This window comes from Anoplolepis gracilipes, chromosome 10 (genome assembly GCF_047496725.1).
Source record: "Anoplolepis gracilipes chromosome 10, ASM4749672v1, whole genome shotgun sequence".
Classification (NCBI taxonomy): Eukaryota; Metazoa; Arthropoda; class Insecta; order Hymenoptera; family Formicidae; genus Anoplolepis; species Anoplolepis gracilipes.
This window is the reverse complement of record NC_132979.1, coordinates 7,354,143-7,426,231: the sequence shown is the minus strand read 5'-3', so window position 1 is coordinate 7,426,231 and position 72,089 is coordinate 7,354,143. Positions and strand designations below refer to the sequence as shown.

At 35.2% G+C, this 72,089-nt stretch overlaps 2 protein-coding genes and 1 long non-coding RNA gene across 5 annotated transcripts; 2 read left to right on the top strand and 1 right to left on the bottom strand.

Moving 5' to 3' along the window:
* The first annotated feature begins 18,724 nt into the window (after window positions 1–18,724).
* On the top strand, window positions 18,725–34,123 carry LOC140670482 (uncharacterized). Its single transcript, XR_012047571.1, has 3 exons — window positions 18,725–19,009; window positions 32,694–32,897; window positions 34,099–34,123. It is a non-coding gene; the product is annotated as an uncharacterized lncRNA (long non-coding RNA).
* Window positions 34,124–60,172: 26,049 nt separating this feature from the next.
* LOC140670481 (uncharacterized) lies at window positions 60,173–61,326 on the top strand. The gene is made up of 2 exons (XM_072901092.1): window positions 60,173–60,505; window positions 60,920–61,326. Exons 1-2 carry the CDS (start codon window positions 60,304–60,306, stop codon window positions 61,087–61,089), a joined length of 372 nt encoding a protein of 123 aa, XP_072757193.1. The 5' UTR covers window positions 60,173–60,303; the 3' UTR covers window positions 61,090–61,326.
* A 516-nt stretch (window positions 61,327–61,842) lies between these two features.
* On the bottom strand, window positions 61,843–71,705 carry LOC140670480 (heat shock factor protein). 3 transcript variants are annotated; one of them, XM_072901089.1, is made up of 12 exons: window positions 71,439–71,705; window positions 70,696–70,804; window positions 70,480–70,604; window positions 69,595–69,930; window positions 69,421–69,503; window positions 68,957–69,130; window positions 68,247–68,309; window positions 66,385–66,912; window positions 65,600–65,705; window positions 65,366–65,459; window positions 64,872–65,138; window positions 61,843–63,885 (listed from the first exon to the last, which is right to left on the bottom strand). In XM_072901089.1, the coding sequence occupies exons 1-11, from the start codon at window positions 71,541–71,543 to the stop codon at window positions 64,891–64,893; spliced, it is 1,971 nt and encodes a 656-aa protein (XP_072757190.1). In that variant the 5' UTR covers window positions 71,544–71,705; the 3' UTR covers window positions 61,843–63,885; window positions 64,872–64,890. The 3 variants fall into 3 exon arrangements, with proteins under 3 accessions (XP_072757190.1, XP_072757189.1, XP_072757192.1); XM_072901088.1 differs by having other exon boundaries at window positions 66,373–66,912; window positions 71,439–71,704; XM_072901091.1 differs by lacking the exon at window positions 68,247–68,309 and having other exon boundaries at window positions 66,373–66,912; window positions 71,439–71,704.
* Between the last annotated feature and the right edge of the window lie 384 nt (window positions 71,706–72,089).

Genomic DNA, 72,089 nt, shown 5'->3' with positions numbered 1-72,089 from the left:
ACATATTTCAGATCCCGAGATGATATGCCGCGGAAATGAATCGGATAATTAAGCTGAGCTTGTTGTAAAACTGAAATTGAAATTATTGTCACCTTCTCTGCGAGGCAAAATATTGTCATAAAAAGAGTTAGGGTAATGTGATTCGAGCGAATGCAGATTTTATAATAAAAAATAGATGGAAAAAGTTAGAAAATAGGTCAAAAGTAGATAAAGAAATCAATATTGCTTAAATTTTTATTTTTACTCAATTATTCCGTCATCTTTTCCCAATGATTTACCTAAGTATAAATTCATGCCAATCATACAGTATATGTAACATTATCGAAACCCGATTTTACGAATAGCTCTAAATTAAATCGATTGTGATTAAGATATCGCAAAACGTGCCAGTTGCACGTTTGAGAGAGATATAACAACAAATATTTTATTTTAAATTCTTACATTTCTGTCTCGTGTAGCAACTTTTTATTATGATATTATTATACTGTTTTATTAATTTATGTAATTATATTACAGAATTTTTCTTAATTTGAGAAAAAATGACAGATGTAAAGCGCGCTTTGTAATTATTTTCCCCAATAACGTTATATTTATACATTTATGAAAATAGTAGTTGAAAAGCTGTAACATTGTTCGTATCTTATAAATATTCATGTATTATGTAAACGTCTTTTGCATTATAATCTCGATGAGCCATCCTCGACAAAAAAGATATTTCCTAGAAGCATAAGAAATACCTACGCCCTTTTTTATGTCAAACCTTCAATTTATCCCGAACGTGCAAATTGACGGTTTCCGGCCTCGAATCACGCGATCGAATCGCGACCTACGCCCCGGCCTCGGCGGAAGATTAGACGAATATCTGGCACAGGATAGAGCTATTATTATCCGCTGTATCCCCGCGACGCGAGTGAATTTACCGCCGATGTTTATCGTCGCGCTAGAGCAACGCAATTCGTTTCGCGTAACTGCAGCACTTAAATATGCTCGAGCGTGAGCTCGAGACAATAGAAAGGGTGAGAGAAATAATAATACTAGAGCGAGAAAGATATATATGTATAAGAGTGTATAAGGAAGAATTGTCCCCCGACGCGACGCGACGCGACGCGACGCCACGCGCTCCGTCGTAAGGCGAAACGGCGGCATTTTGTTCGAATGTCATCGAGTTAACGACCAGAGCGATATTATGCAAAGTAGAGAGCACGTCGCAACGACGGGCACGATGCATTCTCGAGACGGTCCACCTCCCCCTCCGTCCCTGATAAATCTGCATTTTTTTTTCCCAACCCCTCGCGCGCTCCCTCGCACCCTTTCCCCTTTTCTTTTTATATCTTAATAAAAACAACGCTTCCTCCCGCTAACGGTGGTCCTCCCTCCCTCCCTCCCCCCCCCAGCCCACCCTTCCCCAGGGGTCACTAGCATCCCTCTCGCGCGACAATATTTATGCTTTTACGTCATGAGAGAAATATCGTGCAATGAGAACCTCGCGCACCTATACTCTCGCACTGAGCACCTTTACAGGACGTGACAGAGAGAGAGAGAGAGAGGGGGGGCGGGAGGGGAGAGAGTAATGCCGCGTGTTTTTGCTCGCGCATTAATTAAACTCCAACTTAAGCAACCGACTGCGCGGGCCAGACGTAATTTTCCACCGCTACGCGTGATCCTTTCGTGCTCTTTGATGCACTAACACGTTGAAAACACTCCTCTCCCTCCCTCTCTCTATCTCTCTCTCTCGCGCGCGCGCGCGCGCGCGGCTTCTGTGATAACCGCGAGTATCTGATACTGCAAGTATCTGAAATTCGGGCGTGTGGATATTCCGGATATTCCGTATCATTTCTATCGGATTATATCGGATATTGGCGTTGCCACAGATTCAAATGCTCCAATTGATTGTGTGGATTTCTTTTAATCCGGTACATTATTAAATTTCAACAGATAGCCGGGGAGAGATGTGTTATATAAAATCTGTTTAATCTTTTCAATTTTAACAGTTTTGTATTTTAGCAGCTTTTCGTATATATAAATGTGAAATCACGTAAACTGTTGCGTGTAAAAGGGGAGAGAAAAAAAAAGAGAAGTGCATATATATATTCTCTCTATTTCTCTCCTTCTGCATTTTATAAAAATAACTAAAATGTTTATCTCAATTTTGTGTGCAAGAGAGAATAATTAAAAAAGTAGCATCTTTAAATCTTCTTTTCGTGGAGAAATGTATGAAAAATATATGTAATAATTACTCGCTCGTCGTTTATATGCGGACAACGTGTGTTTTAAAGTCAAAATACATAAAGTGACTCTAATCAACGTGACTTTTCCCTTTTTACGCTTACCTTTAGACACTAACTATATTCTGCATCTCTAAAGGACAGGTTTTAGAACACTATATGCAGTACAGGCTTCTACCTTCCACGTTAATAGCTCGATTAATATTCCGCGCAACAAGGAAAACAGGATACATTATTTGCAATTTATCTCGACTTTCGAAATATCCTGCGGGGCCCTAATTTGTAAAGTGCACAATCTAAAGTAAACGGCCGGATCGCTTAGTAGGCGGATGCGTTACGGAATGGAAAATGGATTTATTTACGGTCGAGTCGGGGATAATCATAAATAATTTAATACCACGTCGCATCCATCCAGAGGGACGGTATTGTCAACGCGAGGTTTTCGCCAAGATTTGCATTCGCGGCGACGCTCTTGCATCCACGACACATCACCAGATTCACCGAACAGCACTCGCGAATAAGGTATATATGCATAAGCGAGCATCTCTTCTCGTCGAGCAACCATAATCGATCAGCTGGATGCTGAAAAGCAGCCCCAACACTTTCGCACGGAGATATACACACGGGGTGTCCGGATTATTTATCGTATATTAATGACAGATTCTGTTCAAAAATATCTAAACAATTTTTATGTAAAGCTTACTTATAAAAAAAAAAAAATTGGAAAAGGCTTAAAAAGATATATCAGACATTTGATATATATTTAAAAAAAAAATACAATTTCATATTAAAAAAAAAAAAAAAAAAAAGTTAAACCGTGTAACATGTTATATAAAAATCAGTAATATACTTTCTTTAGCTTAAATTTTATTGTTCTTTATATGCATATTTATTTGTAACGTAGTCTATATAATGTAGATTTATTAATATTATAAAATTATTTAAAAGCTTTTTAAATCCTACTTATTGTATTTTCAAATCTCTATTATAGAATATACAATGTATGTAAATATCGATCTTGCAAAAACAATTATATTTATATGTTATACATATTTTAACACAAATTTAAGTTGTATTTTAATTTATATTTCACGTTGGAAATGTAAAAATCTAACGGCAATAAAACTTTAGGGATACAGACACGTGAAATTTTGGCCGAAAGAAAAGAGATTGAGAAACCTCTGTCATTGACAGCTGGCGCGATGGACACCCTATACACAGAGCTCGAGGGACATTACTCAAAGAGGGTAGGCGAATTTACGCTGTCGGGATAACCGGTAAAACGTAGAAAACGGTATCATATTTTATGCTGCTCGAGGGACACGAGTAAACAATGTATTTGGGCCAGTTGAAAAATCGCGTTTCAAAAGTACCTCGGTGGAGTGACGGCGAGGTTGCTATGCCCCTCTTCCTGCGGCGTGATCGGCACGTCGTTTATTTACGACTTATTAAAAAAGAGCCGGCCGACTAGAGAGAGAGAGAGAGAGAGAGACACAGAGAGAGAAAGTTGACAGCGGGAACGCCTCGGCGGACATTCCGTTCATGAAAACAAATTCGAATGTCCAGCCGGTCGATAGAGGAGATAAGGGGATCGTCCTGATCCTGTCCGGGGCCGGTCGGCTCCGAACGAACCGACGCGAAAGGAGCGAGCGAGGTGGGAAGAGAGCGAGGCGAGGCAACATTTCTCAGGCACACGGACGCGGCGGAGCCATAATCAATCCGGTGGATGTTGAAAAGAGGCGCGAGCTATCTCGCCCAAGGATCCAGGATGGTTCCCGCTCTCTCAGCGGGTAGTCCGTCTTACTTATACACGTAGAGCGCCCGCCGAGTTAAGAAAATTGCACAAAGGCAATCGTAATCTGAGTTTCACGAGTTTCACGAGTTTCACGCTTTCTCCCTCTGCTTTCCGCAAATATGTGTCGTAATACGCGCTGACATAACGCGCAAGCGAAAATGTATTCGGGGGAAAGAACAAGGGCTAACGCTAATGTAAGTAGGAGCGACGTCTTATCGTCGCTATAAGCAACGAAATGTAAATTGGACACAAAACTGATGCCGGAGAAACGAGACGTGTTCTTGTAGAGGATCTCACACGTACATGTGTATATATATATATATATATACCTACAAGCGGATATACGTCTGCGTATGGAAGCTTATATATTGCATTTTCGGACCCGCGAGATAAATAACTCCCTCAAGGTCGATCCCTCCCTCTCTCTCTCTCTCTCTCTCGACGTCGATCCTCGAATCGAGGATCTAAAAGTCGAAGTTTCGCGCGGATTAAGGAAATAACGGTCTCGTAAATTCACGACGGGACGCAAACGATATTATAAGGAGGATGAAAAAAGGCAGGAGGGGAAAACGAAGAGGAAATTACGAAAGAAAAAAAGAGAGGGACGGGGAAAGAGTTACGCGGCTAAGGAGGCGAGGAGCCATAATCGATCCGGCGCGCGCTGAAAGAAAAGAGGCGCGAGCTATCTCGCGCTCTCGTGAACTAAAAGGAACGAAAGAGATAAAGAGGGATAAAAAGAGAAAGAGAGAGAGAGAGAGAGAGAGAGAGAGAGAGAGAGAGAGAGATTGAACGCGGTGACCAAGGGGCCCCGTGATGGTGGTGGAGCGGAGATGGTGTTTGCGGCGGGCCTCTCTCGCTCGCAGCGGGAAGTCCGAAGTTCGTGCAGAAGGGACTGTGTCGGCGTCGTTCCCGGTTAACTAGATGCCAGCCGAGATTCCACGGTGAAGGGTTGGACGGACGGACGGGCGGACGGGCGGACGGACGGACAGACGGACCTGGCGGAGGTAATCATAAAGCCACGATGAGAAGGGGGATAGGGGGGAGGGTTGGTGAGGAGGGAGAGAGATGTGGGAAGAGAGGGGAGGGGGACAAGGAGGAAGACGGCCTCGGGGCTGCCAGCGCGGCCTGTGGAAGCGTGTCAGTAAATTTAACCTAACCGAATGCCGGGGCGTGCAAGAGCCCTCCCGTCGCCACCCTCGCCGCTGCATCCTGCTTGCATCTGCATCGCGCTTCGCATCGCGGCCACCTACTCTCTCTCTCTCTCTCTCTCTCTCTCTCTCTTTTTCTCTCTCGGTGCATCCTACTCCGGAATACCGTCTATCTTGCGTTTTCTCATCGTTGCCCTTTCTGTCGATTTCGCAGAATTTTGAAAAATCGCGAGCACGTACAGGGTAGTTGCCGCTCTATGCATGACAGTTGCTGAAACTTCTAATCAGCTGTTATTTTTAAATGCGTATCTTTTAACAGTGAATATTTGACAGTTTTATTTATGTATGGATTAAAGACAATTGGAGATTTTTATTACTTAATACGTGTTTATAAAAAGTGCAATCTTAATGATATATATAAATATTTGAAGTATGCACCACATCAAAGTTAAAATAAACAACAAATCTTTTTCGAAAATTATAAAAACCTTCCTCTATATTTATATATCTCTTTCAAGATATATCATTCACTGCTTTTCTCACAGCTCTGGTCAATTCTTATTGTTTTGGGCTGCTTAAAAATATAAATCATTAAGATTATCAATATCTTATAAATGTTTATTAAATGATGCAAATATCTCCGACTGTCTTTATGTAAATGAAACTGTTAAATATTTTCTATTAAAAGATATTTTAATTTATGTTTTTTGGTCCCTGTGTACGTTTAAAAATGACAGCTGATTAGTTTTTTACTCCTATGAGACCCTGTATAATCTGAAAAAAAATGGACGGGTAGAAAAACGAACTTTATAGGGCGATTTTAAAGGCGACATATTGACCGGAATCTATTAAATCACTCGAAACGAGAGGATTTAATCGGGCGCGCGCGCGTCATCATTCTTTTCCCCCTAATTACCTGCGCTTCCGTAACTTTTAATGAACGAGGCGCACTGCACGATTCATCGACTCTCCTGCAACTTGTTATTCGGTCGATGCGGGGATCACGCGCATCGCGAAGAAGCCAGAGGTGAAGGAAGAAGAAGAGGAAGAGAAAGAAGAGGAAGAAGAAGAGACCAAGAACAGCCCGAATTACACATCGAGAAGCCTCACTCGCTTCGGAGATGCTTATCGGCCGTGCCTGTGGATGCCTCATCGACGACCTGGGGGACGATGGGAGGCTGAGGGAGAGCGCGCATCGCGGGTCGGAGGTTGAGCGCTGCTCGATCGACAGCTGCCACGAAGCCGCCCCCGCCCCCGCCCCCTCCGCGTAGGTGAGATTCTTTCGCGGGTCTCCCTCCGTTCGTTATTTATTTGCCCTCCTCTTTCCGGATCGGATCGTCTGCGATGTCTGCCGATAGCGTCGCGCGGGATGGCTTCTCCGAGAACGAGACGGCTCTTGACGAGCCGAAACCGACGACGCGTTACGTTATCCCTCCGCCCCCCCCCTCCACCCCCCGGATATACAAGGATTTGTTTCGAATTCTTAGCGCGTGGCAGCCGCGGAATACACGTACGTCGCATTTTTCGAATCTGTCTCTGTCAAGAGAAGCCTGATGGATGATCGAACGGTGAGGAAATTAATACCATTGGTCGCGTACGTCGTCGATAGAACCGAGATCAGCGAGCAATCTTCGTAGCACGCTCTTTGAATTGAATGTTGCTCTTTTATCCGAGGGTGAAGACGAATAACATGTATCGTTGAAGAAATCGTAGAGCCGATGAAAAAAGTATGTTAAAGGTCAAGAAACCAATGTCCGAAACATGTCGGCCATTGGGCCGATAAATGTATAATTTTTAAAAATTCTTTACTTCGAAATATCATAATTAATAATTCTTTTGATCCTTTTATACTCGGTAATGGATTCATTCTAAGTACAGCTGTAAATATATTTAGAAAAAATGACTGACAGGTTTATTGTACGTTTCAACTTTAACAGTTTTTCCAGCTAAATTATTTTATTCTTTTTAATATTAATATTAATTATTATTTAAAGATGGAAAACAGTGGTTTAATATTAATTAATTAAAGAGAAAAACAAGCTTCTCACTTCTTATGCAATAATATATCACAAGGTAAATAATAAGATATTATGTTTTTTTTTTTTTTTTTATAAAGATGTAAACATGTATATTTATGTAAAATTGAATACTATTATTTAAACTTTTATTTATTTCATTATAAATAAATTATTAAATTACAAAGCTTTTTCACGGCAAAACACTAAAAGAGTGATTCCTTTTTGCAGAGAAAAATTTATATAAATATATATGTATATATATATATATATATATATATATATATATATATATATATATTATAGATATCTTTTTTTCTCTCTACTTTACAATTTTGGAGATTTTTTTTTCATAAAAAAACCGACATCCTATTAATATAGATTATACAGATTAATAACAAGATTAATAACAAAATCTCGATTTATATTTCATAATGAAATAATACATGTGTATTCGACAAAAGTGCGTTACGCTAAAATAAAATTACGATCGCGCGGCGTGAATAAAGTATTGAATAAATCGTCCACCTCACCCTCCATCGCGGCAATTTTAAATAACCCCATAAGCCGGGCAAAAAACCACGGATAATTATATGATCCGCCGAAACAAGGGAGTGCGGGAAGCATTTACCGTTAATCCACTTGCATATATATGTCGGCTCGCCCCGGCTCGCAAAGACGGACCGCGAAATAAAGATCAACGATAATGGTGAAGGTCTCTCGTCGGCGAGAAGAAAGGGCGCGAAATACGCGCGGCCACAAATTTTCTCGCGCTTTTAATTACGTCCGATTAACTCGCGAGATCTATCGATTTCCGCTCCCTCCTCCCCCCCGCCTCCTCCCCCTCCAACCTGCGGTGATTGTGCGCTCTGCCTCTCGCTATCCTTCTTTCTCTCCCCCTCTCATTTTCCGCTTTAGCGGATCGCCTCTCATTGTCAGTGTATTTTTCGATTTCACTCTCTCTCTGCTTCTCTTCTCTCCCACATTTTTTTCGATCCCTTTAAACCGCCCGAAGAAATGGGATTTGCGGTTTGGCGTGTTTGCTAAATAAACGGGACGCGCCCGCCTCTTTTGATGGCCCCGCAGAAAGACAGCACACATCCGTGGTCCGTACATCGCGGCCCATTAAGCGGCTAATAAGTGGACAGAGGCGGGTTACCAGCTACACGTGCTCCGGCTCCTTCCTTCTTTCACTCGCACTCTCCATCTTCCCTCGGAGATACTCCGTTCCTCTCCTTCTTTCGCGAATCGTCGGTTCAACCATTCTCATCGTCTCTCTCGTTCTCCAGATTGCTCTCCCCCCCCCTCTCTCTCTCTCTCTCTCTCATCTCCGTTGATTTTGCGCGTGCGCAAACGCACGTGTGTGTACACTAGTACTTGTTTGTACGCGGTATCGCGGTCGGAAGATTAGAGGAAGAAAGAGAGAGAGAGAGAGAGAGAGAGAGAGAGAGAGAGAGAGAGAAAAGAAAAAGATCATAAGCCAGATCGCGAGAAAGAGAGAGAGAGAGAGAGTATGGGAGAAAACGAGCGAGAGTGAAGACGGCTGCTGTGGGAGCCATGAGATCGTGTTCGAGAGATGAAGAGAAGGGGGTGGGGTGGGGGAACCACGGCCCCTACCGAAGTTTGTAACTCCTTTTGCATCCAATTAAGTCCTGCGCAATAACTTAGACTATACCGAACACCGATGGGGCGCCCGTGCTGGGGTCCCCCTTTCCCTCCCTCCCTCCCGCCCTTCCTTCTCTTCCTTTCCCCGCAGAATCCGCAGCCGCCGCCCCCTCCCCCCCTCTCTCCCCCCTAGGTTCGAGCGTACAACAATGTATACGACGACTTCGAATTACGACGGCGCGCCGGAATTTATATACCGTATACGGCCGACTCTCTCTCCCGTCGGAAATTCCGCCTCGCGATGAAATTCCCTCTCGACGACGACGAACGAGGGTGAGGAGGGAAGGGGGGGAGGGGGCGAGGGGGCAAGAGACACACACGCGGAGAGAAAGTAGACCGACGCGAAAAGCTACGAATATAAGCTTCCCCAAAGAGTCCGGAAGTGGCCCGGTGATTCCTGTCTCTCTCTATTTCTCTCTCTCTCTCTCTCTCTCTCTCTCTCTATGTCTCTCTCTACATATCGATGCGATATTATGAGCAGCCGGTAGTCCGTTGCCGGTAACCGTCATTATAAACTCCGTCAACTTCGCTTTACATCCAATTAAACGGGGCGCGCGCAATAAAGTTAGAACGGGTATACATATACATATATATATATATATATATATATATGTATGCTCGATATGCCAATGGCAGAGAGAGGGACCCCGGCGCTGTGTCCACCTCGGATAATTCGCGTTTCGATTCCGGGGAGTTCCGATACACACACAAGTTGTCGATGAAGTTCGCGGGACGGTTATTGACACCGGTGCGCCATCCGTTCGTTCTCTCTCTCTCTCTCTTTCACTATTTCTCTCTCTCTCTCTCTGTAACTGCCAGGGTAGTTTAGCGCCCCGATAGTATATACGTTCGCCGACGTAAATTAACTCAGCCAAACCAAAATTGCCTCTTAAAATAGAGCGGTGACGCTAATGCATATAAAGTATTCATTCATAGCTATCTGCTTATCACGTATCTGCTGATCAAAATCTAATCAAGATTAATTTCCTTGTTACCAGTGTTAATCAATCTCATAAAAGTTGGAAAAGTATACGAATGTTAAAGGTAACGTTGATTTAAAAAAAAAAAAAAAAAAAAAAAAAAAAAACCTGGTATTTGTATAAGTTGTATAATTATTATTGCAGATATTATAATTGTATCAATAAGATAAATATAATATCTAAATTAAATAAATATTATTAATTTTAAAAATAACATATGTACAACGAGAGACTACTATATTTTTCAGTTTTTCCGCCGAGTGTATATGCCTTTTCATGTATTGCCCGAAATATTATGACGATAAAATCGGCGTTGTATGAAAACAGTATTAGAACGCGTCAGATACACACGGCAAAATATCGTATAGCTACGTGCGGGTACACGTCGATTGCGAGGTAAAGATAGTAGGTCAGTTATCGGCATCTCTCCGGCCACGCCATTACCACAAAGTACCGACATAGTTCTGGAAGTCTTCCCTGGTGCAGGGAGAGAGAGAGATAAAAAGATAGAGATAGAGAGAGAGAGAGAGAGAGAGAGAGAGAGAGAGAGAGAGAGAGAGAGAGAGAGAGAGAGAGATAGCAAGTCAAGTCTCGCGCAATAATTTAAGGTACGCCGGATACCGATACTAGAGAGACTAACTCCTCTTTGGCCTCCAGAACAATATGCACTAACCCCATCGAAATCTTAGCCTTAATGCTTAGAGCTTAATATGTACAAGCTTATATAGATCGAGTTGAGTTCACTCTTCCCTTCACATGTGCGCCGTAATCTCATCAATTCATGAGAGATTTAATTAAACACGATCCTTTCTCCATATATGAGATAAAACCGATTTTTACGATGTAAAAACGAGAGAAAAAGAGAGATCTTAAACTTTTCATCAACTAAGCTGGATAATCTCACATATCGTCGTCTCTTTTTTTTTTTTTTTTTTACTAAAAATGTTCATTGTCATCTTATCAATTATTATTATTACTATTAAAAACAAAGTTAAAAGCTCTATAATATAAATTAACCACTAATAGGAAAAATTAAAAGCCGATTTCGGTCTCTCATCAAGCGTGCATATTTTCACCTAATTTTATTTGTCGATGATGATCCGAATAAGACTGACTTCAAATAATTGATAAATTACATCAGGAAGACAAATTTGCGCTTTATTTACCGGTCCTCAAAATCTTATTTTTCCTATAATATTTGTCAATTATCGACTCGATTCAAAAGAATTATTGTATTATATAAAAGACCAGACGAAGATGGCTGGAACGAATCATTGCCAACGCAACGCGCGACGTTACACTCGTAACCATAATACAAAACGTTATTAGCGTTGATAAACGCGCCGGGGCAACGGCTTTTACCCCGATTCTTTTTTTCGCTGTCAATAAAGTCGGCCGTCCGACAATGAGGGACCAACGAGCCCATACAGTCGCGGCGACTGACCGCGGAATTGACCTCACTTTAGAGAGGAATGCGTGGCTTGCCGGGTGCCACTTTGCGTTTACGTATTAACCGCGACGGCCGTTCACGAAACTCGTTTAAATTGGAACAGATTGGCATGACGTTTCCCCGGCGGAAAGAAAATAAATATCACCCGCGGTAATACTCTGAGCACGCGTCATCCGCTCGCTAGCTTTTATTGGCTTTGTCCGCGAATCATGTCAGTCGTAAAATAAATCACGCGCACTCGGCGAATATGAATTTCACGTCTCCGCGGATGTTTGACGTCATTGAGACGCGCATTCCCGTGGGACAAATCTCTTATTTCTACATGTTATATATTTTCTTTTCTTTGAAAGCCGTTTCTGTTCTTTCAGACTTAAATTTTTTTTTTTTTTTTTTTTTTTTTTTTTTATTCAATTCATAGTGAACAAATCAAACGAAATATATATATCGTATATAGGAGATTAAATTAATTATAAAATTATTGCTGTGATAATATTGATTGATAAATATATTATTATTTTATATTATTTAATGTAGAATAGTGTGTATAACTTTTTTATATAATTTTTATTTTACTTTATACATAAAAAATATGATAATTTAAAAAAATATATGAAAAGTGTTAATTTAATATATATAAAATTATACGAAATAAAAAACATTAAAGATAGTTTAGGATAATTTATTGCATTTATTACATGCAAGAAAATACATTTTTATCATTTTAAAGGAGTTTATTAGATCCCTTTAGCTATTGAAAAGAAAAATTGTAATAATTGACTCATGTATACAGATAAAATAATTTATAATGATAACTATATGCTTATATTATTAATGTGACATAAATGTTACGAGGAAAAAATTGAATAAAGTTTTTAAAAAAATACGCATGCACTAATAACACTATACGATGTACGTATCAAGAAGTATAATTTGATTTGCCGAGTGTATTCGACAGTTAAATGTCGTGGTATTTTTTTTAATGACGATTGACAGTTTTTGCGAAATCGATCAAACAAACAAGCGAATGGACTGCAAATTATTCTTTACCGCGCAACGAACGACAACAATGTTACATATATACAGTGCGAACAGTGTGCGGAAATTGCAGTGCAAGTCATTATGAGCGGAACGATCTAATTGACATTAAAATTAATGCAGTCAGGGGCAATTTATTTACCACTTACTCCAAAGCTCCTGCTGACACCGGGGCGAGTTACATTCGTTATTGGAGGCAGATACGATAATGATTAATGTGAAAACCGGTTTCGCGAAGCCGCGCGTTAGGAAAAAGTGGCCGAATATGGCCACTTTGTACCACTCAAACGCGATTCGAATTATGCTTGGCCGGAGGGTGCTTTTGGAATTGCTGCGAGCCATCCTGCAGCACACAGTGATTTCGTCGGATACTTAATTACTTCCGGGAACGAGCCGGCAGCGATACGTATCGATCGACCACCAAATACGTTCTCGATCGACGGACGGGCAAAGAGAAGTTTGACGGATGACTTCTTCGCGTCGCGCCATCAGAAACGAGATCGAATCGATTTGCATATTGCAGACCCGCAGCAGCTGCCTCGGTCTCTCGGGCACCCCGTAGAAGGTACAAGGCAAATGTATCCGCAAATGAATCCGTTTACGCAACAATGGTACGTTAATTACCTGACGAAAGAGGGATAACGAGTCCGCCGGTCTCGTTCCAATAGCCAACCATTGCATTTCCGTTCATAAATATTTTCTCTCTCTCTTTCTCTCGATGCGACTTCATGCAAACGACTCGCGAGTCGCACGAATCATTCTTCTTCTCTTTTTTTTTTTTTTTTTTTTTTTTTTCGTTTCCTTCCCGAACGATTCTATTCGATCACGATTGCAGATATTGCAACGGACGGTCGGCCGATTTTAGGTCCAGCTATTATCGCCGACCGTCGTCATTATATGATCCGGAATCCCGAGAGAAGCGGTCGCTCTCAATTTTACAGAACGCGCTGGCGCGGTAAATTCGTGTGTAAATCTGTGAACCACGAGCGCGGGAATACAATAAGACGACGAAGACGAGAAGGAACGAAGAGGCGAAGCGTTTTTTTTTTTTTTTTTTTTTTTCAGAGCCGCCATTAACATAGATCGGCATCGTCCATTATCAAGATTCCTGACGATACGGAGTGGACCAACTAAATCCACTTACTTTAGTCAAGAGTGTGTATGTGTGTGTATACGTCCAGCCTCTGTCTTTTCCCTCTGGCCCCTGATAATTCAATAACAGCGTTCGGGGCACGTCCGATATCCCGGCATGAAGCGCACAGTTTCCGCGTTAATTACAAAAGCCATTCTACGAAAGAGAGCCTGGCTTTTAACGCTCGCTGCGCGATGCGCGCTGTCAGAGATAGAAACGTCAGATGGAGAACGTCGGCCAATCCATCAAGTGGCGTTCTCGCTCTCCTCCCTTCCCGCTCCCCCTTTCCTCCATACATATATATATATATATATATGTATATCCGTACGATTAGTGCCAGTGTGGAATAGGGATTTATCAAGAAGACCCCATCGTACCCCCTTAAGGTTTCTAATTGAAGAGCGTGTTAGGAGCGCCGGTTCTCTACGTCGCCCCGATACTCCGATATGCATAACGAGGCCATTCGGTTAAATACAGACAAAACAACCACCCGCTTCCGCGCTACGCTGGCAAGAAAACACGCCGTGGCTGTTTTGCATCGAAATTATCCGTCGCAGCCACTCGCGTATCCACCTGAGGAAATGTTGCAAAATAATTTTGCTCCTCGGGTGTAGGGAGGTTGAATGTGTTCGCGTTCCTCCTTCCAGCCACCCTCGCGCGCGTCTGGCAATTTCTCGTATTAGACTAAAGTAATGCCGTTATGGATAACCGGTATTAAGATAATGGACGACGCGTATGGTCGCACTAATAATCATGCCGAGAGATAACGATTAATGTATAACGCTTCCCGCTTTGTTAACAAAGCGAGGTATAAAGCACGCGTACTCTCGACCTGATTAACGCGAAAGATTGTAAATATAAATCACACTTTGTGTGTTAACGAAAAGATTAAATATACGGGATACTTTTTCTTTAAAAAAGAGAGAGAGAGAGAGAGAGAGAGAGAGAGAGAAAAAAAAGAAAGAGATATGCACATAGTTTGCGTGTATTATTTTCCAAAAATATTAAAATATTTTCACTCGTATACATACGAATTTTTCTCGCGGATGTTAACAGGTTTGTTCTCTTGCTAGGTAATTTTAAATTTAATTTTAAAGTCTGCGCATGACATTATTCTCCTTTTTTCTGCGTTTTAACGCCTCTTTTTCTCCATTATATGCAACTCTATTTCGCAGTTAATTATTTTTTTTTTTTGTCTCAATTAATCGAAATGGCAAATTGTACATTCGATAATCCGGAAAAAAAGAGAAAACTTTAAAGAATTTAATTAAATACAATAAATAAAAAAATTTAATCAAATTAAAGAAAATTACATTATCAATAAATTATGTTGAATTAGTATTCTCTGCTAATCAATTATCTTGGATTTGAATTGAGTCTATCGTTGCATTCGACTCGCGCATCGGACTATCCATCCAAAGATGCATTTCATATAAAAACCACCCTATCGCATCATCGCAAGTATCGCGGAAAACAACAGAAACACAAATCCAGCATGAATTTCGTAGATGCACCCGTTGCACCTACGACCCTACTACTTTACTTGCAATGGGTGTCGATGAATCACAGGAACTATAAATACGTCGCACTTTTTCCCTTTCCCCACGTACTCTCGAGTAAACTCCCTGTGCAATAAGATCAACTGTGATCCGCGGCATTCACTTTCCGCCCGAGCCTGGACTTTTTGAAACGTAAACAAGGAGATAAAGGCGGAAGTTGGCCGCGTAAACAAGGGGATCCGTCCGCGACTCGCAGACGGTATTCGCTTTAGAGTGATCGAGACTGTTAAACAAAAACAAAATAGAAGGGGATATTAACTGCATTAATTTAAATATTTTTACCCGACACCACTGAGCTCAATTTTATCGCCAGTTTATTCGATCTTTTACAATAAATATTAATTTTGTTCTAATACAGAGGGGAGAAATGGACCGAAACTGGATCTGTCAGAAAAATCTTGCTCTAGTATATAAAAAAAAATAAAAAGCGCAACGTTATATATTAATTTACATATCATTATATATAAGAAATTATCTCTTTGTTGTCAAACTATACAAATTTTTACCACAAATATAACAACTTTTTAAATCAATTCCGAAAAATCTTACTTGGAATTTTAATGCAACTATAATCATCTTGCAATATCGGTGAAAATTGGATATCGCGGTGCGGAAAAGGTCCGTAAATTCCTCAACGCGTTCTCATTCCGAACGGCAATGCATTTTGATAGCCTATTGTTAGAGGAGAGGCGCGACGTGGTTGGGGGTAACTTGGGGGGGGGGGGGAAGGGAAGGGGTAGAGGTGTGCAGGGAGGGAGGGAGGGAGAGAGGGAGAGAGAGAGAGAGACCATCGAAAAGTTTCGAGAGGGCGTTTCGAAATGGAGACATAACACCGGAGTTTGCCTTATTCATGAGTTGCCATGGGACGCCGGCTGGTATATAACTGATGGAAGACGGGGTTGTAGGGCTATGATGGCCGATGTAGCGAAGTTGTATCAACGAACGGTCTCTTCGAGCCGCGAGTAACGATGATAATACGCTACGTGCCTCGTGTCTGAAACGACAACCGCCCGAACTGAATACACACAGTCTCCCCGTAATCACATATCCTCTCCTTCTTTTCCGCCCCGTCTGTCAGATCTCCCCCGTCCTCCTCCCTCCTATTGAGGAGGAGGGGGGGAGGCGCGGGGGGACCCACTCCCGACACACATCATCTTCGTGACGCGATCTTTTACGAAGCCATTTCATATGACCCTCGCAGCTATCCTTGCCTAATCTTTCCACAACGTATCGAATCTTTCTTGTGATTGTAGGTCGATTAAAATAAAACGTATATGCAAATATATTTTAGAATTAAATGAGTTTAGAAGAGCTCTTATTTTAAGTATCGATATTATATTGAATATTTCAAAGCGGTCTATTCTGCGCGATTATATAGGTATATAAATACGATTCAATTTATATATAATTATATATAGATATTAATTTTAGATATAATCAAAAATTGTCGGAGTCTCTTATAGATTTCAGAATAGCTGGAAAATAAATGATGAAAAGAAGATAATTTTTGTGAACTATAAAAAAAACATGACACAGCAAATGAATTTTTAACAGAATCGACATGTATGATGTGACATTTCGAAAATCCTTGTTATGTGTAAACAAGAAGAACGCATACATATTACAAAATCAATTTTTATTTTCACTGTTTGGACAATGATACGCGTAAATAAAATTTTTCTTTTGTCATAAATTGAAAATAATACAAACATTAAATAAATTCATTGCTAAAGGATTTTATTCATTCATATTAGAATTAAAACTGAACAATCGAAAAGGATATAAATAAACTTTCGAGGATTCTAGAAACGCCAATCCGAGTCACTGTAAAATGTATTTAATGCGTTAATTCAAAATACGAGATTAATTCAACGCAGCATTTACTAAAATGGAAGAAACAGGATAAAATAATTTCGCGAAACTCTTCTGAGTCACTATTCAACGTAACTCTGTCCTGTAAGAAAATAAAAAAAAATAGATGCTTCTCCTCCTTAATTATTTCGATTAACGATTCGGTTAACAAATCACTTTTTCTACAACAATTAAATTGTCGTAAACTGCGTCAAATGTGCCACGAAAAAAAATATATATATATATATATCTGCCATTAGAATATATTTCTGTGTACCAGAAATCGCAGGTCGGTCATTCCCAAAGCGCTGTGAATGTACAGCCGGAGCATAAAATGTTTCCGGTATACCTTTGAAAAAGATCAGCACGCGACACGCGCACCGATACACACAGCTCACACAGAGGGAATAATGGCGATCCGCAATTCGTATGCCGTGGTCGTCGAAGGATTTTTAGAACACTCGACGACTCGTTTCTAGTCACACGTCGGTAAGGGAATCGGTACGTGACATTAAGCAGTAATGCCACGTGGTGGTGACCACGCGACGCGCAACTTGAAATACTATTACGCGCGGTCCCAAGTCGCGTCGCGCTTCCCCTCGAGCCGCTCTACCGTCAAACAATCTCCTACAGAATGTATAATATCGTATATTTCGAGCTGAATAATAAAGACGCGCGCGTTCTCGGTGGTACGGCGCGCAATAACTTATTTCCTCGTGGTAGATCGAATAAAAGAAAATACGATAAATTAAAATAAGAAGTTAATAAATGTCGTTGGATAGTAGCCTCCGTTAATGTAAATGAAAAATGAAGCCGAGATTTTTTTATTCACGTCACCAGTGTGTGGTTTATCTTGCAAGTCTCATGGCATTTTCGAATGAAGCAAATTTGATCAGAGTATCTATTGTCTGGAAAAATATGGAGAATCTCGAATTTTCCGAGATTTTTTTATATCTAGAAATATTAAGAAATTTTAATAAAATTTTATTGATACTCAAGAATTGTTTTTCTTTTTAATTTTTTCTTTGATAATTTCATTTTTATATTCTAAGCGGTCGTACTAATTGTATTGAGTAAATTACGTGTTTGAAATATATTATAATTATATATTTAATATGTTGACAAAATATTAAATATACATTTTAATACATATGTTTTTAATTTTTATTGTAATTGTTATTGATAAAAAAATTAAAATTAAAATTGTTATGTAAGTGAAAAATGTTTACAAAAAATGCTTACAAAAGTTTTTATATAAATCTGGCACTTGAAACTTAAAACGTTATGTTTTTCTTTATAAGTGAAAAACATTAGAAAACACATAAAAAAATTATTTTAGAAGTTTAGTTGCTAAATAATAAAAATATTCTTGAAAATATTCTTGGACAAAAATGCTTAGAAAATCAGTTCTCGTAAGCTGGCAGGACCAAAACAGCAAAATCAAATGGGACCTAATGGATTATTTAGTACTTATTTTGTACTATTTTGTACCACCAAAAATAATTCTGTACCCCATGCCAATTCAGAAAACATCGTGGCGCTGCCTTAACTTAATATTAAGCTAGCAGGATCAAAAGAAAAAATTAAAAAAATAAATAAAACAAAACAGATACAATTAGTACTGAATTTGTACTAATTTGCACCACCGAAAATAATTTTGTACCACCGAAAATAAATTTGTACCCCGTGCAAATTAAAAAAAAATTGTGGTCCTGCTAACTTAATATTCCACTATCGTAATAAAAACCATTAAAAAATGAAAAAGAAAAATTGATCTGATTAATACAGCATTTGTACTAATTTGTACCACCGAAAATAAATTTGTACCTACGTACTTGTTAACTCTCGAGCGTTGGCTGAACAATAATAATTTTTTCGTCTCTGCCTTCTGCGCGACGCGGCGCGCGGCTTTTCCCCCACTTGCCTTCCCCCACTATGTCCTATACCGTGTCTTCCTACGTCACGCATACCAAGGATACAAACAAGGACGCGTCACTATTTTTTACAAAGGATATTCGGCATACCTACGTATATTATTTTATAGGCATAAGGAATTTGTTATCTTACATCGTCACACAGTGTTCGGCGCTCGACCTTTACAGACGTAGCGCGCTGTTGCTCTTGTCATATGTACGGCGACATTCGAAGGAATAGGTATGTGTACTTCGTATATATCGTATTATTCTTTAAGATACGATTAGCTAATTATAATCTTTATAATTAGCAATTGTTAACATAATTGATTAACTCTTATGATTAACTACACGTAAGAATATCAGCTCTCTTAAGCTGGCAGGACCAAATCAGCAAAATCAATTTTTATTTTTCATTTTTAATGGTTTTTATTACGATAGTTGAATATTAAGTTAGCAGACCACAATTTTTTTTTAATTTGCACGGGGTACAAATTTATTTTCGGTGGTACAAATTAGTACAAATGCTGTATTAATCAGATCAATTTTTATTTTTCATTTTTAATGGTTTTTATTACAATAGTTGAATATTAAGTTAGCAGGACCACAATTTTTTTTAATTGGCACGGGGTACAAATTTATTTTCGGTGGTACAAATTAGTACAAATTCAGTACTAATTGTATCTGTTTTGTTTTATTTATTTTTTTAATTTTTTTCTTTTGGTCCTGCTAGCTTAATATTAAGTTAGCAGCGCCACGATTTTTTCTGAATTGGCATAGGATACAGAATTATTTTTGGTGATACAAAATAGTACGAAATAATCCATTAGGTCCCATTTGATTTTGCTGATTTGGTCCTGCCAGCTTAAGAGAGCTTAGAAAACAGGAAATTTTTAAGAGAATTTTTTTAAATAAAATTTGAATAGACACCTTGTTGATTAAAGATAAAACTTAATTTGTCATGAACATATGTTTGATCGAAAGTTTATTTGAAATCTAATTAACGTAAATTAATACATTAATAATAGAAATAATATAAAATACATCCCGTGTTTTTTTTTTGGTTTCAAAGCGCAAAATTCTTTGCTCTAATTAATCAATCAAACGCTTCCTCGAATTTCATTAATTAATCTTATAATCCAAGTACTCCCTAATAATTCAAGTACCCCTAGTAACTCAAGACGGAGTTTATGACATCATTAATCGCTCTCAGGGCGATCAAATTTACTCGAAAATACTGTCAATCACACTTCTAATAAGAGATAATGTTGGACATTTTATAGCACTTAAAAATAATGATAAAAAGAACATGTTATACTTGTATTGACGAGTATGTGAATTCGTTTCTCGATTCTAGAAAGATTCTAGACGTTTATTAATAGAAAGCTCAACTCGATTATGAACAATTCTCCCGACAACTCTTTGATCTCTCATCCTACACGTTCAACTCTATTTTCTCGACCGAAATGTCTACCCAAATGAAAAGGTGGCGCGTCGTCGACAGATTTAATCCGACGAATATTTTATACGTTGGATTTCGTATATAGTGTTTCATTCGTCAATAAAGCCTTCTTTGTCGAGCGTGAAAAAGATATTCGTTCTCTCGCGAGAGAGAGTAAGCTGCGGAAATAAAAATATTTGACATCAACACAGTCTGTCGTATCACCTTTCATAATCCACACTATAAGAAGCGCCGTATCTGACAGCCGAAATCTCGGGGCGAATTGGTTTAAACGCTTCGTGAAATCGATCCGTCGTACAAAACGCGCTAACAAACCAACTAAACGTTATACGAAATGTCGTGTCGAAGCGGTTAATTCAAACTAATTTCGCGTCTGCGAGATGGAGAATGGTATAATTTAGAAATACATTATCGCGCGTTTTAATTAAGCGCACGCGCACGTGATACTCTAATTGAATATTCGAGCGATTGGATGTATAAATCTAGGTCGACCGAAAGGAAAATTCGAAGCGACGCCATTAGCCAAATGCGTCATTTGTTTCGAGGATATATATAGCCGGGGATATCGAATAAACGGAATTTTAATTACTTTGATCGGACGCACGAAATAGCGGCGTGTAAGTGATTGCGCAAGCTGTAGTAGATACGTTGCAGCTGCTGATAAATTAACGGAATCGAGCTGAACACGCGTGTAATAATTGTTGCGCTATCAGAAACGCATATACACGTCTGTAAAATCGGGTCGGCGGAAATTACAACGAATTACTTAGTCTGTGCGTGGCAAATTCGCAAATAACGCTGTCACAACACTATGTGAAAACGTACGTTCCCGGGGCTTTCGACATAATACGTCGCCTGTGGAACAGTTACATTCCATTGCCAATCGATGCGTAAAGTCTATTCGATCGGACGCGCTAAAAGGAGGAAAGGAATTCACGAAAGGCACGGCGATTAGACACGTCGCATAATCGACCGCAGCGTCGAAATGCGAAATTCGAGAGAGCACGAGAGAGCGAGACTTTGAAGATTATTTAAACGGACAAAACTTTTCAAGCGTATGCAATAATTTATCAAATACAGGTATTTCAGGATCTACTCAAATCTTGTAAAAAAATTCCCTGAAAATTTCCTGACCTTCCAGATATTTTTGTTCAAAATTCCAGATAAAAAGAGAATATTTTTAAAAAATTTTTGGTAAAATTTTTTAAAATATATTTTTTTATTATACACATTTTCTAATGCTTTTTAATCATACGAAGGGAAAATCTAAAGTCACTTAAGTTTCAAATTAGATTTACAAATGTATTGAAAAACATCTGAATAGCTTTCGTTAAGATAAAAATTTCTAACTTTTATAACATTTTCATTTTTTATCGCTAAAAATTAAAGTAATGAAGATGTACTGCATATTCAATATTTTTTTAAGACATTGAATATGTAAACAGAGATAGATATATATTTATAATTTACAGTTATAAGAGAATAAAATTATCAAAGAGAGAATTTTTTTTAATTCTCTGCATCCTAATAAAATTCCGTAAAAATTTCTTGATTTCGTCAGGTAGAAAAAATTCCCTGAATTATAAGTTTTTCAGAAAGTATACACTCGATATTTTAATAAGTTAATTTTAATTCTTGGATGTTTTCAGATAAAGTTTTGCAAAAATTCAAATAACAGAACACTGATAATTTCAAATTGAGTACTATTGAAAAATAGTCGTGAGAAATTCTTTCTTCTCTCTATTTAATCAAAAATATTGAGAAAAAAGAAAATACTGTGGGATTTAAAAAAAAAATCCCCTTTTACGCATCCGAAAACTTTTGCATCGCATCATATTTAATGATTTGCTATAATCGTTTATGTCTAATATCTGCGTACTTTATTACAATCCCTATAAGAACTTTAATCGCACAATAAGAATAAGGAGACTTGGGCGAAAAAAAGCGTAACATTTAAAAGATTAAAATCAGCAAAAATAGCCGGATCCGGATTGAGTGAAGAAATAAGAGGGAATTAAATTTTCTGAAGCGCGCAACAAGTGTAATCCTCGACAATTGTAATAATAAAAGAAAAGTTACAAAAAAAAAAGAGAGAGAGAAGGAGAGGGAGAGAAAGAGAGCAAAGTTTCTGTAATACAGCTTCCGACTAGGAGCAAACAGTGAGTTTCTATAACTGAAGGATCAAGCTGACTCGTGTGGGTGCACACGAGCCGATATGTTACACCCACACACCCACACATACACGTCAGCTGTCTCAGGGCAGAGAACCTTTCGAGGTTGACTTCTTGAGACACCAGCGGGGCGGAAACTCGAGACGTATAGCACATCGCGAAAGGAGGCGAGTTAATCCCTCGAGACAACTGGGAGCCGCAGAATGGAAACTCGTGAAAAGACGGGGGAAGGAGGGAGAAATCCGGTGGTGTATTCTCACCCGTGCGCTGCCCGACAATGTTATTATTACGCTCCCCTGTCCGCATTACGCGGATAATTTATGTCGCTCTTTACGCGCCCTAACGCACATGTGTACGTGTATGAGTTGCGTGAGCGCGCGCGCGCCTACACGTCTACGCACCACCTTAGGTTCTCTAGTACATACAATCGGCATCTTACACGAATAGCACGCGTTATTGTCCGATGACGAACGACCGGTTGAGTTATTGCCCGCCGGCGCGACTTTACACGCTGAGAAATTAATATCGCGCCGCGACGCCAATTGCGTTCGAGGGATAGGTGTCGGGACGATACTTATCTCTCTTTCGTCATTTCCCTTTCAACGCTAAACGTCGGTTGAAACGCCAACAACACAAAGATATTCAAATCCAGCCTCCATGTCACGTGCAATAAAACCTTGCTGCGATTGCTGGCTTTTGTTATGTTAAATAATTATAATTTGTAACGCTGAGACTCGTAAAGAACAATATAAATTAATTGTTTTAGTAATTATGAGTAATTTCTAATTTGACACGTTGGCATTTTAATATGTATTTTTTGTTAATTTGTACTTTATATTACAAGTTGTATTGTTTTAGTATAAATTAACATTATTAATAATTATTTTGCAGGACGTGCTTTGTGCTATTTAATTTTATATAAAAGCAAAGATGTATTTTAATTTTATACTTGTGATATAATAAAACGATAATTAAATATCTGATTATGACTTTACTTAGACGCGTAATGTAATTTTAACGTTATTTCCATCAGATGCTCTTCAATTACATATATGTCTAATGTGTGACACACGACAGAATCTGTCTAACGTCTACCCTAATGTAACATATGTCCCTTCTACATAAGAAAATGACTAACGTATATTCATTAAATTAATGATAAGATACACTCTAATCACACAATTCGCTTTTTTATTATCTGCATATAGATAATTAACACTGCTTAATTATCATACAATTATTTAATCATTCAATCCTATTTAGATTTCGACAAACTAGGAAAGTATAAGAAAAACAAATTTTATTTAAATAACTAATCTACATATAGATTAAGAAATAGCAATTCGATTAGCGTCTGATACTTTTATAATAAAATAGATAACGAAGCCGCGAGGATAAATCTCTGAATATCTCTCTATTTATATATCGTGATTGTGCGAAAGCTGAGTCGCGTGTCGAAGATATCGATGCCGATAGCATAGTCGATCGGGTTAATCAGCGATCGATTAACAGATAGAGCCACGAGACCTCCGGTGTATAATTCAGTTTACAGATTCGCGGCCGCCACGCGCGTGGAATTCTCGGCCGATTAAATGCGATAAATGATTAATTCTCGTCGTTCAACACACATACACATAGCCGTTATCCCCCGCCCTCCCTCTCGCTTTGCGATCCATATTGCGTTAATTTATGTTGTCGCTCACGCACCACGTGCGCCAGTCCCGCGGAGCGTGTAATAATTCTTATCCGCGCAAGCGACGACGCATGCGATATTATTTCATTACGTGCTCCGAGTTCCCTCTCGTATAATCAGCTGAGATCCCGATACGCAACGTGACATTTCCCGCCGAAACGTCGCGTCGCCGCGAAATAGTAAGAGTCACCCGGGAGTGCGGGCGAGTCCCGGCGAAACGCGAGGAATGAAATGCAAATATTTTAAGCCGTTGAAGTAACGACTTTTCTTCGAAAAGCAAACACGCCGGTTTTTACAACCGGCCGGTCGCGACCAGAGAAAAAGCAGTGGAGGAGGAAGAGGAGGAGGAGGAGGAGGAGGTGACCGGCGACCGGACGGTGCGACGCTTTTTGTAGCCGCATAATTTTCCCATGCTGAATGTAAATTCATCCCACCTCCCCCCCCCCTCCCCGTGAGGCTCTCGGAGGGTGTATTACGCTATATCCTACGCCACTGTTCGCGTGACTATGACCAGCATACGCCGGGCAGTCGAATTTATATCGCGGCCACGAAAACGTGACAACGACCGGCGCGGACGCTGACGACTTCTCGGACGATTGCACGAGTACCTCGAGAAAGGAGGGTAGGGAGGGAGGGGGAAGGAGGGGGAAGACAATGCGCGATGGAGCCTTAAATTCGCATTAAACATTCATCGGGGGATAGAGACTTCGCTGAGACAACTCGACCGAGATGCTCGAAACGAGGAATACGAGCATTCGCGATCGAGCTAATGTGATATTGGAAACTGGTCGACTGGACTCGATAGCCTTTTTTTTTTTTTTCCTTTTTTTTTGCACAATTTTGTTGAAAGGATATATGTAGTTCTATATAGAAGCGAGACGATCTCTCGCGAGATCGCCTTCACGTCCCTTTTTTTCACGTCAAAGACTCTCAGATCAGATTTCAATCCAACATTTTTAATCAAATTAACTTTAGAATCCATACGTATACGTGAACGAATTTTTTATGTATGAGAATTTTATGTAAAAATGTAAGGTTTGATATATAATTAAATTAAAAATTTAAGATTTTATATTTAAATTTACTTACTTCCATTATTTTAGATTTAAATTCAACATATTAATTAATTTCATTATTTTAAATTTAAATTCAAAGATTTAAACATTATATGTTAGCCCAATGATATTTGCCGGGTGTAATAGTTATCGTGTATAAAATAAATATTATATATTAATCAAATTATGCCGTCAAATTACAATTAAAACAGAAAGAAGAATCGCAGCATCTCATTATTAATTTATTCGATAAAACGGGGTGGTAATAATATCGCAGTGACGCAAACCAATCACGTGTTTACGACTCCGATCCTAGTTTATGTTGCAACTCACACGAAATGCTTTTTCGTTTTCGATCGCGTCGCAATCAAATGCGTGAAGGCTGCATCGGTGCCGCCTATGTAAATGAGATCCGACCAACATTACTGATGAGCGCCCATCTCGATCTCGACATTCTCAAACATTCGAATCGCCGCCTGATGATTATTATTATTATTAAGTTACTGTCGCGACTCTCGGTCAAAGTTATCGGACGGGATCGATGCCGTAATGATTGGGCCCGGGACGGTTGGAAACGACGCCTAAATAGACCTCGTCCGTCGTCCTCTCGTCGTATCGCGATGGAAATTTACTAGCTAAGGGGCCCGTGTAATAATTTACATACGGACGGGAGATCGCGCGGTGAAAGAGCGAGCTCGAAGGAAGGAGACGAAAGTGGCACAGCAGAGTCGGAGGTAGCCCGAGTATAATAATGCAAAAACGCGACGGCGACGAGGGGGATGGTCGCGGCGGGGGGAGGGGAGAGACGGCGCGAATATTACGGAAAACAAGAGCACGAAGGAAGTTAACGGAGCCAAGTGAGAAGAGCCGTGTCTCAAATGGATAAACTCGTTGCACAGACCGTTTAGCCATCGCCCCGGGCTTTTTCTGATTGCTTCTCTGACCCCCTTCTCCCTCTCTCTCTCTCTTTCGCGAGATATTACACGAAGCAATTGAATTTCTTATACTCCGCGTCGCTCTTTCTTGTCCCTCTCTCTCTCTCTCTCTCCTTTACTCTCTTGCCGCGCTTACTCGCGAGTCGCTCGCGTCTTTCGCCACTTCTTTTTCCGGGATTTATCCAACCGAATCGGAATTTCGAGGGGAACGATCGAGGATCTTTCTCGCGATAATCATTATCCATCAACAGTTTTTAAAGTAAAGTCGAAAAACTTGGATACGAGACAGAGAGAGAGAGAGAGAGAGAGAGAAATAACAAACGATTCATATATTTTATAAATAAGAGTACGAAGGTAGAAATTCATGGTACGACTTTGATTTTTCTACTTTTTATCCAAACTAAAGATCATCGAGAAGAGTTTTAGAGCTGTAAAATATATTGCAAACAATAACAAAAAATATGAAAAAAATGTATAAAGGAGACCTAATGTCCTTTTTGCTCGCAACTCTTCATCAATGTAGATTTGAAGAGAAGTCGTGCTTGATGCAGGCTGTCATTCGCTTTAAAAAGCCGTCATTTCGATTACTTTTTACTTATCAAAAGAAAAGCCTGCAACACTATGTATTTTTTAGTTTCACAAACATAATATTTACACATGATAGGAAACTCAAATGATTAATAAACTCCAATTTTCAAAAAGAACGGCATAAAGAGTTAAATTATAACATCGTATATAGTACTTTTAAATTTTTAATTAAATTTTTCCATTTAACCGAGTTTAGCATCACCGGCTCTCCTTTCTCACGCATCGTCGCAGTAAAGCACTTGCAAATGGAACGCGTAATTGCAAAAAGATAAATAAATTCCAAATTATAAGCAAAAGAATATGCGTGCAGAGAGTATACGGTATATACCGCGTTTCGATTCGCATACGGCAACCGGAATCTACCCGGTATATTTGAACATCAAAGGCCTCGTTTCTCGTTATTAAGACGACGCCGCCCACAAGAATCGACGGAGGAGAGGACCGTTCCTTCATCTCGAAAAGTGCGGACCGATAAATTACCTCCCTGCTGCGAAGAACGTAAATACTCCCGCGCTCGATTACCTTGAACTTAGAGAAAAAGAGGGAGAGAGAGAGAGAGGGCCAGGATATACACGGCGGACGTGACTTCTCGACAGCAGTGACTACTTTTAGAGGCAGAATAAATAGGCCGTATATCGCGCGCGAAGCAAAGCTCACTCGAAAATAGTCGTCGATGATGAGCCTCTGCTTCTCTCTCGCTCGCACCAGCATCGTTTCACCGAGCGATATCTCAAGGTCCTGCCAAGAAGTTAGCTACCGGGTAACGTGCTCGTTAGCCTTCGAGGAAAAAGCTAATTAAAAAGCGGTAAGGGAAGTGACGCATGTGCGCGTCGACCCCTCGAAAATCGCTCCGAGCTTCCCCTCCGGGTCTCTTCGCCGAAGAATGCCTCTTAATAATAGAATCAGCCATGGCCCTCGCCCGGATCGGTTTTCCAGCAATTTTCTGGCGCACCCCGCGACCACATCGGATCATCGCGACACCTTTCTTAATTACGGAACATTCCGAAGAACGACAAACAATTAAGTCTCTTCGCGACTCCTGTTGGGGTCGTCTTCTCGCGAGACGAAGATAAAGAGAGAGAGAGAGAGAGAGTAGCCGGGCGTATTTTTAGGCGACTCCTAAATTTTCGGAGCAGGAGCGGGTCCTCCTCGCCTTCTCGCACGATTAACAGCACGTCGCGGTCGATTTGTCGGCGCTTCCCGAGCCGTGAGAACGAGCGAGAGGATGACGCTATTTTTGTACATTCCTCGAGCGTAATGCATCTCTGGGAAGAGCCTAATGGTGACAGGAAGGAAGAGCTCGGGGGCGTTTTGTAGCGATTGTAAAGGGTAAACCGTGCCCTTGCCATGGCAATCAAAACTGCAGTTAAACAAGTTTGCTGACGGTAACAAAGCACGTGTAGTAACCAACAGGTGTCTTTGCGAGAAATCCCGACACTCGACGTCGCGATATATTCTCATTTTTTTTTTATACGTAAAAAGAAAAGAGAGATTTTTGCGCGCGTGACTTATATTATCTCTGATTTCTACATAAATCGAGAACAGAAATATTTTTCCTAGCTAATATATTATCTATATAATATATGATAAAATATTTGATAAAATATGCCTTACTTGATATGTTTTATTTTTTAATATTGGATATCAGCCTATTATGTAATAAATACCTACACTAATCTAAGTTAATTAATCAGTAGAATTTGATTGACGAAAAAGTTGAAATCATCAATAGTTGGTGATTGTCGATTTAAATTTTCACGAGAGAAAGATTTTAACTCTAATATATATATCTTGCGAAATGTTATTAAAGTTTAAATCAAACATTTTTTTTTAAGTCATCGTGAACCTTATTGTTCCAACTGAAAGGTCTCTCCTCTTTCGTATTCTGTAGATAAAACAACAACGTCTTCATAATTCGATTTTTCACTGCTTCCTTCTTAGAGTGTTTTGATAACACCGTATGAATCATTTTAAAGAAGAAGAAGAGAGAGAGAGAGAGAGAGAGAGAGTCGTTCTTATACGAAGACGTCAAGTCTTTTGAGGGGTGGTTCGTGCATGAGGAGGCATCACCAGATGATGATCTATTCCGTCGCGATGACCGTGCACGTTCGCCGCGTGTCATCGTGATCGAGGACAGCCGTGAATGAAGAAAGTTCAAATAGAATATGGCTTTCATCGGCGCTTAGATCCAACGGATGACAAATGGAAACCAATGACGTGGCCGCGCGGCATGAAGCCGCTAATTGGATACGCGTCATTAATAAAATAAAGTCAAGTGCTTGTGATAAGTCTAATACTTTTACGAAGAATGCTCGCAATGGCTGTCATCTCCCACGCTTAAAAATTCGAGTAATACGGAAGTCGATGCGGAAACGAGGCGAGATCTCTCTCCCTTCCTTCACAGACTATTCTTGTTTCGAGAATATTTTTACTCTCGATATATAAATCTTGAAATGAGATTATATATCTAACGTTAAACGAATACAAATTGCTTATTGAAGACATTTAATATAGTTTTACCAAGAAAATATGTTTTTATTAGTCAAGAATAATTTTCATGAATAGATAAAAAGTGTGTTGGAATAGAGTTAGTAATATATTAAAAAATTTATTATAATAAAATTAAAATAATAATATTATATTCTTGAGATGACTATTATAATATTCAAATAAAATTACAATACTGAAATTTAAGATTATTAAATCTTTTTAAAAAAATGATATATTGTATAAGACAATAATCGCGTTAACTTAAAGTATATGTAAATTTTTATTTACACAAGTATATAAGTTTTAATTTCATATTAATTTTTTTTGTGTTAGATTTTGACTGTAATAAGGAATTTATGTATTTTTTAGGACGACACTAACATTATTTACTGCAAGAGGACATTTCACATTGACAATTTTCTTATCTAACTTTGTTGGCTAATCACGTTAGGCAACAAATATCGGTAATGTAAATGAGTTCTCAATAGCTAAAAGTGCTTTCCAACTTTATTGTCCGACAGAACTGCGAATTCGGTTTAAAGCAAAATTCTTTGTTACTTAACTAACTTTGTTACAAAGCAAATGCGGGACATCCAGCAGTTAGGAAATGAGACTTTCTGCATTCTAGCGCGTGTGCGTTGATTATGCGATAATAAGTTTCCGCACTTTTTTGTAATGACGTTACATTAGTAAACAGAAAAAGATTCTCAAAGTTCGTTTGGTTCTATCCTCGAAAACTTTGTGAAAAAAATATCAAAGTTTTTATTACATTGTATATACTATTGCTCTTCTCTTTTTAAAACCTGCTTTTTATCTTATTTCTCTTTGTGTGCTTTTTTATCTTATAATCTTCATAACTTTTCTTTCTAGTCTAATATCAATATTCTAATTTAAATCCTTCAAAATATATAATTTAATTGCAGCATAATTACAACGTAATTTTAATAATTTAAAGAGAATAATATAATTTTATAACATATATAATAGACTAGAACTTATTCTTAAAAAATAGAATGTGAAAAGATGGTTTTATTGCTAAAACATCTGTCTACAATAAAGTATTGTTTTTTATAATTGCATATTTTTGAAAAATAATGAATCCATTAAAAAAGCGAGAGAAATGTTCTCAGTCTCTTGTGTTTTAATAATTGGGAACGAATGAATCTATCCTTTTATAATTGCACATATATTTATCCGCATTATTGCTGCGATAAAGCTCGACAAAATAGCAGTTGTTCATAAATATCGAAATATCGTGCCCACTGGTGGATAGCTGTCCATCCAGGATGCTGCTTTTACCGTGTTGCCTATACGCATAAATCGCTGTTGTGAACATTCGAAAGAGTACCTATCAAAGAGGAATGGCTCACAACCGCGTAAATTTTCGTTTGACTTAACATTTAAAAATACACGAATAAATACGCATCGATTGGGACGAAGTCAATGAGTTTGATACTCGAAATTCACGGCACATATAGCGGAATCGATGGAGAGAAATCCACGCACAAATCACACTCGCGTATTTTACATAGAAAATACAATTTTACGTATGCAGTTAAACACACAATTTGCATATTGCGTTATAAAATTAACTTTATTATAAAAAGAGAGAGAATCGTTCTCTCCTTCTTCTCATCTTTCGACACCGATAATTGTAATTAATAAACTATCAATTTGAGAATAAGAAATCGTAATAGAAAAGATATAATAAAAAAAGAGAGAGAAATGATTTTAACATATTCAGTAAAGAAATAATAAATTTTATATGAAATAATTAATTAATTTAGCCGTAAAAATATAAAAAAATTTAGATTTTACTCGGAAAATTCATTAGAGAAACGAAAGATTTAATCCTGTGTGTGTCGGGACAACACATATGGATATAGAAACAAATCCGGTGACGTGTAGTCAATCTAGTACGTTATACATCGTTCTATTATATGAATATTTAATATAGAGAATATGGAGTAGAGAAAATATATACAGAAACGGCTGTAAAAGAAACTTGCATGTACGTTCAATCAAGAAAATGTTGTTGGCAATTTTTTGCGAAAAATATCATAAAATGCCTATGAAAACAACTTTTTCATAACAACTCTTTTAAAACTAAGAAACTTTCAATATTTACACTTTTGTGTACCATTTCTCGATAAGTTACGAGTTAATCGCAAATTGCAAATAACATTACACTAACTAATATTGTAATTTAAGGAATATAATATATAAACACGATACTTTATTTGTAAAAATTAATGATAATAATTTTAAGAATTATTTGAGACAAATGTTGTCATTAATAAAAAAGTGAAAGCGAGTTTCGACAATGCTTATTTCGTGGAAATACGAGAAGTCTCGATATATCACTTTAAGGAAACATATTTTATAACGGTATGGTTATATGAGAATACTATATTATTTTTTTTCTTTGAATTCTCTGTCTCTTTCGTGGAAAAGTTCATACATCGACCATCAAAAGGTTTCTTCAATCTGGCATGAAACTGTACGATGCGAGGTATCAAAATGAATGATCTTTGCGTAGAACGAGTTGCTAATTGGGATGTTAATTAGTCATTCACGAAAATGTCGAAAGAGCCACTCTATTAACTACATGAGAGCACCAAAAGCAATCGTTAACAATGAAAGTAACAATTCACTTTTAATGCTTTTACTCGTTACATCAAAGTTTAATCAATCATGTTTCCACATATTATTGCTTTTAATTACGTATTTATTTAGAGAATAAATAAATAGATATTCTTAAAATCATAACATAATTACTGGAGTTGAAATATTGACGTAATAGCTTAATAATAATATTTCAGATAAATTTTTCAATTTTAAATTCTCTCTTTGAAGTCGTGTAAAAATTTTTATTCTTTATTGAAAAAATTTACAATTTTTTTTGTTCCCACTTGAAATATATTTTCACGTCTTTAATTTTCACTTGCATCTTTAATTTTTCAGACATAATTCTTTTTTATAATAAAAATAGTGTGTAAAAAATATTCCGAAAGTTCGGAATTCTTTACTTGTCCGTGTAATAAAACAATTGAATTAACACCAAGAGCAAAGTTTATTTCGCTAGCGAAATTAGCACTTGTACAATAGTTTTGTCGAGTTTAGGATTAACGATCATGTGCGGTAGAACTATTTCCGCGGAAATATCGCTTGCGCGCAATGAAATTTATAAGCACAACCAGCTCTCTCTCTCTCTTTCTCTCTCTCTCTCTCTCTCTCTCTCTCTCTCTCTCTCTCTCTCTCTCTCTCTCTCTCTCTCTCTCTCTCTCTCTCTCTCTCGCCCCCGTCAAATTGTACAGGAATCTCGCTGGTGCGTGCAAACGCGCCGTCAAATTTTCCCGTTGAAGGACATCGGGTTTCTGTCGCCCGCAAAATGACAAGAACGAGCGCACGCGCACATACAATTTTTCTCGCGAACATGCGAAGTCGTCGGGAGAGTCGTGGCAGATACGCGTTTCGGTCATGCCTAATAAACGTTGGATCCGTCCCCGTTGTATGTTCCCGACATTCCAGACACGCCGAGAGGTCGAGGGGAATCCTCTCCGTGGATCGTAACGGTTCTAGACGCGAGGAAAAAAATGAGACGACGAAGGGGGAAAACGACGCAGGATGTGCAACGATGAGGCGAGGAACCCGGGGAGGGTGCGTAAGGACAACGGGATGGCGGAGGAGGAAGAGGATCGCCGACGAAAATTGTCTGAAGTCCTCCGACATATAGTGAGACATAGAGAGAGAAAGAGAGAGAGAGAGAGAGAGAGAGAGAGAGGGCCCCGATGTGTCGGTCATTTAGAGTGTGAAAGAAAAGATAAGGCCTCTGCCTGGTTCTCGTTCGGGGTCGTAAATTTTTACGACCGGTATACTCGCTGTTTCACGAGATTCTACCCGTCGCCTCCTGCCCCTCGTCCCGTCTTCCCAGACCGAAAAATCGAATCGGATCTTCACGACGACATCGTGCGCGTCGTACTTCCGTCTGTGTCCCATCGTTGTCGCGACGATGCAATTAATTCGTTTATTACACTAACATCCTAGCCTGGGTGCCTGATTTTATAACTCGGCGAGCGCGAGAATGACACGTCGATGACGTAAAACGGAGAAGAGAAAATTACGACCGTTTACGATGCGATCGCGAGACGGCAAAAAGATTGCTGTTTTATATTCATAGCGTCTTGGAAATTATGATTTTCCAGAAACACGAGGGGGAGAGAGAGAGAGAGAGAGAGACGAACGTGTCTTACACGCCAAATTGCCTGGGACAATTAAAAGGAAATTTACGCGTGCTCCAGAAAAAGCAGCGCGTGCAGGCAACTGCGACTTGGTCGGACGAGCGTCGTTAACCCCCCATAAATAATTGAAAAAACAATTACACGGTGAAAAGCCGCTGCTCATCGTTGGCGCCGGTGTTTTTCCCAAAGATTCTCGTCTTCCTTTTCGAAGAGGGGAAACGACGTTACGCGTGATCCAGATGAAAATCTCATTTTCGACGCGACGTACATCCCGTTACTGGTATGTGGATCTCGCAAGATTGCGGCGGCCTCGGGATGATAAAAATATCAAGCACACTAACACGCACACATATGTGCGCACATGAGGCTGGTATTATTGGGCAAGATCAAGTTATTTGGGTTAGGTCAAGAGTCGGATTGCGTTATTGTCTGTCCGGCTCAAAACTAGTGCACGGTAATCATAGAGAGCAAAGCTCCTGATCCTCCTACCCGCGTGTATACACGTAAGACGCAAAATGGTACGTTTCTCCTTCGAAATGGTTTTTCTCTCTACGACCGGATGAAATTGAAAAATGAAATTGATTCTGCGGCGCGGCTTTCGCGGCGGTCCTCTCTCTCTCTCTCTCTCTCTCTCTATATATATATATATATATATATATATACGAGCTCTTATTAAATATATATATTTTGCGAAGAAGAGAGAGAAGAATGGTTATGCACACACAAAGGCGAACGAGAACAGAATACAACGCTAATTCGACGTTTTTACGTCCATCTGGAAGAAATTGCAAACAATATGATTTATCGGCTGTCAATGTGCACAGAAAATTTATAAGTTTTTTCATAAAATAAATAATCTTCACACACACGAGTCGATTAAAATTAAATGATAAAATTAAATCTTTTTTAAACGCATTGTACATTAGTTAATTTTACAAAATTATTTGCAGCACACTAAGAAAGGGGAATCTGCATAGATTGCCTTTTAATACAATTTTTTATTATTCCTTACTTGGTGAGATTATATTTAAAATTATACGAAAAACACGTGCGGAGAAAATCAAGTTTAAAAATGGACAAATTGCGATTTGTAGAAAATAATTTATAATTTTTTTCGTTTATTAATTTCTCTATAATTTTCCATCTTGAGAGGATGAGGAGGAAGGATAAAAATGTCGAATAAAAACACCAATAAGTTTAACAAAGTTTCGAAAAGGAATTGCGGTGCAAGTATAAGACAATGACATCTCACACAAAAGTCGAAACGACACGTGGTGTCTCTCCTAAAAAAAAGACAAAATACTCGGACACAGGCAACATGGCAACAATTTATTAAGGTATCCTTTTCCGCCGCGCTTGACAAGTCTCAGACAAATTGAACGTGCGTTAACTCGATGAATGAATACATTCTACTTGATGTGACTGAACGATCCAGTGATTCTCAGTCAGCGTTTGATAAGAAAAAATACGTTTTAAACTACATAACTTTATTTAAGAAGGAGTTTATATAGAGTTTTTCTTTCTCTCTCTCTCTCTTTCTCTCTCTCTCTCTCTCTCTCTGTCTGTCTGTCTCTCTCTTTCTTATATCTTTCGACACACATTTCTCATAAACGATCCAGATAGTACATCTTCGAAAACGAACCTATGATGTCGGTGATCTACGCGGGATTTAAACGGTAGGCCTCCCGCTTATGTATCTTATACCCAGCCGTTTAATCACACCATAAACGAGAAACAGGAGGTCGCGATAAATCGTAAAGTACTTCTCTCCGAGGCCGGGTCGTTGACAGAAAAACGGCCGACTCGTGGAAACTCAAGTATAGGCGCCAGAAATCGCTCCACGACATCTGGAGCCAGGAGGGCCCGGGCTACCACGAGCGCGCACGATCGGTGAAAACATCTGTCCCCTCTGCCTCTCCCACGACCCCTCTCTCCCCCCCTTTTCCTTCTCGCGTGAACCGTGTCCGAGGGATCGGTAAAACGTAGCGGTGGCCATATTTATTTCGGCGATTCCCTTTCGACGAGGGTCTAAAAATTGAATGCCGCCATAAATCATCGCCGATAAGAGAACGAGTTCTTAATGTGAGGACATCGCCGCTACCAGGGGCTCCTCCTCGTTCGTCGTATCCTCTCTCACCACCATTACCACCTCCGCGCCCTCCCCCCCTTGTCCTCCCGCGAGATTCTTTCCTACACACCTTGAACGGGATCGTCCGCCAGTGTCGCACCAACCCTTTTTCCGATCCACGACTCGCGTCCTCGGCTCTCGCCGTCTTTCTCTAACCAATGCAACTGATATCGCTACGTAACATCTACTACACCTCGCCCTCCCCCCTCCCCCTTTTCCCCATACCCGGTACGCTGGTTTGTGTTTCTTGTGTATCCTTCGCCGCACGATCAGATAAAAAGACGGAGTAGGAAGAGAACCTCGTTGGTAAAAGAAGGATCTCGGCTTAGTTTGTCACCATCGCTTAACCGTAGATGAGGGGGAGTGAGAAGCGGGTGGCGCAGCCAGGGCGAGCCCGTAGGATTTATTGGACTTGTCTCGGAGAAGAATCAAGACTCGTTGTTGCTTGCCACGGGGCCAGTTCCGACTACGAGAAAGCCAATTAAATCGGTCGACAGTCCCAAAAGATTCCGGCGGCTTCCATCGTTCCTTTTCCATCTCCCTTCCTTCTTCATCCTCTATCTTTACCTTCCTCCTTCGCCCCTTTCGTCCTGACCTTTAATCCGCATCTCGCGCTTCCTTTTTCGCAAACTTAAATCGGACATCTTATCTCGGGACGCGCGATACGACATGCCTCGCGACTAATGTCCAGTCGAGAGAAGATTTCGTACACTCGAGTGAACGGGATAACTATCCGTATTTTCGAGAGAGATTGATCGACGTCCGGGTAAAAAGGGGCGATCCTCGACGTGGTGGATTCGACGGAAAGCCTCGTGTTGCTCATCGCTCTCGCTTCTTCGGGGAAAGAAAAGAAAAGAGCGAGAGGAGAAAGAGAGACAAGCTCAGCGTCCACAAATTTCCGTTAACCAACCACGGAACGCACTTATCGAATCGGATAAGTAAATAAGGTTTTCCTGAGATTCGTGTAGTCAAAACGTTAACGACAGTCTAAAAATAAGAAACTAGTTTGGCAAACGAACGCTGTAAAACCGTTAGTGATGTGTAAACGAATTTCCGGTAAGTACGAGAATGACGCGATCAACGAGACGAACTGTCAATCTAGAGGCGCACGTGGACGATATCTGTCAAAACGAGTGAGTTATTTATTGTAGCGAGGCTTTTAATGCCCTTGATACCAAAAATATGGATGGAAAAATATTAGAAATATTGAAAAAATATTCGCGAAATAAGAGCACTGTTTTACACAACATTTTTTTTAAATTATCTTAAATCATTATATCTTTTACAACTCTTACAATATTTAATCATTGATATAACGTGACATTTTAATCGTCGAACTGTGTCTTGACTACTAGCAACCGCACTTCGTCCTACAACTTTGCCGCTTACGGTTAAGCAACTGTCCGCACAGCTGTTTGTTTCTCGCGGTGCGATTCGGTCGACGATTTACCGAAAAGGAAGACAAACGCCTCGAGACACAACGCGCGGTCCTGTCTGTTATCCACCAGTAAATACAGAAACGCTCTCCAAATCTCCGCCGAGTAAAGTGCGAAATGCTCGGCGGGGAGACTACTTCCTCAATTTTTCATCGCTCACAAGGATTCCGAAAGGACCACGGCCCTTTTTACGAGACACCGTATGCCGAGAGAGGCGCGCAGATTTTTTTTCGCGGGCTCCTTTCGGCGTTACATTCCTCCGCGCGATGCGGCGGCGAGGTGGGCGGTGGCTTTGAATGCGAGACCGCGGAATAATTTATATAGTAACGTATATACGTGTACGTGTGTGCGTGTACGAAAGAATGAGAGACTCTTCTTGAGAGGCATTGTGTTTGAACTTGAATTAAACATCGCCCTCTTGACTGCAAGGCTGTGCCTCTTGGCGACGTCGTGACTAGAAGCTCCCGTATAAAGGGGGATCAATAGGGTGCACAGGAAGTAGGACCGCTACTATACAAACTAGAAAGTTATTCCGTATGAAGGTACGTACCAGCAAGTACGTATCCCATGGGACTATATTCCAATATAACGAGAGAAAAAGAGAAGACAGTGAACGGATATTCGAGTCTGTAGATTATCATCGATTCCTTCCATGGGATTGTATCGACGTGGTCAAAAATAAATCCGAGAGCACGAAAAATAAAGTTAAATGGAGAACAATATTATATGTGTTTAATATTATATATAATAACCTATTGTATTAAGATAATTATAAATTTAAAAAATATTTTTTTTTAAGAAAAGGATACTTTACGATCTTTTTCTCGATCATAGAGCTTTTTGACAAACGTTCCTTAATAAAAATTTGATCAAATGTCAAACGTCATATTTTACGAGAAAGAAGAGATTTCTCTCTCGTATATATAAAATTTTATAATTTTCTATATTAAAAATTTAGACTAGGTGAAAATACTATTAAATTTGATTTTATCTTGAAATAAACTAGAAATAAAATTTTACTTTATCTAATCTTTTCATCAAGATTGTGTAACTTACAATCTAACTTTAGTGACGTTTTGCCTTTCAGGTAAGAATACACATTTTTCTTTTAGCTCAGTCTATCTCTAATCGAAGAAATGGTACTAACAGGCAAAGCACCCTGTTACATTTAGGAATAGTTTAGATAGAGTTGTAGCCCGGATCGTAAGTTTCGGCTGGAGATAAGATAAAGGGCACGTAGAGGAATCAGGCAAAATTGTTAACGTACAGGGTGCACCAGTGCGTGAACAACGGAATTTGAAGGCACGTGGCGAGGCATACGGGCTTATTCGGTACCCGCTTACGACAACGTCATGTGGCAATCGCCGCGATATATGTAAGACGTATACCTCATATACGTTGCAAGAAAAAGAAGAAGCGCCGCGCAAAAATTAGTAAGCGCGCCGGCCGTCGACGTAAATAAATTTCTACAACGATCGAAGCCATCTGCTCTGAATAAAGAGCGCAGCTTGAGGGACATCTTGGGTTTCACTTAAGCAAGAGATGACGACGACCCTTTCGAAGAGTCGAGTAATTTAAGGCCGATCTTTTCTCGCTGCGCGCGTTTAATTTTTTTTTCTCTCTTTTTTTTTCTTTTTTTTCACGTGGCGTAGGCGCGCCCTTGCTTAAGAAGTCTGCAATCGGAGTCATCGTTACAAACCATCATTCGTAATAACAATTTCCGGAGAGAGGAGACCCCGAACTTCCGCGCGACGTTTGTAATTTCAATTATTAATAACTCGCGAGGGAAAAAATCTTGAAACAGTCAACAGACAAGTTTGAGTTGCCGATTCCGAAAAGGCTGATTCTTACTCGAGAGAGAAAGAGACGAAGGGAAGACGGAGACGGAAAAGGAAAGAAGGGGGAGAGGAGGCCGATACTTTTCATGGAACGAAACGCGCCCCGTAGGGAAGAAAGGAGCCCTCCTGAAATAATATTTGAGAAATTCCTCTTGTCCGCACAGGAAAAGATATACCGCCGAACAAATGACTAACAAATATGTATAGAAGTCACTTCTGGAAGTTTTGTGTCGGCGAATCGCGTCGCAGCTGCCTCATTTTTCGTTTACGCGTTCGGTCTCGGGCCTACATAGCTCGCACTACACTCGTCTCGTCTTACACTCGATGAGGAGAGTCAACGAGGTGCGTTACGCATCGATTAGGCCTGAATCGCGATGCGTGCCGCAAGTCGAACGGGCCGTAACGAGCCGGAAGAGCTTCGGCCACGACGATTATTCCCCATCACTCGCTCATTTCCGATGATTACGTCTCGTATAAATGCGACTCCATTCGCTGCGTCTCGTCGCATTAACGCACGCACGCTAATTACTCCATTAAAATTCGACTTGTCCCCTTCCGTCACTCGTTTCTCCCCGCGTTATATTCCATTGCCAATTTTTCATCTTCGATCACGGTATGATCTCAAAGTAATTACGTAATAATGCAGTTTATTAATTTTTTAAATTAATTAATTTTTCAAATGTTTTTGCTATAATATATATATATATATATATTTGTTTCTCACAAATTTAAAAAAAATACATATATAAACACAATGTTGTTTTGTAAAAATATAAAATATAAAAATATCTAAATTATAAATATATAAATATATCCAAAATAATTAACATGACAAAAAAAATTGCGCAAGTATTAATTTATTTTTTATTTATCCTTTACACAAATTTAAAAAATTGGATGACTTTCGCAAGAAACGTTTTTTGAATAATTTTGTATGAAAAAAATTATACGTAAATAAAATTTTAAAATTTATGACATTAACGCTAATTATTCGATTACAGATCGAACAAGACTTCTCTGCTCTCTGTCACTCATTGCGATTCATTTCTTCCTCCCTTTCCGCGTTATACCTATATTCCATTGTCAATTTTTCACCTTCGATCACCGTATGAGTTATCGAGATAATTTCGTAATAATGCAGTTTGTTAATTTTAAAGTTAACGTTATATACCGTCACTGCCGACAGTTTGGCAAATATAGGATAAATTCTCCGACGAAATAAGTAAGTTCGGAGGTAGGCAGGTAGGTAGGTAAGTAGAATCACGCCCAGGGCGCCTCGAATATGGCCCGAAGGCGCTTTACTTTCCAGAGAACTTTGTTTTCTCACCAAAATTCCGTCTAACAGCTGCAACAACAGCGTGCGCGGTGCAGTGGCTGGTCCTCTCTTTCTCGCAGTCTTTCTCTCTTTGTCTCTCTCTCTCTCTCTCTCTCTCTCTCTCTCTCTCTCTCTTGTGCCTACTCTTTCACTGTAACTTTACCTGCATAAACCGAGTCGAAAAGTTTGGGAAAAGGAGAGACGCGCGCGCGCACAATAACAGCTACAAATATAGAATCTATATAGAAAGCTTCGCGTGCGTCGCGCTATTTTTTATTGTTATAAGCTTACGATCTTTTCGCGAAAGAAAGCTGGGAAAAGTTTACTTTCGTCGTTGCGACTTGAAAAGAAATATTACAGCAGATATGAAAGAGAAAAATACGCGCGCTGTTATTATGCCAATCGATATAGAAACCCTAACAAGAATAAACTAATATTTATATTATATTAGCGGGGTGAAATATAAGCCATAAATTTATTATAAAAAAGATAATAAAAAAAAAAAGACAGTATAAAGTTATTATATTTTTTTCTAATATTAAAGAGAAGTTTTCATTCAAGCAATAGATTTCCACAAATCGCATTTTTTTCACGTACAGGAAATAATTTTTCCACATTTGCATACTAACTTACATAGTAATGTTGCACGGGATATTAACACTTGATATTGAAATTCAAGACAAAATTAAGACAAGAATTTTAATTAGTTCAAGATAATATGAAGACTGAGCTTGTCAAGATTATTAATTTTTTAAAAAAGCTAAAATGTGTATATTTGTAAATTAAATGAGAAAAAAAGTCATTATATTATATACGAATTTAAAAAAATTTAATAAATAAAAATATTAATATTAATAAATTTAGAAACAATAAACAATATAAATTTTACACAATTATTTAGCTATAAAAAGTTTTATACATATATATATATTATGTTTTTTGAAAAATAAACAAATAACATAAATAATGATAATTATTTTGAATTATATTATAAAGATTATAGTAAAAAAATATTATTTTAAATAATCGTTCAGTATTAAATAAAAATTGTTGATAAAAATAATATAAGACGAGAGTTGTGCTACAAAGATTCATTCAAGACAAGATTTAAGTTTTCAAAAATGTTCAATACCAATTCAATATTTTTACGAATATTGTTTTGTCTTGAATCTTGTGCATCCCTATTAAATAGAAATATCTTTATAACATGTACAAAATTTGTAAGAACTATAAGAATTTTATAAGAATTTTGTAGAACTGTTTACAAAATTCCATAGCAGTAATTAAATATCGCGCAGATTAGCAACAGATGCAACATGAAAAACTCAGCAATGATATTGAAAAATTATCGGTATAAATATTTCATTCATGTATAAATACATTACCTCTCTCTCTCTCTCTCTCTCTCTCTCTCACAGATTTTAAACAAGATAATTAACTCAGATTATCTCTTCACACGAAATCTCTCCACAGTAAAAAGATTCAAAGTGCTTATCGGAGGACACTTGAATAAGTTCGAAGAATAAACATGCAAATAAAATCAAACATCGGCCTCGGGAATATGGTAATTCTGCACTACAAAGTGAGATATACGTAATAACGATTAAGACGACGGTCGAGAGGGCGAGGGCAAATGTAACCGTGTTTCGGAATTACATAGTACGTCGATACATGGAATGATTGTTTGAAGAGCTCTTCGTCGCGGCGTCGAGAGGATTTACTTTTCTGATCAAATATTTGCCGCGGGCCGCGAGGCGATTTTAACATCTCAAGACACACACGCGCGCGCGTTATGACGAGGGCTTTTTTATTTGAAAAACCTTGTAGTCCTATTGTGTACTCAAGGTATGGTCTACGAACGACCTGGCACCAGACGGACGGATCGCCGTCCATTGTTTCTATTGTTTGTCTATGAGCTGTTTCTACTTTGCCTCTCTCTCTCTTTCTCTCTCTCTCTCTCTCTCTCTCTCTCTCTCTGTCTTATTCTCTTCCGCGACATCGTTAATTTAAGGCGTGCATTTCCATATGACGAGAATTTTGTGGGCCCGCTGGACCTACAGACCGACACTTTGAAACGTAACTTTCCCTCGTTGACGCCGGTGGTCCCGCAGGTTATTGCGCAATGCGTCTTACTTGTTTATGCAGATAGATTTACTAATCTCTGTCGTATGTACGCGTCGTCGTTACGCCGATGCTCATATATAAAGGTCGCAGGAAGAGAGACCTGCTTAAGCGGAATAATTATTAACACCATATGGCCACGATATGTGCTGTCCGGATGTCGCGTACTGGCTATATATTCTAACATTTAAATCAGACGACATTTGCACCGTGCAATACAAATCTTAAATACCCTATAAACGTAAAATTAATAATTTAACGAATAAGAATATGGAAAAAATTTTTTTAATTGATATAAATTAATAAAACACTTTTCCTAAGAACTTTACTCGACAAATCAAAATCGATTTATTAAAATTGATATAATATTAAATATATCATCTATATTATAGATATTTTTTATATATCTTTTATGACATATTAATACACTAAGAAAATAAGATGAATATTAAAATGAAGCTTAAACGAATGAATCTTTATTTTAAAATAATATTCAATTAATTAACAAATTAACTTTAAATGATAATTCTAAATATACCAAACTCTGATGCAAGAGAAACGAAATGGCGAAAATGAAAATTAACAGTAACATTTCTGATTAGCTATTATATTTAAACAATGTGACGAATAAAATTAACAGCGACACACGGTATTGCAATGACAGTACTAAACAAAGCACCAAGTGTCAAAGCTGAAATGCGGTTGAAAGAAATCCGAGAATGATTTAAAACGAGATGCTGACATTTGTACAAAGAGCATATGGCTGAAAACACCACAGTGTCACACGATAGTGGCACGATGTGAATCTAAAACAACGAGTCGTATACACTGATCGCTCTTCCATCATCGTTTGAAAAGCACTCTCTGAAAATATATAGGTTCCCCGATAAACGACCGCGATGTGACGTGAAACGTGTCGTTGGAAAACCGCGTTACACGCGGTAAAAAAAAAAAAAAAGTCACGCATTTTATATTATTTATCTCTCATTAGGGCCCTATTCGCGACAGTTTAACGGACCTAACGACACCCGCCGTGTAAACCGGAATATATATATATATATATATATATATATATATATATATGGTTAATACTGTCGCACACATGCGCAAGCAATAATAGCGCGAGTTAGCAAAGGGGGACCGGATCGGATGTCGAACAATCGACACAATCAGCAACGTCGTAGCTGTAACCCGGGAGAATCGTCGCGAAAAGTGCGAAAAGCTCGGATTGTCGAAGCGTCGTTGCAATTATCGCGGCAGGGAAGTCGCACGGGGACCCAGGACGAGACATGACATCGGCAGGCTGGATGTACAGGAATATCGTGATGAAAGGCGGAGATATAACAAAAAGCCATAAAGAGAAGACGAAGGCGGAAAGGATGTATGTGGTATCCTATGGTAAACGGGGGTGTACGAGCATCATAAATTATCGAGATGAACAACAATAGGAGAGAGAGAGAGAGAGAGAGAGAAGCGTCCCGTTTATATCCGCCTGTTCGGCGGCGTCCCCTCTTTCCCCTCCCTCCCCTTCCCGCCCCGGCTACGGCACCCTAAATATTTACACTGGCCGGTGGCAAAACTCAAAAGTAATAGATTCGAGATGACTTTTCATTTAACTAAGCACAAAAGCGGTGGACCGTACGCCCCGACAACGCTCGCGCCCACCCGCTGGCTTGTGCGGCCTGCCAGGACAATGTCCTCTTTCTTTCTCCGTCTCCTCTCTGTCTGTCTCTGCCTTTCTCTTACTTTCTCTCTTCCCCTCTCTCACTCTCGCCTCCCCCGGGGTCTCCACGTGAAACGATTTCCATGGACCATCCGGCGGCGTCGCGAAATATCGCTTTGTGAGCCACCGTTTGTCAGCCCGGCGAATTGCAATGTTCGGACGGTAATTGTTATTGCGCGCTAATTTCGATTCAGAGTGTCATGAACTTGGAGGGTTGGATTCGCAGGGTAATGGGTTCACACCCCTCCTACCCTATATCTGCAACGCTTAATCTCCGCGACAAATCTATGGACTGGTCTGCTTTTTTCGTGCTTTTATATTATCGTAGAATTAAATAGAATCATGAATAATAGTTACTGTTAATTGAGGTTTGAAGTCGCTATAATTTTCGAAATATAATGTCAATTATCGCTAATAAACCGAGGACACGTATACGTATCGCGTATACGTGATTAAAATTAGATCGAGGCCTTCTCGAATAAAGCAAAGAAATTGAAACAGTTGTTTAAAAATATTTGTTTAATCGCAGTAATTCTCGTATAAAGATTTTCTTTATCTCGTTAGATTCACGTAACTTCTTACAATATAAACAATTTGAGGAAACTCATGTGATACTTTTAACATACACGAGATCACCTGCCGACTAAAAGCAATGCGTAAAAGCAACTATTTCATTGCGGTTGTAACAGACGATACGACGAACGAACATCGTTTGGAAATCGGATAAATCTCATATCGTCCCCATCGCAAAAAGCACTGAAGCTTTCAATTTCATCGAAGCGATTTCTAGCTAACGAATAAAAATAGATGGATCGGTGAATTCGTTTCGCTTTGATATTTAATCGTAAGAGACTTGTCGACTATATAGATGAATTTTGATAGCATGACATGTAAATGATGTATAGGGTGTTCTGAAGCAATTTGCGAAATAAAATATTATAGCAAGAAAATATCGAAAAATTAAGTGACAAAAGTATTTGCAATTGTTTTTATTTCAAGCAGTAATTCTTGAAAGTTTAAAACTGAACAATTACAGGCTTTATTACTTATTATTAGACTACGATTCATCAGTTTTAAACACTCATGTCTCAAAACATAATGCTATTGTTTGGAATAAAAAATCGCTCGTTTATTACTTAAGTTTTCCAAAATTTTTGTGCGGCAGTAATTTGTTTTTCATAAATTTTGAAACACTTTGTATATACATATATGTATGTATATATAAATATATATGTAACATAAATCTCGTACATCAATTATCTGTAGATTATAAAATAAAAAATAATTTAATGCTCATATAAAATATAACAGATGGAAAGTTGATCAACATTATTTTTTAAAATACAAATAATATATAAATATATCCAAAATAACTAGCATTAAAAAATAATTATTGCATGCGTATCAATTTTTTATTTATCTTTTAAACAAATATCTAATTTAAAAAATGGAATAACTTTGCAAAAATGTTTGTTTAACGTAAATTTGTATAAAAAATATTATAAATAAAATTTATAAATAAAATTAAAAATATTATAAATGAAATTTATAAATAAAATTTTTATATAATTTAACTAAATCTTAAACACAATGTTTTATACTCAAATAAAAATATTAATTAATGGAAATATTTGTATATGTAAATAAAGTTTAAAATATTTTATAAATGCATTATATTATGCTATAATTTAAAATGGATCGGAGATAAATAAGCAATCAATTTAACAAATAAAAATAATTAAATAAATTGTTTATCTCATAGTTATTTTGACGTCTCGCTCAATATTTCCCGGGGTTTCCTCCTCCCCTCTTGTACTGACTGTTTTTCACGATACTCATTAATTCGCGAAAACATTGTTAATTATTCACGGTACTTTACGTGATTAATTGCACGTGACATGCACCATTATTATATTAAAACAACAAATATGAAGACTATGATTTGACATTCAAAAATGATCTGGCATTCGTAGCAATCGGCTATATCTGTTGCTAATATTATGTTTTTTTTCGAATGATTACTTTCTTAATTACGATCGTATATATTAATTGAAAGTGACACAAACTGCTGGACTCGGAGTCGATCCATCTTGTACACTCACGATGTTTTAGGATTGCAAAATTCGAGGATTGATTTTATTTTAATATCCTGTGAAATTATTCTCTTAAATGAAATCAGTGCATTATTTCTGTAAAGCAGTGAATAATCACTGATAGTTTAAATTATAAATAGCACTGCAAGTTAATGAAATGTCACTACAAAAAACAGTTACTTAATAGTTTTTTTTTTCAATCAGTAATATTTTAAAATCTGTCTTCTAATTTTATAAAGCAAAAGAAATATATTTTGTTAACAAGATATCTAAGTTTTTTATCAAAAGTCTTGTTTATTGTGCCATGACGGAATGAAGAATGAACAAGAGAAGAAGAGGAAACCTAAAAAAAAATTTCAGGGAAATCATAAAGTGCGGAAAAACCATAAAGTGAGCAATTTATAATTTATTTAATTCATTATTATTAATTGTGAAATTAATGGCTCGTTTGTTTTTGCAGTAGCAATTCATTTTTAATTACGTAAAATAATGTAGAAAATATTTTATTATTAACTAATTTTTTATAGACATGTGTAAAATATTTAAAACATTTTGTTTACAATATTGTTTAGATTGCTTATGTAAGAATTAGATTTTATTTATATCTTTTTTTTATACAAGTTGAATATCAAAAACAAAGATTTTATAAATTATGTAATCATTTTTTAAATTAAATATCTGCTCGAAAAACAGATAAAAATTTTCATTTATAGCATATACCTAATATTAAATTTCTGAAATATTTAATTTTTTTTTATATTTATATATAATTTATATATATATGTGTGTGTGTATATATATATAATATTGATATTTTTGTATTTTTTACTGATAATAATCCTGATCAACTTCGCAGAGAATGCTTTATTAAAATATTAAATTAAATAAATATAAAATAAAAAGTAAATTATTTTTATTTTAAATTTATTAAATAATTTAATTTATATTATTTTTTATTTCATAATCGAAATATAATAAATTTACGGAAACTGTAACATGTATACATATACAACATACTCCAAATTCCTTAACAATTATTATATCAAAGAAAGATTTCGACAAATTAAATAATAAAAGTATTTCAGATTTTTTATTTAAATAATAATTTTTGAAATATGAAGATTTAAGATTTAGCCAGCGAATCACGGACTATTTCTAAACATATGTTATTTCAAAAACTATTGCATGTTATAAAAATATTTTATTGTTTAAATTTTCGTAAACTTTCTTGCTATTATATTTTGTTTCGTGATTTTTTGCTTTTTATATCATATTATTACGCAACATTGGCAACAATGAAATAAATATTAGAGAGTTTACAAAAATTATCGCTTCGTAGTGAAAACATTTCGCGTTATTTGTTAATGTATGCACAAACGATAAATAATATTACTAAACAGTAAATTAAACGAAACGCATGAAGTCGAAAGGTTAAAATAGGTCAGGAAAATATTTAAATTCGACATATTTTTCGCGAGCGACATATTTATCGTAATAAAGTGCCGTTTAACACGTTACATTGTCTTCAAGCCTTTATAAGTTTCCATATGACTAAATAAACTTGTTTATGAAATATCAATAAACGATAATCTCTCGTTGTCGACTTACCGACATTGGCGAACATTATCCATTCGCGAGTATCGGATCAAAGGAAGTACTTGCTACAAAGGACAATGGATCGTATACTCTATGGAGTTAGACTCTTCACAAAAGACGCTTTATGAAGCATTCGTACAAAGGGAAATGCTAATTATTAGCGTTCGCTAATTTCCCAAATGTCACAAGCTTTGTCGGAATGTCAAGAGAAGAGAGAAGGCTTACAACATATAGATAGATATATTATATCCACGCAATTAATTAAGTTGAAAAGTAATTATTCTGAGTAATCTGTCTTATCAATTATATCTTATTAATGAATTATATTCGTGCACACACATTGCACATCTCTCTCTCTCTCTCTCTCTCTCTCTCTCTATTTATCCTTATATATTTTTTTGAAAATTTAATTGTGAAAATTTATTTAACCAGAATATTTAAATTTAATTCTACATTGCGTAACTGCTGCTTTAATATTTGCTCTTTCTTTTTAAAATATGAGTAAAAATAAAATAACATTGCAAAAATATTCAGCATTAATTCTAGATGCTTGAAATATCCAAATGGAAAAGTTTCACGAGCTAATGGATTTATGCAGTTAACAGGTTTTATGGAAAATATGAATAATAATGCATACAATTCTTAATGAAATAAACATATACGTATTTCTAGAATATGTATTTTTAAAAGATAAAAAATATAATTTTATGTGATAATTTTTGCATGTAATATATAGATAATATATAGATAAAAATTAAAGAATAAATAACGCGATATTATATCCTCAACCATAATATGAAAATTATGTGAAGTATTAAAGACAATGTGCAATTATACGCACGAAGGAATAATAAAGTTTAAATTTAAATTAACATATAAAATTATCGAGCTGTCTTTCTCGCTTGTTTAACTGAGTCTCCCCTAAAATTTTCCAAGTCCTCCAGGACAGATTATGACTTCCTGAGAAACGATTATGACCGTAACGTGCTTCATCCGCTTCGGCTTAAAGACACGTTTAAGAAAAAAAAATCGGGATCATGTCCCCCGAAACGGTCGGCGCAGACAGCGGAACAGCTGTCCTTGACATTGAACACACTGCGTTGTGCGCGATGTTTCCGGTCAATAAAAGGAGCGCGGAGGCGCGAAGGCAGCTGTAACTTCTCGAAAAACTCTCATCGGACTCTTGCGACCTCATACCGTCATCGATATTTTTTTCGCAGCGGCTGAGACATGCATCGCGACGACATCTTGACACTTGCCAGCTCGCGATACTTTGTCACGATTTATATAGAACGGATCCTTCGACGAAGCGTCGGCGACTTCTAACAGTTTAACCATTGATCTGACACTTCGTTTATCTTATTGCCCTCTTTATTGCCTTCTTATTACCCTCTATTGAATCGTTTACACGATGTTTGTTGATAATAAAGTGTCAAAAATCGCAGCAATTTTTCTTTAACAAGAATACTAATAATTTTTTGTGATTTAAACGATCAATGAAAAAAAATATTGATATTAATATTTGCTATTAATAATTGATAATTTTTAAATAAAATTATTCATAAATTAAGCTTTAAGAGCACAAATAAATAACAAAAGAATCTTATTTTTCAATTATTAATTATATTATATAATCAATTATATACATACATACATATATATATAAATTTATTGCATTTGATAAGCTTTGCAACGATATAAGTTATGAAAAGAAATATCATCTGAAAAATATATACCAATATTTTTATATTTTTATAAAATATAAACAAACAAATGCTTTAAGAATAGTTTAATAAAAAAATTGAGAGAGAGAGAGAAAGAGAGAGAGAGAGAGAGAGAGAGAGAGAAAGAGATAGGAGAGGGGGGATATAAAAGATCAATATACTTAGAAGCACTCTCAAATGTATAATCTGATATAATTTCAGATAGTCTTAATGCTCAAATGTTTATTTATCTTAAATGTAATTTCTTAATAATCTCAAAGATTTGATCTTTGATAAAATCTTTCTCCCCTTTAAAATCGTATCTCATAGCAATAATATTTTAATTTACTTGATATATTATATCACAAAAATTTAATTGCAATAAATACAAATATAATTTTGAAAATTAATAATCAAAGAATATTTCACTCAAGAAGTTATTTCTCTGGAAATTACATGCAATTAAACATATAATAATCTCATGGAAATCAATGCAACAAAAGCTGCTTTCTCTCTCATCATTTATTCTTGCAATAAAATCATTAATTGCACTAATTGTTAATCGTTATCAAATTACAATTTCGCATCGCTCGAGTTAATTTAATCGAGCGGGTTAATTTAATTACGAGTCGCATGATCGACTTATTATCGGTCCCCGCTAACCTTACGAGACCCGTGAAATAAACTCCGGCAACCGACAAGCGCAATCAACGATCCGACATATCCCGGAATCGGGTGATCCGTGAGAAAAACCTCCTACCTCTCCTCGGACTCGCTTTACGACACACATCCCAAGAAGTTTATCGCTCTGTACTTCCGCGGAGAGAATATCTCTACGAAGCATATATATCGGGGTATTTCTCGCCGCAGTCGAGTCCCGACTTGCCAAGATGCGGCAAGAGAAGAGATCCTCCGCCGTAAGGATCAAATTCCTTTCCGACCAGAGTATGTTTGCACAGGACGCAAACCCTCTACACCGGCGCGGACCCGTTTTGCTAATGGCTCAGCTCGCCAGATCGAAAATATTGGCTGTAGCAAATAATACCTCGTCCGTATGGCTACCGGCGAGGAATATTACCGGATATCACGCGTACATACTCGTCCAAAAATCCTCGAGCGATATTAAGCGAAACGCGAATCGAATAATTTATTTTACGCGACAACTTTATAAAATGTTCACTTTAATTGTTTCCTCTCTTAATTACTTTGAAATTCTCTTGAATGTTATTTCTCTCGAGTATTGAATTGAAGTACTTGCTATTACTGCGTATCTGCTTCTATTAGAATTTGATAATTAGTCACTGATTTATTACGTTTGAAACGATATTAACTTTCCATTCACAGAGAGATCGATAAAATTTATCAAAGTCATTCAGCGTGATTACGTTTCTCATTCAATTCATTAAAAAAAAAAAAAAAAAAAAAAGATGTTTGCAAAAGTAATTGATTTTCTGCAGCGAGCACTTTATCGAGAAGTTGATCGTGTAATTTTCTCTGACGGAGATGGAAACGAGGAAAGTGGAAAGTTTTTCGCAGGGAGATTTTCCAAAAATTGCATAATCTTTTTTCTCGCTCAGAACGATAAAATTTCATTGAACGACTTTTTCGCGAGATTCGATAAACCACACATATCCGGGAATAATTATGATATCGTTATGCTATAATTTTTCGCCCTAATTGATCTTAAAAATTACGAAAATACGATATCGCACGTGCGTTTGATAAGGGAAGATATGGAAGTGTGCACTTTCGATTTATTATATTATATTTTTTTATTTAATCCCATATGGCTGTTAAAGGGATGAAATACCCTGTTAAAAAAAAAAAATCGGTTTTTACATATGGAAATAAATAAAAAAATACGTGTCTCTTATTTTGACCTAGATTTTCCAAAGTTCATCAAAATCGGAGGTGGACATTTCCTTCCCTTATCAATGTAATAGACTTGTTCAGCGCGCACGATACATAACATGCACGTATCGCGTCGTCACCGGATATTAATATGATAACTAATAATAACAAGATTCAGTCTTGGTTAGTTAATTCGTGTGCGGCAGTAATATCCTTTCGCACACGAAAGAGGCCTTATCTAGGTCGAGACGAAACATAGGAAACTTTGATCGTCGCGTTACACTTTGCGGAATCATCGATAGAGAATCGAGATCGGATAATCTCTTTTGAAGTACAAAGTGAAGAGTACTCTCTTGCACGTTGTTCCTCTCGACGTTCTTTCTCGTCTTAGATCAGGAGAGGTTACCTCAAACCGCAACGCTATGTTTTTATAATAAAATATTCCCGAATTAAATCAAACGTTTCGATGTCCGAAACTGGGCGATTCTCTCGTTATTTTAGTACCAAATATGTTACACCTCTGTAAAAAATTGCCTAAAAAATTCAAACACACTTTTGTCTGAACTTTCAGATCTGAGTCTCTGAAAGATTAATTTCAGACAATTTATCTTAATTATCAGAGTTATTTTTTCTGAAAAACGTCACTCTTCTGAAAATTTGTCTGAAAATTTAAACAGCATGTCTGTAGAAAACTTTAAATATACTTTGTTGCAGTTATTTTTTTACAGTGAACGATGAAGAAAAATAATGATCGGTGAATTAATTAAAGCGTACGTATTTTTCTAGGGAACCTAATTTATTGATGTGCTTTAACGAGCTTATAATGTACTATTCCGTAAATCTCTTCATTTATTTAATACTGGATTATTTGATGCTTGTCTCTCCTTCTCGAGATGTAGATAACGATTGTAAAATCGAGCGCAACCTTTGTGGTTCCATATCTAAAGCGAAGTATCTCGCCTTATCTCTTTGGTGGAAAAAAAATTTTTTAAGCCGCAAAGAGGGAAAATTATAGCTCGACCTGTAACGTGATATCTTTATGGCGTTGCCGATGTAATACAACGCGCGACATGCTTCGTTAACGGATAACTATAACGCAAAAATGATCTAGAAAATAGGTTCTTTCTTTGATCGAAAAAGATACTTTCCTCACCGAACACGAAATTGCCTCGGGAAGAAACCCGGCCACAGCTTGGTATACTTACTAACCACTAGCCGCTCGTTGTGTGTATAACACTTTTGTCAGGGTTTCTATCTCTCTTTCTCTCTCTTTTTTTTTTTTTTTTCCTAAAACGCCTCGGGCAAAAGAATCGCTTCTTTCTTCGCGCGATCGAGACGGAACGGAGTCGCGGCTGCTTTACACCGCTTTACATCGCGCTTATGCTGCCGTTACATCGCGTGGCCAACCGCCGATATACGAAGAAACGGATAATCCCTTTTGTGCGAGCACGGGGAGTACGTGAAGAAAGAGAAAAAAAGAGAGAAAGAGAGAGAGAGAGAGAGTTTTCACCTCGAGGCGAGGCAGGTGCTCGTCTTCCGTATAGCACCTCTTTTCCGCACGATGTGTGCTTCTCGCCTCGAGATACGTAGGCCAACGATGTTTCTCCCCCCCTCTCCCCCCCCCCCCCGCGCCGGTCGGTGACATTGTTGACCCACATGGCGCTTCGCACATGGCACTTTTCCTACACGCGTATGTATGCTCTACCGCGTATTTTTATACACCGTATTACGTAGATGAAATTCGGTAACTGAAGAAACGAGTGCACATCCGGACAGATTGTCGGTTAACTCGCGAGATGCACCTGCACGCGATCAAGTCGAGTTGGATGTTGAATTTTCGAAGGGCTCGATAACGAAAGACGGATTTTTTTTTTTTTTTTTTTTTTTTTTAGGTACTCTTGACGGAGATATCTGGCAATATGTAAACTATTACCTGGGAAGTACAGACGTTGCGTGAATAATTTATTATAGGTACTTATAATTTACGATCGTAAGTGGAGAAAAAATCATACAATGAGAAATTATAATATCGATTGTGAAATATTTTCGATGAGTCTTAGGACATTGTAAGGAATTGCTTAAGCATTTTCAGATCTGTCTAAAAGTAATTTCAGATAATATCTTAATCATCGTCAGAGTCATTTTATTATTCAAATTATTCAAATATAAATTTTTAAATATTCTTCTGAAAATTCTGTCCAAAAATTCGGATAGTGTATCTGTAAAAAAACTTCAGATACTGCATGCTATAAAAAATAATTGCAAACACAGTATTTGAAGCCTTATTACAGACACACTGTTCAATTTTCAGACAAAATTTTTAGAAGAATGTCTGAGTTTTCAAAAAAATGACTTTGATTAAGACAGATTTTGTCCGAAATTACTTTCATCCAAATCTAAAAATTCAGACAAAAATGTGTTTGAATTCTTATGCGTTAATTATTTTCTTACAGCGTAGTTATTATATTTTTTAGTGGAGTTATTATCTTCGAATTATTCATCTCTCTATCGAGAGTTAGCCAATTGCAAAGATTCTTAAAATCAAAGTGAAATATCGCGTTGAAAAAACATTACATATCTTGTGATAAAAAGCAAATTGCATATTCTGTTAGGAAGAAAGGCAACGTGGTCGCCATAAATATTTATTACGTACATCAATTACATAGCTACTCGTTTCGTTACTAGTAATAATACATCGTTACGTAAACCGTCATCGCGACAAATTGCATCGCGAAAGGCTTACGAACGAATCATAAAAGCGATTGCGTGGCGTAAAAGTGTACGACCCTTCGCGTAGACGTAGTTTAATCAGAAAACTGCAGGGGGAACTCGCGGGGGACAAGTATCCATCTACCCTCCGTCGCCTAGGATGTAGGGGCATTTAAGTAGATGGAGAGTATAAGAGACCCCTTGTCTACTCTCCATTTGTGTGCTTTCACCCCGTGGGGCACCTCGTCGCCGATATATATCCCAATATTCCCCGGTAACAATGATGAATCACTGCGGAGCAGTTTCTCTCTTGCGCAAGAAGTTGCACTTCCAATGGTTCTCCAAGGTTCTCTCCTTTCCCAGAAAGAGAAATACCACGGATACACACGATTTAATTCGCGACGCGTTTCTACGGATCTCGAGCGGTTATGCAAACCTGACGTAAGTCAGGTACCCCCTCCCCCCTCCCCTCCCCCCCCAGGAACGTGAACACCGAGCTCCCTTCGTCGACGAGCGAATTCCAGATCGATCCCTTTCGCGCCGCGTAATAACACGGGGTGGGGAAAAAAGAGGGAGGGGCAAGAAAAAGAAACGGAAGATGATAGCGAATTTATTTCATCGCGCCGCCAAACGACGTCGAACGCCGAGAAAGAAACGTCCCGTGTGTAGAGCGATTTAAGCGTAACGAATAAAAGTCTGCCAAAGAGAGAGAGAGAGAGAGAGAGAGAGAGAGAGAGAAAGAGGAAGAGAGAAAGAGATAACTGATATTATGCGACTCTTCTTTTTACACACATGAAATGTGGGATGGCTTTGTTTTTTTTATGATAACGGTTGCGGGGAATATAATGCGCGGAGTAACGTGTGGTCTTATATTTGCGTCCGGTGTAATATTAAAAAGCGCAGAAGCTCGTTTGTACTGACAAAATAGAGGTACGAGTTATCTTTTCTTATTTTTTTCAAATAAAAGCAATAAATTTTCGCTCAATCTTAGTAAAATCGACAAAATTCAAACTTATTATTATTGCACTGGTTAATTATATAATTTTAAGATTATTATAAAAATCTTGAATTACTTTGATATGATCTAGCTCCTGATCTATCTTAAGATAGGTTTCGAATTAAGAAAAATATATATTTGAGGATTAAGTAATAATTATATTCCACCTGATATCTCATTTTAAATTTAATCCTGCTATTTTAAAAATGAAATGTCAAGTATTTTTAATAAATTATTGCGCTGATAAATTATTTTCCCAAAAAATGTTAACATTCTTACTTATTTACACATATAAACACGTATTAAAAGAAAAGAGGACAAGTTTTAAATATTAAATATCTATGAGACGGAATATACGTCATAATGACGAATCAGTTCGGTGCCGAGCTTGGTCTGGTTGGTGTTATTAATAAATTCGCTTCCCAAGCGACGTACTATGAATCATTCGATAGGCAACTGGGGAGATTCTATTAGACTGATTGGTTTGCATCTCTCTATGGTTGAATCTATGCCGATACATCTTTGTATACCAACCAAGCGCAAAATGCAACTGTCATCTTTGATATATTTGAACTACTTGGAAAGAGTGTACATGTAAAGAATCTAGGGATGATGTATTAAGTCGTACTTAATGTGAATTTTATTATTCGATGTAGTTCTCGTTATAATTTTACTAGTTAAAATATTGCTAAATATATACGTATATAATCTCACGATCAAAGAAAAATGAAAATTTAAAATAAAAAATTTATTTCTTTAATGAAAAAAATTTTTGATAAATTCTCGTTTAATCGGCGCAAAAATATGTAAAAAAAATCCATCAAATCCAATTTAATGAACTACTTTGTATAAAAGATATTGTAATGCAATATTATATTGCATAATGATTTAAATAACTCTGTGAAGGAGAATCCCGTGATGGAAAACAATCGATTAGAATGCTTGCTCTGAATTCGCGGTATTCTCCTCGGGCAACCCGTATCAGCATAATCTGATTCAGTTAAGCACCTTGATAGCAATGACAGAAACGCGCATGCAACATTCTTCTATTGACCTAGTTCGAAAGTCGATCGCATAAATTCAGAAAAGATTTGTCGTCGACACGATAATGAACAGCATTATGAAAAAAATCTATAGAGATTAATGCGATTTAAATTTAAAAGAAAGAGAGATGTATGTATAAAAAAAAAAGATAATAATTAAAACGTACTATATTGAGCTATGCTCACGACGTGATTAAGTAACTTAATTACTGAATCATTCGTATAATAAAGGTTTATTAATTTATAGATAGCTTTCTCGTCAGTAATTTATTTTCAACGTATATATTACATAATTCTTGCTTAACGTTTATTACTCATCATTTTACATTCCTGCCATTTAATCCCCTTTTCCCATCTTAGTTTTATTAAACCGACTCTCCAAATACGGCTAATCTGCGGACTTCCTCTTTTTACACCCTCGAAGGAATCAACATAGGCAACCGCAACAACTCAGCTTACGTTAAAAACGTACTACGCCCCGGATAGGATTAGCGCCCTAATTTATTGACTCCCCGCCACTAGAGCGAAATGAGGGGGAAGCTCGAACCACCCGCGGCTCGGAGTTAACGGCGTTTTACAAGGGGGGTTGGGGTGACCTTTCGCAGGGGAAAGATCGCCACGAGTCGGAAGATGCATATTGCATGCTTGTAATCAAGTCTGACAAAATCCGCTACACAGAGAAAAAAATATATCTCGGATTGCCGTCCTGATCTAATTTATGGCATTCCGTTGCGATGATTCTCTCACGTTCCGAAAGACAGACATGTATATGTGTACAAAATGTATACTCCGTATACATACATGTATAATTCCCTGAATCAACCATCGCTTATGCGCATCGAAAAACCTCAATGTCTCCGAGATCCGATTCATTGATCCGTCAAACTCGAAATACTTGAAATGTCAAGATGTAATATAGAAATAATCTGTATAAATGATATTATTCCACTTCGATTACCATGAAAATGACATAGATATAGACAACAAGAATAATTCAGTATTTTTCTGTTCTTTAAACTTATGTCATATTTATGCACATATTTTATGTGCACTGCTACGATGAAAATACTAATTGAAATGTAATTTTAATGACTGCTGAATCCAGAATTATTCGTGAATTTTAACTGCTTTAATTAAATATTTTACTTTTTTCAATATGTTTTTATATCAAAATAAGAAATTTTCTTTCTTTTATTTTACATATATTTTTATATAATATCAAATTTATGAAGTATGACTTTCTCAAACTTAGAATAATCTCTTTACAATTTTATATTAAATATAATTAAAAAATCTCTTAATAGAGAATAAATCTTTAATAACAAGTTCGAAAAATTAATATAAAAGATAGATTTCTATCATTGTTTTTATATATCATTTCTGATTAAAATATTAAATTTTAAATGATAGAATATGACATAAATTTTTATAGCAAGATATGTATAATATTCCTGTTATATGTATAAGCTCTCTAATTTAAAATTAAACACTATATGCGCCAGTCTATTATTATAAAGTTGAGGACGATAACATTTATTATTGAAGAATGTTATTCATTTATAATTTCGTAATATAAGCATACATTGTAAGAAAAGATAAACTTTGATTAATGTAACAAATAAAAATAAAAGAATATCGAGGCCATTTAATGGACAGCTTCTATTCATACTTGTACTGCATTATGTGGCATAATAAAATGACTTACATATGAAGGGCGTAAAAGTTTGCATTCCGTCCAATTCCTTTTAACGAGGCAATAACAGGCGTCTCGAAAAACTCTTCCTAACACAGATCCTCTTAATTAAGAACACCAGGCGAGTGTTAGAGAAGAAAATCCAGGGACGATGTTCATGTTTTCGAAGCCTAAGCATTCTCTTCATTCCTAGAATCAGAATTTTCCATTCTATTAACATTTGCATAATGCATGTGAAAAAACAATATTAAAGATATACACGTTACATAAAGGAAGTTTTAATATAAAGTACAATAAAATACGTTATACATATATGTGCTATTATATTATATATTATATAAAATATTGTAACAACCACCATAATAAAACATTTATAAATAAACTTTATATATGTTTTAAACATCTAAATATCAATAATAAAAAAAAAAAAAACTTTGATTCGTTAAAATAAAATCAATTTCAAATTCAATCCATAAAATGTAGTACCTACAAGATACTCATATTATGTCATATTAAATGATATTAAATCTTCATCCGCGTTAAAGTCTCTAGTCTTTTAAAATTTAATCGGAAATATGTCGAAACAATAAAAGAAATCTATTTTTTTTAATATAGTAATTTTTTGAATACTTGTTTGTCTATTAAAAGACTTTTTTTATTATATATAAAAATTATTTTAAGTTTCAGAAAATTACACTTATTTATAAACTTGATATAAAACTGTATATTTATATTTTGTAAATACTTTGTTTCAAAAAAAGAAAACACATATATGTATAATGATAATGTATAATTATAATTTAATATATTCTCTTCACAATTCTAAACAATATCGGCTAAATAATTTGTTTAATTTATTCTAATAATTTTACACATAAAACTTTTTGTAGAACTATTAAAAATAAAGCTAAAACTGTCAATAAATAATGAGTTTTCACAAAGTGAGACACCAGTTTCACACACACACACACACACACCCATCCAAATGGAATTGCACGAAATATGTTATGCGATAATAGCGATAAAAAAAAATAATTCCGCGAATAATATCGATATTTATATGTGCGACACGTAAAAAATTAATCGACGATATTCATATTCTAATAATGCAAACAATATAAAAAAAACGCACGTTGCGATTCGCAATTAGACTACGAGATTTTTACTGTCTTTTTACAATTAAAAAGAAGGTCTCTGCCTTAATCAATTCTATTTCTTATGGATATAGATATATCGCATGTATATAATATAAGTGTAACAATACAGAAAAAAAATGTTCAGGTTAGTCGATATTCAAGTATTGTTTTATATAAAAATGATATAAGAGAAGATTAATCCGTACCATTACCCACGTATATAGTATCATTCATACTTCAAATAGCTTCTCACGACGTTCCAGATTTCACAATGCAATTATGCAACAATAAATATGTCATGCGATACATTAAATTAAAATTAAAACCGTTAATACTTTATGAAATTACGATTCTTCTCTCTCTTTCTCTCTCCGACCATTCGAACACTTTACATTCAAATACGCTTTAGTCACTGCTATTGCCATCTAGTGGTGACGTGGATGTACTAAACATCAAGTATCAATAATTAGGATAATTACATTACCGACAAGGTATAATTCCGAATAAGAAAATTGACCGATTATCGAAAATGAAAAAATAAATATATAATAATATCAACTCGAGAAATATAAATTATGCTTATTTTATCGTTTTATTATACGATATATAAATAAACATAAGATTATAAATGAATTTTTTTTGTCGCAAATGATAGATGTAACCATTAGAAAGATTTTATTTACATATATATTATTATTTAATAAATATATACGATATAAATAAACAATCTGTGCTTGTGAAAAAATATACCATTTCCAAATACGAAAATATGAGAAATCTAATTGACAGATACGAAAATGTAGAAAAATAAATATTCTATTATGTTTTTACATTGCTTATCAAATATAAGATATATAATAGAGAGATAATTATAGAAATTTTTCCTATATACCTGGATCATCTGCATCAACTGCATTCTCGTTGCACTTTGACGCGAAAGTACGCGAGAAAAAGATCCGGTTCCCAACATTAACCTAAATCGCGACTTATAGCGAATTATAAAACGAACACGAACTGATAACGAATTGTATACACTATGACACTATGAAACATTTTTACACACGCGAGACTCACTTTTAGACAGTAATAATAGCAAAATACGGAGGAATTCGGGTAAAATTCACTCGGACAATCCGCCGCGATACGTTCGCAGTAACTGATTCCGCGCGCGATTCGAAATCTGCAAGAGCGACACCAAGACGTGAAACGGCGAATTAATCGTAGACATTTTTCTCAAAGAGAAAAATACGGCTTGACAAATACCTAATAAAATACTACGAGTTATTATACATCGAGTAATAATAATTCGTAGTATTAATCTTACTTATTTTAATTATATACTATAAAGCTGAATTATACATATTCGCAAAGCGAATATTTGACTTTTTATCGATTGTTGGTCAAAAATTAAATCACAAGTTATATCACGTAATTTATTTGCTACACACACACACCTGTAATCTAATCGAATAGTCAGCTGATTCTGGCTGATCGCTGAGCGCTGAGCCTCGTAATCAGATGCAAGTGGCAGAAAAAGAAATGGTCAGAGACGAATATCCAGTTCCGGAGGAAGGAAAAAGAGAGGAAAACATGGAGGAAATTGTACAACCGGAAGAAAATAATCCCGATAACGTCAATGAAGAAATGGACTGTACCGAGGACGAAGAACAGCCCGATGACATTAATACATGTCTGGAGGAAGATGCATATTCCGATATCGGTAAATAAATAAATCTTTTTTATGCACAAAAGTGCGAATGTACTTTTGCAACAAATTTAAAAATTATTCTATATTTATAATTATTAGTTCGACAATTTGTAATTATATCTATACGTACGACCCACTGTTGTTAAGTTTATAAGTATACAGGAAATTAAAAAGAGACGAGACGTAATGACATTCATAATGCATGTTTAGAAAAGTGCATAACTAATTTTGAAAACAAGCATTTAAATCATTTAGGAGTAACAAGCTTTATCAGCAAATAATATACAATATAATGACAATACAAATACAATTATGGAACATAATTTTTTGCAACTAAACAAAAAAGAAAAAATCTTGTTAAAATTATTAAACAATTATTTTTATAATATTGCAATAAAAAAATTAATTATTTATAATTGCATATAGGTATTAAAGCATTAGAGGATGAGTTGGACCATTTGGAAACTGCTCTGGACCATTTAGAAAAGAAGAATGATGATATACATGCAGAATTAATTGAATTGTTGCAATCTAATCGCGAGGCTAGGAAACAATTTCAAGAATCCCTACAAATTGAGAGTCAACAATCACAGTGATAATTATTTTATATTTAGAAAATCACACATTTTGTTAATTTAATATCTATAGTTACCACTCCATTATGTTATAAATGAACTTCCAACGTTAGAAGTGAAATATTTTATATATCTGTAATTATGAAAAATATATTATAATCTATTCTAAACAAAAGCAAATTATGTTTATCAATATTTGAGTATACAAATTTCAATAGCATTTCTGGTAATAGGAGAAATAAAAAAAAGAGTGCAATTTATCATGTAATTACATACATATTCAGAAATATTAATAATGTTTATTTATTTTATATACATAGTGATGTCGTTATACATAGTGAATTAGATTAAAATTATAATTTTTATCAAAAATATGTCACACCTGATAGGTATACATATTATTTTACTTGTTAAACTCTAATGAATCTTTTATTTAAGGAATACTATATTTTTAAATGTAATTTATAAATTGAATTATACATTGATATATAAATCCTGTAATGTAAAACAAAAAAAAATATATTTAAAAGTAAAACTCCATATATGTATATCCTAAAATATACTCTTAATAGTAAAAATCTATTGTGAGAAAAATCTCAATAAGGAAATAAAAGCCTTGTATGACTTTTTTCGTGCACTTAAGAATTGTCATAATTGTGCAGATGTAGTATGCTAAATAAGAAAGGATTATCCAAAACGAGTAATAAGTACATATGAACAGTTATGTAAGTATTATATATTTATTTACGTGTAAACAAACATTTAACATAATAATTGTTGGTGGTAGTAAAAGTACTTTTATTCTAATTTTTCAATTACATTTATATAACGGATTTAACAATAAAGAATTCTTATACTAATAGTACAAATAGAAAAAAATGAGAGCTTTGTATATTTTATATCTGCAAAATAAAATCCTGTGTTATAGCATTCTTAATTAGTTAAGTAGTTTAGTTCATCTTGATATCCTATCTAACCAAACATAGTATCTATTTACAGGCTGATAAAAGATAAAAACTATCAACTTAATAAGTTGAGTTATTTCCTGGCCCCTTTTATCTCTAAATAAAACAATTATTTTTTTTATTATACATTGAGTTTAGTAAAATAATTTACACCATAAAGAGTGACATTGGATAAAATTCAATATTTTTGATAATCTCTTTTTTCAATTTACATTATACATCAATCTTTGAATGTTTCAGAATTTGATATCTCAAACAGTGCAGTATCAACACATTGACATATGACATACACTTGTTTAGGTGAAAATACTCCATTAATATTCCTCATCAAACAAATTTAGTGTTAATGTGAATTGACATTAGGTGCTCTATCCCACAGAGTGCAAAAATACACAAACAGTATGACTAATTTTAGTATAATTAATAAATACTTGTCACACATATTAATGATTCTTTTGAACTCTACACATTAAAAAAAAAAACTTTAGTTTAAAATTTAATTTATCGCAATTAATAAATTTAAATCTTTATAAACGAGAAATGTACATGTATATGGCTGACACTTTACTGTGTATAAAATTACATAACAAATTTTACATACTAATTTTAAAGTAATATGCCTAAGCTTTGTTTTTGTAGTAAATATAAAAATCTAGCTATACTTATCTCTAAATCAAATAAAATATTAACATGATAATGATGCAATAATATGTAATTATGGTTTTTTACTATACAATTTGAGTGGTTTAATTCACTCATTGTACTGTATAAGTCAAGATAAGAGGAGCAAGTGATTTGGTGCATCTGCATTGGATGTATAAACACACTCTTATAAGAACGCAACACATCAACTTATTTTAATACAGGTTCAAGATTAAGATTTCAGTGTTTTAATCGACTATACACTGACAATGACAGTTCTTTGATAAATTTAAAATATAAAATAAATTAGATATACTCAATAGAACTGTGACTAAGATAATATTTTCTTGTTGAAAAAACTGATGCAATTTTGTCACATTAACAGTGCACACACATGTAAGTACCATATAGTGTAATCTTTCATTATTGTTACACATATTCACATCTATTAAAATTCATTACAGTATAGATATAACATCAGGGTTTTGAATTGTGTACGTGAGAGATAAGAAAGTTCTATGTAGAATAAAGATACAAAATTATTTTAGAAATTCACAAGGAAAATTCATAAAATGCATAAAAAAACATTACCTATAGATTCAAGAATGCATATAAAACACTGAAATCTTGACTTGCACTATCACCTTTTACATTTTATTCTTGTATCATATTATAGTATAATCTATTTGAAATAATTAACAATTGTGAAGGAATAAAAAAAATATAATCAAAACATCTTTTTTAAACGTGTATGCATAAATTTATCACAATCTAAACTTTATTATAATCTAATGTTTCATACATTATATGAAAACTTGATATTATTCTATATTTACTTTTCTTTACAAAGCTAATTATAAGACATTTTTTAAAAAGAAAATTGTAATTATATACAAGCAAGTAAGAACAAAAGTTTTGTTAATTTTCGTATGTTCATTTATAAGATCTTGAAGAACTATAATTATTTCAGCATCTGATTTTTTTTTCTTTAGTGATATATTTAAGATTGCTCTTTTATACTTTTCATTATGTTTGTTTCAATAATAAGTTTATTAATAAGCTGTTTAGATTATGTTGCAGATATTACTCTTATTTTACGTGATAGTAAATGCTGCAGAATTTTTAACAGCATCTTTGATCCTATTTTTTACATTTTTTATCATTTTTTCTAGATAATTAATAATCCAGAAGTTGAGTTCCCAGCAAAAAGCTAAAAAATAGAGATTTATTAATAGATTAAATAAGTCATATTATATATAATAAAGAAAAAAAAAAAAAATATATATATATATATATATATATATATATATATATATATGAGTGTAAGTCATAATGTGTATATTAATTATATAAATTCAAAATTTATTTATATTAAAATTTTGCAAATATATATTTTATATGCATTGAGTTTTACAAAATTTTAATTATTTGAATCTATTTAAGATACAATACTTGAATTAAATAATGATTACAATCTCAAGTCATTGTATAAAAATTTAGACAGTGTATAATATACTGTATATAAATATGGGAATTTAAAAGTTATACACGATTTATAAATCATTTATCAATATAATAGAAGTTTTACTGATTATTATCAATAAATTTCAATTAAACTATAATAAAATAAGCAATTTTACAGTAAACATATTTAAAATTACTCTTTTTTTAATTATACATACATATCATTATATGTATATTATACAATATTGGGAATAACTTTTGTTAAGAAAAAACTATTTATCTGATTACAAATCTTGTATAATAGCAGCAAATCCAATGAATTTCATATGTTATAAATGTATAAACTAGTCCCTGTAATATTTATAAATTAATAAAATCTCTATGATTGCTAAATACATTTCATTTAGAATAACATATAATGAAAATCAAAGAATTGTAGAAGCAGTGATCAGCCTGTAAGAGAAACTATGTCAAATAAAAATTGTCTGTACAAGTGAATATCTTTTTGAAATCTGATTAATATTTGTTATCTTGTGATAATAAATAATCTTGATTAGATAGTTTTTATTATGACAGAAAGTTTAACCTGAATCTAATACACATTGAATCTGTGCAGTTAACCTTTAAAATGTAGAGAGAGAGAAGAAGGAGAGGCGGGAGAGAGAGAGAGGGGGGGGGGGGAGAGAAGAGATAATCTTAAAAATCTATTATAAATAAGATGGAGAAGCTTACCATATATATAAATAAGTGTTTACAGTTTTAGATTCTTACTAGAGAGTCTTTCTAGAGAATCATAAAGCAAAGCCTTATCGTCTAAAGAGTCTAAAGGATCTGATAGATCTGAAGTGTATAGATTGTCTGCAGATAAATCTGATGATGCAGTTGCTAGTGAAGATGATACATTTCCTAATAACATATCATCATCAAAATCAAGTAGATTGGACGTAGCATTATATGCCATAAGTTCTCCACCAACAGATCCATTGATAGAATCTGCAACTGTATAAAATAATTAAATCATTTTGATTTAATTTCATTACCTTTGTTCAATTAAATGAAACTATAAAAAGTTATATTTTTATATAAATATACACAAATATATAGATCTTTTTTTACTATTTTATCAACTCAAAAATTTAAGAAATGTACAAAAAATTTTTTATGCATTTTTTATATTAAAATATAAAAGAATATTTAATTTCACATTAAAAATTGCAAAAACTCACTTGAAGTATTATCATCGTTATTTTTTCCACAATTTGGGTTCAATTCTGGATTAATTGGTAATCCAAATGTCATTGGGTCCTCTGTATTAAACAGCTATAAAAAAGAAATTAAATATTAATAAGTTTTTTTAGAAATATATAGTCTTTTATAATAAAAAATGTTCTTTACTAATTTATTATTCTTATAAAATTTTTTTCTTTTTTTGGACTTTAATATTTAAAAATTATATTTACCCCAAGGAGAGTGTTAGCATCAATACTGTAACAGTCACCACGCAGTATTTCACGTATACTGTCCAACTCTGTTTGTACCGTTTCCAAATGATTATCCACTTGTTCCCTACACATAATATATTACAAGTATATAAAAAGTTTTAGTATTATATAAGAAACATATTGTATATAAAACATGAGGTACAGCTTTATGCATCAGGTAAAATTTAAAAAAAAAATCATTTATATATGATAAAACGTAATAAAAATTTTCATGAAAAATACGTTTCTCTCTATAATAAACATTAACATTATACAACAAACCACAAAAAGTATAAAGCAATTAAAAGTATTAGTAATATCAAATAAAAATATCACATAAAAAATGTCAAAATTACAGCTTTGTAAAATTAAAATTAATTGTCTAATAATATAAATTCTATGACGAATATAGATTTATAATAAATAATGTAAATTCTATAATGATTCGTAAAGAAATTTTTATTTTTTTTTATTTTTATATTTTGTTGATTAAATAGCTAATTATTTAAGTAGGTAGTATTAATAAATATTGTTATATATATTACAAAAAAAATAACTTGTTTTAAAAATGGAGGAAATTTGTAAGAGAAATATCTCTCCAAAAAAAAAAAAGAAAAAAAAAACTTTATTCAATATAAAATATAATAAAATAATACGTTTTCACCTCTCTTTGTATGATTAATGATTTCCATAATAAAGCGGAAAGTATACTGAATGCCATCTTACATTACCATGGTCTGTGCTGAACTTACGTCGGTTCTAACCTGTAATTAGCTTCAGATATGCCAGAAGAATTGACGCAACTCAAAGATAAATCGTTTGACGAACTTGTGCTTGCTTCATTGTCCTTTTCCTCCTGCAAAAATTTAAATGTTCCATTTTCTTTGTGCTGTTCAATATTACTTGTCGCTAAAGCAGTTGTGTCTTCATTAATGTGATCAATTCCTTTATCTGATTGATTAGGTTCTTTGATACTGCTTTCTTTATTCTTGATAATACTTTGAATGTTGCTGTTGGTGATTATTTCTGGAACAATTAAGATATCTTCTAGCTTCATCATGGATACATCATTGTCTGAGGCTTCCATATCATCTTCCGTATCAGCTGAGTTTTCCATGATATCAGTGTCATGCTCAACATCTTGAGATTCATTGATATTTGCCGCCATCGCTGCAAGTTTGGAACTGCGCACAGTCGCCACAGGTACAGGTTTGGCAATAGATTCTTTTTTTAGTAAACCGAAAGTTACAGGAGTTTCCTCAGCAGGCATTTCAAGCAAATGCAATTCTTCCCTATAAATGAAGACAAGCTATTTTGTAAATTTTTATTTTCATTTTAATGGTGCTCAAATTTAATTTTTGTCTATATTTAACTATTACTTTATGCTAAACTTATCTCAATACTATAGTAGAAATATGTGGAAAAACAATATATAGTATGTTCTAAAGCAACTTAAAAAATAAGAAATCACATGCAATCATTCTCAATATATTATACCTATAAGTAGCAAAATATTAAAGTACAAAAACTACCAATAAAATAGAAGAAATAACAGATGTACCTAATATATAAAACATTATTATGCAGATATTATGTACACAAAACAAATTCTTTTGTAACAGCAAAATAATATCATATATATGAATCTTTTAATAATGTATAAAGAATAATATTATATTGTTATCAATATACACATAGAAGCAAATCTATAATTAGCTTTTTCCTAGTTATACTAATTGATATATATATCATAGAAAAATGGTTATTTTAGAAAAATAGTCTAGGCAAAAGCTATCTGGCTGGTCAAGTGGCTTTCATTCGTTTATTTGTGTTCAAATGCTATCGCTAGGCAAGCAGCATTTGTCTAAACACTATTTAGGAAAATAGAAATAAAGATTATTTATAGCATAATAAAGCAAAAATAGTGGAAAGATTCGAGTATTTGTTTAATAGGATTAATAAGATAATTAACTGAAATATACCAAAAACCATATATACAAAAACTACGTTAATGTTTAATACTAAAATTAATTATTGAACAATACTAAATAATTACTCAAACAATATAGATTTAATATAGATGTCTTAAGATTGATATTGTATTTAGAGGAAAAATATTAAAAATATTGCAAATAAGATTTAAAACAAAAATTAAAAAGATCTAATATCACTCTAATAAAAGAATATCTTCCTAAACTAATAAACAACAGGAATTAGTTATATATAAAGCAAAATTGCATATGAATATATGGAATTAAATGAAAGAAGCAACCAAGGCTTATTAATGATTTTAAAAAATAAACATAATCTCTATAAAAAAAAAATAATAAGAAATTATGAGAATTTATTTTTTCTTGTATTATTAAACATCTCTGTATGATTCTATTCATAACATAAAAAAATATTTTAGCTATCATAACTTTTCTTATACATATTTCTTTATTAACATAATCATTTAAAAACTGATAAATGAGCTAAGAGCTCATTAATTTTTTTATATTTAATTACTTAAATCTGATGTTTCTCATGCAAACTAATAACATATATTTAAAATATCTACAACAAAATAGCTATAGAGAAATATATATCTCAGAATACCAACACCAAATAAAAAAAAAATGTTAACCTTGGTTTTCCTCCATTATCCAATGATGGGATCAAAATTTTGACAGGCACCTTGTTTTTCCTCCTAACAATATTTAAATATCATTTGGATAAATGTAAAATGATTTTGATATTCAAATAATAAATATTGTTAGATTTTGGCAAATGTATACAATCAAAGCATTAAATCTAAAATATTAGTTCAACAAAGTATTGATAAGAAATATTTTGGCATTCTCCAATTTTACAGAATATTTGCATGTTTCATAAATTTTGTAAAATAGTGGAAATTGTAGAAGTTCATTAGTAGTTTACTACGCGTACATATCTCTATACAAATATTATAGATTTCTCTTCTCTATAGATATAATATCTATAATAAGAATATTCAATATAAGATAAATTATATAGTTCATTGTATGTAACTAAATTCTATAAAATTTAATAGAATACATATTCCTAAAATTTGATAGACTAAATATTTTTTTTTTGTATCACTATATAAGAAGATACCTTATAGAATGGGTGAAAAGAAAATGCATCTCTTTTTTTTTTGTCACAAAATAGAAATTATTAGTATCTTAATTAGTATCTTAAAAAGTGAGAATTATTAATATCTTACGTTTTAATATAAATCAACTCTAAATTTTGTAATAACGTTAATTTCTCACATATTAATATTGAGTATGTATATATATCACAAAAATATAAATAAAAATAAATTGAACATACTTCTTTTTGCCCTTGCAAAGACGTTTCTTCCTCGTATCAGTTTCATGTGAATTAATTTCGACATCATCTTCTAGAATTGTCTCAGGATTCTCGACCAACTGAATATTTTCATCATTTACTGCTTCAATATATTCTTCTGGGCTATGAACAGCTGGAACTCCATTCTCCAAAATCCTACATTAAAAAGTTATTAAGATATGTATTAATATCTCACTGTATATATGTTTATATATATATATATATATATATATATATATATATATATATATAAGCATTATATAGAGTTATTAAATATTTTCCAACATGATAAATATAAATATTACATGCCTTCAAGTTAAAATGTATAACATTTACATATATAGTTATAATACTTTAGTACTACAGAGAAAAAATACATTTTTAATCAAAATGTAAATTTAAAAATTATCAGCATATGCGTGTATATGTAAAATCTATTAACTTACTCAGCGACAATATAATCTGAATCTAAATCAGCTTCCGATGCATCAAGTTCATGAATTATCGGTCCTGTAGGAGATGCTTGTGGCTATAAAATAAATATTTATTATTACATCATGTATATATCTGTATGCATGCAAAAAAAAGAATATCAAAAATTATCACTGCAATGATATTACCTTTGACAGCTTGCTTTGTTTACGTGCACGATTTGAATCATCTATCATTAATGGATATCGCCGTTTGACAGATAAACTACTTCCTCTAGATGATGGTTGTACAAGAGTAACAAGAAATTGAATAAGCTTGTTAACAATTTGTTGTTGTTTCAAGTGTTTGTGTCGTAACATTGCTATTTCTCTCCACAATGCCTCATTTTCATGTTTAATTGCGCCTAATTTACTATCCAAACTCTCTTGTCGACCTCTCATACTTCTTACTTCTGCTAACACCTTGCTCATTATTTCTTGTTTAATAGGAGTATGAGCTGCATCTTGACTTTTGCTAGAAGCAATCTAGAAAGATAGATAATATTTTACTTATTGTAATAAAATATTTTAATACATTTATATATTTAAGGGGATGCTGGATTAGGATAAGTTTTCCCAGGCTGAGAAATGACCTTAAAAGCCCAGATAAAAAAAATTTTGTTGCAGAAAATGTTGGCACACATTTTCTATAATGAAATTTTGTTTATCTGGGCTTTTAAGCTCATTTCTAAAAGTTCACAAATATTCTTTCATGCAATTGTGTCGCGGGAGAACCTATTTTATTTTGTGTATAAATTGAAACTTTTATGTTAAGCTTAAGTTTTGTTAGATTAGAACTCGATTGGTAGTCTAGCATCCTCTTAATCTTAATAATTTAGATTTTTAGAATTATATCTCTTTTATGCAATCATTAAGATGGATATAATTTGTGACTTGCCTTTAGTATTAAAAAAAAAAAAAAAAATATATATATATATATACATATAAGTTAGATCAGTGTATTTATTTTAAAAAGTGCAATTATTTTTTAGACTCAAATTGTTGCATCATTGCAGCATGTCTAAATGTACTTACTTTTCTTTTAATATGCTCCAATAAATAGGGATGTCCTTTGTAGAAAAACTGATGTGCAAATTCCATTTCATCTTTATCGCACTTTAGGCCACCCAATTCTACAGATACCTTCTTATGGAATCCATCTTCAATACATAAGGAATATTAATGAATATTTTTATCCTCTTTTCATTATCTACATTTTCAGGATGATTTATATAAGATGCAATAACTTACACATATTTAGCTGCCGTACAAAACTAGCCATATTATTATGTTTATAATAATGTGGCAATAAATCTCCTGCAAATTTTGCTTGATTTTTAATAATAAAACTTCTCCCATTCTAAAAAATATTAAACATATAAGATTATTTATCTTTGCAAACTATGATAAGTATACTATTTACTCATTATATATATATATTATTTATTAATCTTAAAATATCGTAGGCTATTTCTAATATACATACTACATATATTTTACAAATTGTACGCAATATAGAATAAATTATATAAAAAAATTCTATCAATTAGAAGCTTATTAAATCAATATAACAAGTTTTTCAACAAGTGAAGTCAATAATATTACAATTTATTTAACCGGTAATAATTTAATTATATATATTTCATACAGCATTGACGGACATTTTATTCTGCCTAAAAATAAGTATCCGCAAACTATTTGTGCGAAAGAAACGAAACGATCAATCGATAAGACAGAATTGATAATAATCGCACGTAATTTATGCACGTGATACAAAATGTCATATAGATCGCGGAAAAATGTGCATCGTTAAAAATCAACACTGGCAAGGTTTAGCCATTGCGATTATACAAGTTCTCGTGACGAAGAACCGAACTCTAGAGAACGCGTGACATCACGTTAGCTCGTGGTCGCTCGATACGTTTGACAGCGCGACATAAACAACGGCTCCGATCAACTCGTGTGCGAACAGATAAATAAATAAAGGCACTTACAGGTGACCAGCAAATCATGTTGTCCGTTTCCGGGTCCTCGACCAGTCTCCACAGTTTGGCAAGGAAAGCCGGCACTCCGGTGCCCAATTCCGTCACCGTGTGCATCCTGGGCGATATATAAAACTCAAATGCGCGAGTGGCCTCGTACAGATTTGCGGATTTGAAATTACATCGATACGTAATTCCGCATCTCAGCCGACTACAATGGCCGACGATATTATTCTGCTGACAAGCAAATAGCAGATCCGCAGGTGAAGCACGGAGGGCGAGCGCATGTGATGAATTTTACGGCCTTCCCATTGGCTGCCGTTGAAACCGGATGTCCACCAAATACACATACATATGACGCAATATGAAATTGCTAAATATACATATCACGCTGCCCGTGTTATAAGAATTGTATAAGTTCGTTATCGTTTTTCTCTTTCTCTCTTGCATAATATTTTCTTTTTATATCATATATTTATCATAGTGTAAACAATATGTGTAGATATATCTCTCTAAGAGCCTATCCAAATTTGCATAAGTGCATAAGCATCTGCATAAAGCCGGATTTACAATAAGTGTAGTAAGCTTTAAGCCATAAGACATTAACCAATCATATTCGATTATTCTTTTCACATTTAACTGTGATTGGACAACTCTTTACGG

Coding starts and splice junctions, on each gene's coding strand:
- LOC140670481 (XM_072901092.1), top strand. CDS start 60,304: ATGCAAGTGGCAGAAAAAGAAATGGTCAGAGACGAATATCCAGTTCCG. Junction 60,506..60,919: donor AGATGCATATTCCGATATCG/GTAAATAAATAA, acceptor AATTGCATATAG/GTATTAAAGCATTAGAGGAT.
- LOC140670480 (XM_072901088.1), bottom strand. CDS start 71,543: ATGCACACGGTGACGGAATTGGGCACCGGAGTGCCGGCTTTCCTTGCC. Junction 70,605..70,695: donor TGTACGGCAGCTAAATATGT/GTAAGTTATTGC, acceptor TATGTATTGAAG/ATGGATTCCATAAGAAGGTA. Junction 66,913..68,246: donor GATAATGGAGGAAAACCAAG/GTTAACATTTTT, acceptor CTTCATTTATAG/GGAAGAATTGCATTTGCTTG.